Source organism: Cannabis sativa, chromosome 4 (assembly GCF_029168945.1).
Source record: "Cannabis sativa cultivar Pink pepper isolate KNU-18-1 chromosome 4, ASM2916894v1, whole genome shotgun sequence".
Taxonomy (NCBI): domain Eukaryota; kingdom Viridiplantae; phylum Streptophyta; class Magnoliopsida; order Rosales; family Cannabaceae; genus Cannabis; species Cannabis sativa.
Window position 1 is genome coordinate 8,768,325 of NC_083604.1, and position 72,089 is coordinate 8,840,413.

A 72,089-nucleotide genomic window follows, 5' to 3' on the forward strand; every position below is an offset into this window, starting at 1 on the left:
GAAAAAGCAGCTGTACCTGTGCTGTGGAAAAAAGCAGCTGTAGCAGAACTGTGAAAAAAAGCTGAGCTGAGTGTTTGGTAAATTATAATTTTTAAAGTGCTGGGAGTTGTTAAGATTTTATTATAATAATGATAATATTTTATTCTAGTTCATTATAATCACAAATATATATATAAAAAATATGTTATATAAAAATTTTATTTTTTTTATATATTTTTAATTTTTTTTCTACAGTATAAATTTATATGCATTTGATAAAAATAATTTTTAATATTTTTAAATTATATTTTTATCACTTGTAAAAGATAAAATTGTAGTTTGTAAGAAACATAAATTGATATTGTTTGTTAATAGTAAAAATATAGTATAAAATATTTTTTAAAATGAAATAAAATTTAGAAATTTAAATATTATTTATTTTTAAATATTTTCTCCTTTAAAAAAATATTTTTATTTTTTATAATATATAATAAATAATTAAATAAATTTTTTGTAAAAAATAATTTATTATAGAGTCTTTTAATTAAAACAGCTTTTTCTAAAAGTTGGATTGCACCAGCTTTAGCTTTTAGCTGTAGCTTTTCCATAAATTCTTCAATAAGCTGTTTTTTAACTGCTTACCAAACACCTTTTTGTCACAGCTTTTCTAAAAAGTAGCTTTTAGCTTTTCCAAAAGTTGTGCCAAACGAGCCCTAAGTATTCCAAGTATTATTAACTAAGTCATAAAATTTAGGGTCTGTAAACCAATAGTTTTCAAAGAAAAACCTGTTATTATGAAAACTTTTATTATTATTGTCTTTGAAGAAAAATTTTAAAGCTTTGTGATCTGAACAAAAAAAAGAGATGGTGTAAAGACACATGAGGTAAAAGGTTAAGCCAATTATTATTAACAATATGATAAGACCCGAGATCTTCTGCTCAAGAACACAAAAAAACAGTAGCAATAATAGAAGTAGACAATAGAAAAACAATAAAAATTGTGTATTGAAAGTATGAGAAACTCAATTACAAAGTAAGGGAGCCCTTAGGCCCCTTTGAAGCAACTAGAGATTTACTCAAAACATTGCATATCTACCAATCCTCCTAAGTATTCTATATATACTATTGTAATCTCACTCAAACACTCCTCTTAATACAATGACCCAATTACCCTTTTATTTAATATATGTTAGAACACCACCCTAATCCTAGGTCCTAACATTACCGGCCGCCCGAAATTCACCTTGTCCTCAAGGTGATTGATCAATTCACTCAAGTCTAGAGCCCTATGTTGTATGCGACCTCTGTCAAAGAACCAAGTTAGTAATGTGGTATTTTGACATGTCCTTGATGCACCCTTGGCTGGCTGGAGTAGTATTTGCCGCCCTCTATCAAAAACCCAATACTTGAATGGCACTAGTAAAGCACCAAGGTTAAACTTCTCATCCACCAAAGGTATTTTATTTTTGCCTCCAATAACATGACAACCTTCACCATTTATGAGCAAAAAAGTCACTTTCAAGTGTTCTTTCCCATCTCTTGTCTCATGATTGTGAATGTAACATTTTGGGTAGGACATCCAAAGTGGCACCCCTTTAAAAATTAAATGGCTCATTTCTTTGTTTAGTTGGGCCATGACCACAACTTGGTCAAAGCAATATAAACTTTGGAATGTCTGGGCCCAAGATGGAGTAAGTAAATCAAAGTGACCCATTGGGTTAATTTTGCTCTTGTGGGCCAAAGCTGAGGTAAGTCTTAAGGAATTGGGCTTGGGCCTTACTTGGTAGGGTTTGAGTGCAAAGAAGCTCCTCCCCACCATCATCTTCTTTGCCAGCCGACCCTCATGTGCGACTGCTCCTTGGGAAAACGTCTTCAAGCTCTGAATCTCCGGCGAAGCTTCCAGCATCCACGCCTTCGTCTTCTCCGACTCCGGCGACGACTTCCGTTGTGGATTCGGCTCCGTCACTGCCCACCACGTGATCGGCCTTGGGAACGGCGATGAAATCCATTCCAACGCCGCCACTAGCAGTTCGTCCCTCTTCTCCGTCTCCGGTGAAGACCCCCTCTGTTGGTTCGGCTCCGTCCCCGCCAGCAACGTGGTCGGCCTTGGCACCACCAGCGGTTCTTCTTCCTCCGCCGCTCGCACTAACAACGTCTTCGTCTTCTCTTCCTCGTCCGGCACCACCTCCCACATAGCCTTCTTCTCCGGCGATGGCACCAGGGACGCGATCCCCGTCGACGCAACCAGTTGAACCTCTTTCTTATAGTTCTTCTCTGGTGTCACTAGTCGCGGAAATGTGTTCGAACCCCCTGGTAAAATTTCCAAATCTGACTGTGATGCCATAGTCGACTGTTCGACGATCTCCATGACCCCAAATGTCTCCAGCGACGCCTCTAACAATCGAATAACACTTGCATCTTCTGTGGGTTTTTCGTCTTCCCTTTGAATATTACCGTTGTGCTCACATGACCCTAACCCGAATGTAGATGAGCCCAACAACTTCATCTTATCCCTCGAGAGCTTTGTTTGTTCAGAAGCTTTGTCTTCTTCAACCTGAAATTGTTGGTGATACTCTTGCACAGTATTCAATCGATGAAGAACAGAAGCCCGATTGTACACTGAACCTTCATGCGTGGAATGGGAACGGAATCGACGCAGTAATAGAGATTTTAGGTCATCCCACGATTGAAAAGGATACCTCCGATTTTCCCAGCAGAACCATCTCAGAGCTGCTCCTTCGAGACAATGAATTGCAGTGTCTAATTTTTCTGCTGGTGTCAAATGTTGTAAACTGAAGTGCAATTCAGCCCTGTAAGCCCATTCCTCGGGGTCATCTCCTGCGTCGAACAGCGGTAATTCAATTTTCGAGGATTGAAACTCAGATCGATGTTCCGCAGCATCCCTGATTCTTCTGTTGAAACCACCTTGACCGACCACCATAGATTCGAGTTTATCACTGATTCTGTTTCTCACAGTTTCCGCCTCTACCGACTTCAATCCAATCACTCTTGGTTCCATTATTGCAGTCACCGGCGATCACCAAGACTTCCGCTCTGATACCAATTGATAAGACCCGAGATCTTCCGCTCAAGAACACAACAAAACAGTAGCAATAATAGGAGTAGACAATAGCAAAACAATAGAAATTGTGTATTGAAAGTATGAGAAACTCAATTACAAAGTAAGGGAGCCCTTAGGCCCCTTTGAAGCAACTAGAGATTTACTCAAAACATTGCATATCCACCAATCCTCCTAAGTATTCTATATATACTATTGTAATCTCACTCAAACACTCCTCTTAATACAATGACCCAATTACCCTTTTATTTAATATATGTTAGAACACCACCCTAATCCTAGGTCCTAACACAATACACTAGTCCAACCTTTTCAAGAGGTTACCATGCTTCGAGGTGAATCTGTTACCAATGAAAGGCAAAGGAGACAAATCATACTTATTAACAAAGTTTTGAAAATTTGTAATAGCATAACAGGGTGGGTTGTCGGAACTATTTCTATTATTTAAGCCAAGATAATCATTAAAATCACCTACAATCAACCATAGGCTCAAAGGAGCCACATCATACAATAAAGTCCAAGATTCCTTTTTATTAACCTAATAAGGGAAACCATAATAACATGAAAGATAAAAATTAATATTATCATTAAAAGTAACATAATAATCAAGATGAGACATATAGTAAGTTAAAATATTAATATTAACAACATCATTCCAAAAAATAAATTAATCTCCCCTAAACCATTCTTAGGAGCCTCAAAAACATTATCAAAAGACAGCTTAGCTTTAAACCTAGTACTAGAGTGAGAAGCAAGCTTTGTCTCCATCACAAAAAGAATCTAAGGTCGATGTGGTTTCACTAGAAGGGATAGATTTTGGAATGCCCGAGTACTCCTTAAACCTCAAGCATTCCAACTAATAAAACTCATATTTCTTGGTGGGGTTGTTGAGCAACACCCGCTTGAACATTAGAATTAGAAATGGAAGGAATCGTGGCAAACTAATTGCTAGAAGCTCAAGCTCTTTTTAGCATACTCCTCATAGAGGAGCCGACTTGTTGATTCTGCTTAGAGAAAGTGCATTTGATCCCAAAAATATTCTTTGAAGAACTCTGAGAGCAAAGAGGAGGGGAGACATGAGGCAGTTCGCAGGGCATGACACTCTTGCCTTTGGATGCAGAAGAAACAACAACATTAACCATGATAGTGTTGAAAATTATTTTACCAGGATCTAGATTTACTAACAAGTATGTTGGATTAACAACCTAATATGAATTCTAAAACAATGAAAATAAACACATATAAAGTTAGAAAACCTTACAGTGGGTGCAGCAGAATAATATGACTCCTTCTGTAGCAGAGCATCACCAAGATCTGAACCTGGATCTTCTTTTCTCCTTCTTTGATGCAGAAATTCCATAGTCTTCCATACTATGATTGAGATACCACTTGATGTGTGTGGGCACTACTCATCTCACAAGGATTTCGAAATTTCTCTCTATTTTTCTCTCTCAATTTCGTGGCTTATCATGCTCCATATGATATGCAAGAGAAGAGAACAAGGGCTGCTATATATAGGGAGAAGGGAGAGCACAACTTTCTAAATAAAACAGTTTCCTTAATTACTGTGTAATCAATTAACTGCCTTATTTAGTGTGATCCACCACTTTCCTATTTTAGCTAGGCTTTGATTAGCAATTACATGGCAATTAAAATTGAAAATAATAATTGGGAAACACACAAAGAGGTGCCGGCCATAGGGTGATATGGGCCTCACTTGGATTTTGCAGTTTCCTCAATTTTATTTCAATTTCTCCAAAAATGCCATTTTTCCAATTCTAATCATTTAAATGCCAAAACTAATTATTTAATAACTAAAATAGATTATTAAATAATATTGTCATTTAAAATAATTATTAATTAGACATGCAAAGTCTCTCAATTAATAATTAAACCTAGAAACCCTTTTCTTTACGATTTCATCCTTAAACTGTGAGAATTCATAAAGTAGACATAGTCTAACTTTTAGAATTATAATTGATTAATTAAAATCAATTAACTGAGTCTTACAAGCAGTATGGTCTCAACTAGTATGGGGACCATGGGTCTATATAACCGAGCTTCCAATAAGTCGAACCGAATTTACCAAGTAAATTCCCTAACTTATTAATTCCTCATTGAATCCACACTTAGAACTTGGAATTGCACTCTCAGTCATATAGAAACGCTCTATATGTTCCACGATATAGACACGTCATTAGTTATCCATTGTTATAACCCTAATGTGATCAATGATCCTCTATATAGATGATTTACACTGTACAGGAATTAAATTACCGTAACACCCTACAATGTATTTTATCCTTAAAACACTTAACCCTGTATAAATGATATTTCACCTAAGTGAAATGAGATCTCCACCATTTATCTTCGTTTGGTTAAGCTCGAAGGAAATCATCCTTTACTTCTATTTGCCAAATAGAAGCTATAGATTCCATATTTATGTTAGCGCTCCCCCACTCAATTGTATTACCGTGTTCCCAAAATGTACGTATTACCCTGATACAAAACTGGGCTTAACTAACAAATCAAAGAACACGAGTAACACTCTTGAAATTGAGCCTAACCATATCAGGATTTCGATCATGTGATCTAGGATCAACAGTTGATATTGAATTGAATAGATGTTTACGGTAAGTTTTAAAATCTAATTCAAAGTTCAATATCGGTCCATTCCAATGCATACTCCATGCATCCGATACTGGTAAACTTTGCCAATGTCCTGGAAAGGACACAACACTTTTCCAAGGTGTAAGAATACCTATCGCTGATTATACCATGTCAGTCTAAATCCAGTGTTCTGACAAATCAGGGAATCTACTTTTGAACATACAATAAAGATTATATTCCACTGTGCTGACAACACTATAATCTTTAACCAACTCATATGTTCTGGACTTAAAAAGAATTCATACATTATATACATATAATCATGAAATAAATCATGTGAACCATGCAACATAAAATGTTATTTCTGATCTTTATTAATGAGTAAATCTGATTATATGAAATGAGTTTTATTTAGGGCATAAAACCCAACAGATAGGAGTAGAATCCAGGGAACAAACCACAGAAGGCATAACATGCAACATAACTGAAAATGAAATGGAACTATTAAGATAGACAATATAAGGGTTAGTAGTTGAAGAACCACTAAGATCAATACAAAGAGACTGAGAAGTTTCATAACCAACGTGGTGTTGGCAATGTTAGGCACCAGAAATCGGTCAAAAACATCCTGAAGACTTTGGTTGAGAGAAAAACACTCCTACGTGTATCCTCAATAGGAGCAGAGTTGGAGAGCTCAAATATGCTTTTCTTGTAAAGAGTATTGGTAGGAGCTCTAAGGATATCCTTAGAGCTCAAAGTATGAGGGGAGATAGAGTCATCACAAAGTTTTTGAAACTTGTTACACTTGTTAAAAGAATGATCAATCATACTACAGTGGTAGCACTAGTTTTTTATACCCTCATATAGAAACTTTATCCACTTAGTGATGGATATTATAACTCATATTATATCCACGTATTTTAAATAAATTTCTGTAATTAATAAATTACGCTTATATATATCCACTTATTGAGTCTTCAGGGTCGCCGAATCTGAAAATATTTTTATCCCACATATATCTCATATTACATTCACACATGCTATATAAATCTTTGTAATTAACAAATTACAATTATTTACTCACTTATAGCAAAATTTAAATTTTATGCTGAAATAAATTAGTAGGAACATAATCCCAGTTATTATCTGATTAACCCATAATATAAATATAAACCCTAATTATTTACCATTAGACTTATCGAGATATTACAACCATGTTCCCAAGATGTAAATATCTGCTAGAGCCATAGGTTAGCTTTCACAAACACCTCTAAGAACATAAATAATACAACTAAGTTGAACTTAGCCATATCAGGATTAAGATCCATAGACCTAAGATCGATCATTGATATTGACTTAGAAAGATATAACGATAAATTTATGATATCTTATCCAAGATCAATATCGGTCCCTTCCAATGTATACTCCATACATCCGATACTGATAAACTTTGCCAATGCCCTGGAAAGGACATAACACTTATCCAAGGTGTAAGTATACCTTATCGTTGATTATCATGCCAGTCCAAATCCAGTGAACTGATAAATCACGAGAATTAAATTCTTAAACATATAATCATGATTATATTCCACTGTGCTGATGACACTATAATCATGAACAAATATATATACATATATTTACATATATTCTGGACTTAATAGAATTTATATGTTAAACATAATCATGAAATAAATCATGTGAACCATGCAACATAAAAGTAATTTCTGATCTTATATTAATTAGTAAATTTGATTATATTGAAATGAGTTTTATTTAGGGTACAAAACCTAACAGTTTCATGACTTAATTAGGAACAATATGGAAGTCTACATTGATGACATGCTGGTCAAGTTAATGAAATCTGGAGACCACATTAAGGATTTAGAGGAGTGCTTCAACATCCTTCAGGAATACCGAATGGAGCTTAATCCTTTAAAATATGCCTTCAGAGTCCAATCAGGAAATTGTTTTGGATTCGTTGTCAACTCAAGAGGGATTGAAGTGAATCCAGAAAAAATAAGGCCTTGCAAGACATGAAGTCACTGTCACGAATCAAAGACGTGCAAAGCCTAACTAGACGAATTGCTGCACTTAGCAGGTTCATCTCGAAGTCAATCGACAAGTGTGTTCCCTTCTTTTATTTACTTAAAGAAAGCAACAAGAGGTTTGAATGGACTGATGAATGCAAACAAGCCTTCCAAGCTCTCAAACATCACCTAGTCAAGCTTGCCATCCTATCCAAACTAATATATGGCAAATAATTATTCATCCATTTGGCTATCACCAAGCATGCAGCTAGTGCTACTCTGGTGCTTGAGGAAGAAGGGGTACAACGCCGGTATACTACATCAGTAAGCATCTCATTGGGGTCGAGTCAAGGTATCCACCCATTGAGAAGCTAGCCTACTGCTTGGTACTGGACTCTAGAAAACTAAGGCCATACTTCCAAGATCACACAATCAAACCAACCACATAGGTAAGTGCTGATGAAGCCAGAAGCATCAGGGTGCCTACTTAAGTGGGTAGTTGAACTAGGTCAGTTTGAGATCACCTACCAGCATCACACAATAGTCAAAGGATAGGCATTAGCAAACTTATTATTGAATGCACTGGTCTCAAAGAAAACGATCCCATGATCTGTGAAGACCAAGTCCACACGCTTGAGACTGCAGCTCAGGGGGACAAATGGACCTTCCTGGAAACTTTATGTAGATGGATCTTTCAATGAGCGCGGTTCTGGTGCGGGACTCATCTTAGTAACTCGAGAAGAATTTTGAACTCATAGTGCTTTGCGGTTTGAGTTCACAGCAATAAACAACAAAACAGAGTATGTAGCACTCCTCACAAGACTACGACTAACACTATCAGTCAAAGTTGAGTCACTCGAGATCTATAGTGATTCGTAACTTGTTGTTAATCAGATTTTCGGTGAGTATAACATGAGGATCAAATATAATAGCATACTTAAATAAAGTTAAAGATCTTTAGCAAATAAAAAATTGATATTGAAAATTATAAAGAAAACATAAAGAATGTTTCCATAAATTTGATAGCAGTTTTTCTCTTTTTCTTTTTTTTTTTAAAAAAAAACAATAATGTATCGGTAATTGATTTAAATTTCATTTTATTTTTTCTCCTGGTAGAAAATGAACTCTAAAAATAAATTTTTGAATTGATCGATTTAATAAAAAAAATGATGAGAAAATAAAGTATTTTAGATTTATTTTTCTTTCCTCTTAAAATCCAAGCTCCATACCAATCTGGTGGTATATATATTTTTATTTATATAGAAGTGAGTGAGTGAGTTGGATATGATTAAGATATATGTATGGCATATGGTAATAGGATGTGGGGGGGCCAAACTTGTTAAGAGCTATGTATGTATATATAGGGGAAAGAAACTATGGTCTTTGTCTTGGGGAGCACTAATATCTCAAAGGAGTCACACTCACATCTTGGGGTCACAAATGAAAATTTTAGAGTAATAATTTGCTTTACATCTTGCAAACGCTGGCACCCAGTCAAGTATATAGCTACATATTTATATACCCTTCTTATTGTAGTAATTGGTGAAGAAAAAAAATAATATATGGTTCTTTTTTTAATATTTATTTATTTTGAAAAATAATTTCTAAATTAATTCTAGAATTAATATTCACATCCGATAAATATAGTTTTTTTTAACAGTATAAAAATATTTTATTAAAAAATAATATAAGAATAATACATCATGAAAAAATAATGGAGTACGGATAAATATAATCTTGAAAGAAATATTTTATACTATTTCAATATATATATTACAAAAATTTATCAACACTACTATTACAAATGATAATTTTGCGTCTGTTTTAAATCAACATATGCATTTATTGCGTTATTTTAATAACCAACGTATATTCTGTTGAAATTTTATGCCTTAAATAAAATCCATTTTAATATAATCTTATTTGTTATGAATAGAAGATTAGAAGTCATTTATGTTTACATGTAATTTTTTCATGTTTATGGTTTAATATATAATTTCTGTTAAGTCCAGAACATATAGTTATTCACAATTACAGTGATATCAACACAGTGGAAGATAATTGTGATTATATACTTCAAAAAATAATGTCCAATGATTCATCACTGTACTAGATTTATACTGATGTGATAGTCAACGATAAAGCTTACTTACACCTTGGATAAGTGTTATGTTCTTTTCAGGACGTTGGAAAAGTATGTTGATATCGAATGTATAGAGTATACATTGGACTGGGATCGATATTGATCTTGAAAAAGATATTATAATCTTACCGTTGTATCTTTCTAAGTCAATATTACTGGTTGATCTTAGATCAAAAGATCTTAATCCTGATATGGTTAGGTTCGATCTCAGGATTATTATTTGTGTTCTTAGAGTTGTTCATCAAAGCCTACCAATTGGTTTGGGTTACACATACATCTTGGGAAAATGATTGTACATTGAGTGGGAGCGCTAATCATAGATATGAAATCTATAGCTTCTATTTGAACATAGAAGTGAAATGATGATTTTTTTCGAGCTTGGCTTAATAGAGATAAATGGAAGAGCTCTTATTTCAGTAATTATATTAGTTTACTGAAATATCATTTATAGGAAGCTAAGTGTTTTAAGGATAAAATATGTTGAGGGGTGAAACGGTAAATTTGTCCCTACTCGATGTAAATCATCTATAGAGGATCTTTGATTATTGGAATTAGAACAATGGATACTTTCATAGCGTATCTATATCGTGGAACATATAGAGCGCTCTATATAATTGAGAGTGTAATTCCAAATCTATAGTGGTGCAAGGAGAAATTAATAAGTTAAGAAATTTACTTGGTAAATTCTAGATCTGCTTATTGGAAGCTCAGTAATATAGGTCCATGGTCCCCACACTAGTTGAGACAATACTGCTTGTAAGACTTAGTTAATTGATTTTAATTAATTAATTATAATTCTAAAATTAGACTATGTCTTATTTATAAATTTTCACTAAGCAATGACTTAATTGTGAAGAAAAGAAGTTTTAGGGTTTATTTGTTAATTAAGAGACTTTATTAAGTCTTATTAATAAATAAATTAAATGGTAATTTTATTTGATAATTAATTTTAATTATTAAATAAATAGTTTTGACATTTAAAGAATTGAAATTGGAAAATATGGCATTTGTGAAAGAAAAGGATAAATAGTTGTATAAAATGGAAAAATTCCAATTTAGTGGGGCTCACTATGTGGCTGGCCACTTAAGGTGATTTTGGGCTAATTTATCTTTTTTTAATGCCATATAATTTAAATCTAACCCTAGGTAAAATAGTATAAAAGAAATAATATGGTCTCATTATCTAACTAATGACTCATAACCTAGTCTACAATTTGTCAGACAACTAGAGAGTTCTTGAGACTTCTTCTTCCTTCTTCTATATTCGAACGTCCTTCATTGTTCTTCAAAAAAAAAATTGTCCCTTATAGTGATTGAGTACATATCCACACATAGCAAGTCTAGTACTCAATCATTTGCTAACACACTAACCTTTACTATGCTTTTCAAACAAATAGCATATTTCAAATAAACATGCAATAACGAAATCAACAAATTATCTAACAATTAAAACTTACTGAACCATGAGTTGAATGAGTCTTCACAGCCAATGTACATATCAAAATAGTCTTCAGGGTCTTTAAACCTTGGTCGCTCTGATACCATGTTGTAATGTCCCCATTTCAAGCCTCCATTGGGTCCTTACACCCACGGAATGATGGCTCTTATGCATGAGTACGTCACTCTGGCTACTTCATGGAATGATGAATGGCCCTACAAATCAACACGAGTATTTCCAGTGTGCTTTGTCCTCACTCACACACTTCCTGAGAAAAATTCCCAAGAGGTCATCCATCCTGAAATTACCCCAAGTCAAGCACGTTTAACCGTGGAGTTCTTTCGTGATGTCATACCAAAAAACAAGATGCACCTTGTTGATATAGGTAGTACCAATCAATCCATTTAAGCACTCTTCAACTGTGTAGTCCCATACCTACACAGTCTCAGAATCATCACACTTGACCTTTCCCAGGCGGTGTGGGATTGCACAGCTTACCCAGTATTTCCCCTTACAGATACGAGACTATTAACTGTCATAAGTAAGCTCGCCCTGGAGGCATTCGACAGAGGATTTTAAATCCTAAATCTCCAGAGAAGTAGTTTGTCAGAGAGTGTCAAGTTTGAGATGAAGAGCAGACACACTATGCTTGTCTTGCCCCTCTTTATAGGCGTTGATCCTAGATTGACCATACTATGTAATCATCATTGCCTATCATAAATCATGGCATTTAAGTTAGAGAAAGCATAAAAAATTACAAGTCAAACATAAGATGGGTAGGTAACTTACTTTGGTCATTTCTCGACACACAAGAGTCGCTACCTCGATTAGGACTGATCATGGGTTGGGTTGGCCGGGTTGAGAGTATTTTAGTGGGCCAACCCAATCACATCGGCCTAAAAAATCTTAACCCATTCATAATATTTTTAAAGTCTAACCCAACCCACTAATTGTATAATGGGTTGGGTCGGGTTGGGTCGGGTTGGGTTGTAACCCATTTAAATTTAATGCCAAATTTGATATTTAATTCAATTTCATATCATAATATTTTTTAAAAAAAAAGTTAGATCAAATTTAAAACTAAAACAAAAACTAATAATGTCTTCACAAATAATTTTTTAACCACCCTAACTTAGGGTCATCCAAAATTAAAAATCAGTAAAACTTTCCATAATCACGAATGTAAATCTACACATTAGAGGTATTAAAAAGCTTCAATCTTTAATCTTCAATGGCAGCAATATATCTTCCCTGGCTTTAGGTTTATTGTCTGCAATTCAAATTAAAGAAAAAAAGTTACAAAATTATTTGTTAAATAAATAAACACAATAAAAAAAAAAAAGAAAAGAACAAACTCAAACAACAATCAAGCAAAAAAACCAACTTCACATCTTTAATTTTTCCTTTGACAGTTTTATGTGATTTCACAAAAACAAATAATATAAACAATAGCATAAAAAACAAAGCGCATATAGCATAAACAATATCACATAAAATACTATATAATTTCAATAAATTAAAACAAATATCATAATAACAAACTAATTACACTAAAATAATATTATTAATTTCTCATTTCTTTAAAAATTATATAATATATATCTTTCCAATTAAAAAAAACATACACAGTACCTATTAACAAACAACAACTATATAATATAAACTCTAAGATCTTAATTTTTCAAAGAATACACAATTACAAATAACAGTTGTTAATCATGTATATCATAGAACAATCAAGACAAAACAAACATATCAAAAATACTATGTAAGCATTGAATATTTACCAGCCAAAAATGAAAAAAAAATAGAATGAAAAATAAGGTCAAACAGAAAAATAGCGAGAGACCCTTTTATTTTATTTTACTTTTTCAGAAAAGTGAGAAAACAAGATTAGAGAAAGCTTACCAATACCATCGATTAGAGACGGAGGGGAGGAGGAGGCGGTAGTATTTGTCGCCCGTCGCCTGGCGCTTGGGTTCTAAGAAAGAGGAGGGATGAGAGAATCGATCTAGAGGAGGGTGGAGGAGGAATCGAAGCCAGAGGGAAGAACACGGGGCGGCGCGGCTGGGACTAGGAGACCTGGGTTGGGTGGGCGATTTTCATCTGATAGGGTTTTTTTTTTCTTTCAAAAAATTAGTGTGGCTGCTCCCTGCTAGGGTTTGGAAGAGGAGGGTAATGGTTATTTAGGGTTTGAAATGATTGTTAAAAATGAATGTATATTAAAAAAATATATATTATAATCTAATTGGGCTTGCTCGGCCCGGGTTGGTTTCTTTGGGTTAGAAACCCTCCAACCCGTGATCAACCCATATGTAACGGGTTATACAATTTTCAACCCAAGAGGAATTCGGCCCATACAAAGAGACCATGCATCGGCCCATTAGCGGGTTGGGTTGGCCGGTTTGGTCGGCCCAGCGGGTTGAATGCTCACCCCTAACCTCGATAGGAGAAAGATCATCAAGTCTATGCATGGTCTGGTCCCATTTACCTAGAAGGTCTTGAACATGTGCACAGTTCACCAAAAAACTCGTGGATAGGGCCAAATAGTGACCTGCCAATGGCAATGATGCAACCAATTCTTCATCAGTAGAAGTCGCATCTAAGGCTAGAGTAACACTAGTGGTCCCAGTATTAGAAGTTTCCTTTCAAGATAGATGCGGTCAGAAGAATGGGGCACAGTCACACTGGTGGCCCGTGTATCTGAGCCCAAACAAGACCATGTTCTCATAACCTTGTTGGGGTGAGCACTAGAGAGGTAGAAGAAGAAAAGCCCCCTTCTTCGAATAAGTTGCATGTCACAACACGCTGCTCATATCTACAAAACACACAAAAGACAATTATTAAAAGAGTAATGGTACGCGAGTTAATAGAGCAATATGATAATAAGATGAATGACAATTATCACTAAGTGAGTCACTCCCCCTAACAAGCCTTTTCGTTGAAGGCCTAGACTCAGTATCCACCACTACGACATCCATATTCTCCTCCTGGGATTCTAAAAGTTGCAATTTTTCTTTGTTTTCTCTTATTTGGACAAAAGGGATGGTGACAAAGTTGAACCCAAAATCATCCAAGGCACAAAAAGAGGTCAAGATTGAGATATCCTTCTTATAGCCAGGCAATTGAGCTATCATTAAAGCTCTCTCGTACATGGCCATGGTGGGCGAAAGTCTAACAAATTGGTTCACTTGTTGGACATTGGTGTATCTGGACCCAATGTCTTTCACGAGGAAATAAAGGGTCTTGAAGTCACCTTTCTTAGAAAACTTATCTACACCTCTCATAAACTTGATACCTTTGTGTGCGTGTTGGAACCCTTAGTAGCTTGACCGCTGATGAGTATGGTTCAGCCTCAAATTGAAAGGTAGTGTATTTTGTGGCCTGTAGGCCATTTCCATCTCATCAATTTGTATAGGACAAAAATTGTTGTAAGAATCTTCATGGCCATTGGGGAGAACTGCCCAGGACTAATGCAAAAGTAATCAACCACGTCTTTAAAAAATTGTTGGAGGGGGAGCGCCCCCATGAAAGATGTGATGATGAGACCAAGTGCACAACCCCTCTCTGGGATTATGTGCTAATTGGACTTTGGAGGGGAGCACCAAATTACTGTCCTTGCCATTCACAATCATCTCTTTTAAGTGTCGGAAATAGGTATCACTAAGGCTACTAGGAAGAGCCACATAGATGAGTAGGAGCTTCCTTGAGGACTCTCAGAGCAAATTCTTTTTCTTTGAGAGTGACCGTGCCAGAGCTATCAGTTGGATCCTCCTCGGTGTCATCCTTAGCAAAGAAGTTTTTTGCTCCATTCTCGGGGCCCATTTCTCAAATGCTTTGATGATTTCATCCATAAGATCTTCATTAGATGACCAAGTTTCAAAGTCATTAGACTCTCTCCTTTTAGTGATCACCCCCTCTGCACGAGGGACACTAAAGCCTTAGCTCGAGCACTTTCTTTGGTCCAGGCCATGGTGGGCAACATGTTTGACGATCGAGCAAAGTCACAGTAGTCTCAGCAAAAGTACACTCCCTAGATGGTTCAATGGGTACACCTACCATAATGGTAACCTCACTAGAAGGAGGAATACATGTCCACTCACGGGGTAAATAAAAGTGTATCCCCCTCTCATCTCCCAGATGTGCCTAGTGTACGCTTCACTGCCTATCGTCTCCCGATAGAGATGGGTGGGTGTCTCAGACCGCTACTAGAATTCTCATCCCCAGACAAGTTATGCGGAGGTGACTTGGAACAATCTTTAAATAGAAATTGAAGAAGGTCTTTGTCTACTTGATAGTCACCTCCCCAATAGTTGCCATAATGCATCTGCAAAAAAGGAAGAGCAGGGAGGTAAGTATACCAAGTAATTCTAGTAGGCTATCCATGATGGACTCGCCTACTAGTACAAAAGAAAGGAGAAGGGATACATGCATAACATTCATAGTGTAGAAAAAAAAAATTTACAACGAAGGGACGACCTCTATATAGCCAAATGAAAGAAGCAACAACGACAATTAAATATTCCAAAGTTTTACTAAGTGTGTGAAGAAAAAACAATACATGAAAGTGTATATATGTAAGATCCTGAGAAGTGGATAAGAAGAAATCATCACCAACCAATGAAGCCGCATTTTAATCATCCTGGGGTACCACACCCCCGACTTCCATGAGATGGTCTCGGGGTGGAGCACCCAACCTCCAGTTGGTAGTCTCGGGGGTGAGGCACCCCTACATCCATCTCAAAAAAAAATTCTTAAACTCGGGGTATACCCTCAAAATCCCTTATCTCAGTGTACTTGGGCCTCATGGGGTGTGGCCTTGGGGTGTATTTAAAAAAAAGAGTAGCTCAGGGGTGTAACCCGAGACCACCTATCTCGGGGTATATGATCTCAGGTTACATGGGGATCTTTTGAGCTTCAAGGTGGTGTACCCCAACCCCCAAGTGGTGGTCTCAGGGGTATTACCCCAACCTAATCTCGGCCCAATTTCGGCTAGCAATAAAAAAAAGAAGAGAAGGCCTATTTCAGGGTATACCCAAGTGTTTCAAGCAATCAAGGTGGACGCCCAAAGGATTTATCTCGGGGTGCCCCCCCAACCCCCCAAGGAGGTATCTCGAGGTAGCCACCTTGACCCCTTGGAGTGGTGTTGTGGCTTGGAATCAACAAGGGAACCCAAAATCCCAACCACCAACACACAATACATGGTCAACAATATCTTCTACGGTATACACCATTTTTACAAACACATTTTTCTCAATTTTATCAGAATCAAAATAAGAAAAAGGGAGGAAAAATGAAACTTTTTCATGTTGTTGGTGTACTTCAATGCTCAAGAACACACCCAATAAAATGTTCCAAAATTATTCATTTTTTATCAAATCAAAACCAAAAATACATTACCCATCATATATACTACAAAATTCAAGCATCAAATACTCACATTTCATCAAAAAATCAAAAACCCCAATCATCACGTAGCATTTTCGACTATAGCAAGAAACATCAAGAAAAAGTTTCAAAAACTTCATGGAATCTCAATTTTCAAGCAAGAAATTGCAAAGAGGAGTATAGAAAACTTACCCAAAGTGAAGATGCAATCCACAAAGCTTCCAAGAATTGATTCAAGCTTCAAAAAACTCCTTTAATGGTGAAACCCTCTTTTGACCCAAAATGATATAAGGAAGAGAGGAAAATTTTCATTTTTTTTAAATTTTATGATTCTTGGGGGGTTTTTACTCTTCACTAAACCATACACACATAAACCCTTTTCTTTTGTAAAATTAGGGTCATTTCTTCCTATTTGCTATTATGACCCTCCACTACGATTTGTGGCAACGAATACTTTTTTCTCTCTTGTAAGTATTTAAATTATTTTCATTGTAAGTAAATTATTTGTTTTTCCTATAAATAATTTATTTACTCCCCTTTGTAAATGTTTAGATTATTTCTCTTGTAAAAAATTTAATTTGTTCTTCCTAGTGATTTATTTTTGCTTGTAAAGGGAAAATTATGATTGGAATACATGTAAAAATATAAAAAGTATAATGATTGCAAAAATATTTTTCGGGGTTTTGAAATGTGATTCTAGTATAAGCATGGCATTTTTAGTACCATACCACTAAGTCGTCAACAACCAGAGTAAAGTGCAGACTACAGAAGAAAATTTCTACCGTATAGTCATATCGTTAAAAACTTTAGGGGCAAATATTTACCCAAATTTTGACGAAGGTGATGTGGCAAAAATAATGACACGTGGCATGATGATATCAGGACTAGATTGATGAAAAATATGTAAAGTCATGACTATTGGCATGGACTGTTAGTCATGAATGTTAGAAGAGAAGTCTGACAGTCACCTTTCACCCTAGCTTGAGCAAGGTGGCGACCTCCAGGGGGACGGTGAACTAACACCCTCATAGATGGGATAAACGATCACTGCACACCTATGAGGTTAAACCAGTCTAAGGGTAGATACCACTACCTCTACCTCAAATTTAATGATATACTCAAAGATTGATGAATGCATCTTCATGACACCAAGGCTACCCATAACATTAAAGATCAAGTGGAAGGGGTCTTGAGGGTACCACCCCGAGATGGCATTGCCACCCCCTTCACGATGGGTCTTGGGGTGTCACCCCTTACTATTGGCTACTACCTCACACTTTGGGGGGAGACCCTTATCGTCAGTGACTAATTCAAATATTCGAATCCCGCAAGAAGCTCAAAAATGGTTATAACTCCACGAAAATAGTGGGATATTATCATAAGAATCGGGTTTCAACCACCTCTAAAAATTAAGGAGATGGTTGAAATATTTGCAAAGTGGTCGTGTCTCCTGAAGCGAGAAGCATCGACCTTTTCCTCTATATAAAGGATCACCCATAACCCGGGAAAGGAATTTGAGAATTTGAGTACTTAGAGAAAAAAAAAAAAAGAACTTTGCCATTGTTATCTTTTGCATGCAAGAGCTTGTTCTTGATTTTACAACTCTAATTAATAAAACACGAGGGGAGTAGGCTATTACCGACATCCTTGCCTGAACCTCTTTAGATTCAAGTGTCATTATTTATATTTATTGTTTATTTTTTTGGTTTGAATCTCATTTATTATGACTCCGCGTCGGTTGGCTAAAAATCCAGTCAACACTCATCAACACCAATGATATTAAGAATCTCAACTGTAACCTTTTTGGAGTACATGCTACTAATCAAGCAATTAGTAACAAGGTACAAAATAGCCATCTTAACATCCAACTCATTAGACTTAAACTCACTATACATAAACCTCTTCTCAACAACAGTAACAGTGACTGTCCGATCATAAAAATATTTATCAACAAAAGCATTATCTCTGTTTGTATACTTGCTCAAATTAGTATCACCAACACATAGTAAACCAGTCACAACCGCAAACTCAGCTAAACTAAATCTAAAATTCTCACTACAAAACCTAAACCACATTTCTTTTATTTTTCTGATGCATCTCTCCCTATGTAAAGCATTATGAACCACTTGAGACTGTAATGCAAGAGGATGCATGTCTAAAAATTGAACAAAGCAAGTACCATAAAAAAATCTTACGTTGAATTTCATTCAACTTGGAATTGATATTTTTAACCACATCGTTATCTTGATTAGGGAATAACATGATTTTTTCTTGAGTCCTTTCACCAGACTTGAAATATAACTCCTATTCCTAAAATAACACATGGTATACAAAAAACTCATAGTAAAATTGTGATTAATGGTGTGAACTACACATCGTATGCAAGAAACTAAAAAAACATAGAATTAAGAAAACAAAAAACAACTCATATAACATGAGCTTAATGATGTAAACAACTCATTATCACAAATAAACTACCGACATCATTATTACAAATAAACTAACAAACAAACTACCTTGATAGACTAACAAAAAAACTACCAAAATTAAAGATACATTCATAAATTAATACATTACTACCAAAATAAACTATATATCCATAATCTAACAAAATGACATAAAATAAACCCTAACCTAACAACAAAGAATTTAACTCTTAAAAAAACAAAATCTAGTCCATAACACCAAAAAGAATACCTATTGTTATCTACGTTTCTGAAAGGAAGACACGTGGCACAAAGTTGAAGGAAATCATTGTATTAATGTTGGCTCAAGCTTCCTTATTCATAGAAGGCTAAGCTAGATCCGAAATGGGCTCAGGCCCAATGGAGAATTGAGACTTTACTTTGATTCGCGATGGTCTCCTAAGATCCGGAAGTCTGCCTAGCCTCCCGAAATGAGTAAGGGATGAAGCCTTCCAGACATACCAGAGGGTACGCGGAAACCTACTGAAGAATAGGAGTCGGATATCATCCCAGATATTTCTGCTCCTTTCACAAAGGATTAGATCTTGTTCCCTATGTCAGGACATTGTAGTTCGCGCACATCCTCTACATACACCTATTTTGTTTAACGACTCCTTTAACGACCTTGTCTGCCAAGCGTGATTTTTGCCCAACACATGCCCTACGCCAAAAGTGGCCCTAGTCTTATGAAACCGTCATCCCACGAGGAAAAACCTTTTAATGGGCCCTATGGTCAAGTATATTGTGTATTTTGTCAAGATAGTGGGCCTACTTTTATATAAAGCCTGAACGGGTCACGGGTAAGCTCGGACCCAAACTCTAGCCTGTATAAATCTCTTTACCCCCTCCTATAAGGGAGACAAAAAATGTAGAAAAAGTTGGGCATAAAATACTTTCTAAGCTTCCTTCTTACTCAGGAGAAACCTAGAGAGTTTAAAGCCAGAGTTAGGGTTCTCACTATAAAACTGATCTTGTAACGCATTTCTAAAGCCAAAAAGACCAATACACTTTCTAAAGTCGAAAAGGCTAATATACTTTCTAAAGCTAAAAAAGCCAATATACTGACTGTGGACAAGGGATAATTAAAGCCTGAACCATGTACGAATTTTCCATCTCATTTCCTTAAATCATTATTTAATTTCTGAAGTTTTCAAAAATTTATTTTTCAAAAATCTCGGTAAATACCTATAAAAATGCTATCAAACACATATCCTAAAGAAAACTATAAAAAATCCTACATCTGTATCACAATAAATTTTATTCTCATAAAACAAATATAAATCCTATCAACATTTAACAGATCGTAAAATAAATGGTAACCTACCAATACAAAATCTGAAAGTGAAATTAAACCACCAGATCAGAAGAAAATACAAATCATAAACTAAAAATTAAAATAGAAATATACCTTCATATCATTAGGAACTCGAACCTCCAAATTATCAATGTCATATTGTTCCTCGACCTCTTCTACAACTTCTTTCATCTTTTTCAAAATACGAACATCTTCTTTTTTCACCTTACTAGCTATTCTCTTCCTCTTGTTTTCCAAATTAGACCCACGACTACCACCAGATCTATCAGAATGACCAGAATCAACACCATCGCCATCATCAAAAACCTCCTTCCTTTTCTTCTTATCAGACATTACTTTTGCAAAAAGAGAAGGGAAAATAGACATTCGAGTTTTAACCATCTCAACAAAGTTCACAGAGAACTCTAGCATCTAAACGAAACCCTAAATATAAATACTCTCAACTCAATATCAAACCCCAAGAAAAAAAAATGACTGATAAGCAAAATAAATCAATTATAAATTATAAACTCCCAATTTTTTTTTTTAAAAAAAATAATATTTTTAAATATAAACCATTTCTAATACATACTCTAACCTGAATCAAATTTGAAAAAAGCATGCAAATTTTGGGCTTGGGCATGTGATTTTTGTAGTCTCGAGATGTGATGGACGTGCATAAATGGTGAAAAATTTACACGGTATACTAACTTTTGTCATTTTTTTACAATTTTACTTTTTTACTGTGTTTTTTTATAAGTTTCATACTGCAATATACTGTGTTAAGTTTTCACTGTTGTTTTATTGGTGTTTTTTAGTTGTTCTACTATTGTTTTGAGTTGTTATGTTTTGTGTTTTACTGGTGTTTTATAAAAACACAGTATTTTTGAAAAGATTTCCGTGTGACAGTATTTTTGTAAAAATTAACCTAAATTCCAGTATTTTTGTAAGTTTCGCTAAGTGATTATATCATCACTACAAACTGTGTATGAGAAAAAAAATCAATTATTTTTAAAATATTACCCAAAATGGTATAACATGTGTATTAAATAGACCCACTAAATTTTTGTAATTTTATTACAAATAATGTTGTCAAATGTAAATTTTCCTATATATTTTTATGGTGTATATATAAGTTTCCTAAATATATATTCTTAATTACAATTTTAGTCTTTACAAAAAAAATTATTTTATTCGTTAGAGAAAATATACTTTTTAAAAAATAATTATATATTTTGATTGATGAAAAAAATTGTAATTATAAATAGTGGATTTGTCTTTTTAAATAGGTTGGAGGGAGATGTAGTTTAACATACATGTTTGAAATTATTAGACCTGTCATAATTATATATTATTTGGTGAGCTTGGTGGGTGTTTCTCAAGGTGAATATTCCAATCATTTATTTAATTTAATTAGTTGATGATATCCACATATATTTTATTTTTTAAAAAAAGAAAAGATTTAATTAATAATGATGAGCATGATTATAGGTTGTTTGTGTACGTGGCGTGTAAATGAACAGCAACGTAAAACTATGCATGTCGGTGAAGTAGGAGTACGTACTACTCTCCAACAAAACTATGCATGTTTTCTAATCTTAAACCAAATATATATTTATTACAAACCTCGTAGCAAGGGATTATGGAAAATTAAATAATAATAATAATAATAATAATAATAATAATAATAATAATAATAATAATAAAAGATTAATTATTATGAGGAACACTAATGATCACCGCGTACAGGTACAGCCATCAAATTTTAAAGTACACCATCATTAAAGTGTGGCCACTGGCTCTGGCTTTGGCTGTGGCCAGTGTGCTCCTAGATCGTCCTCCCAAAATGCCACCACACCACACGCACATACCATAATAATAATAATAATAATAATAATAATAAAAAAATTTAATTTTCTATACTTACATATACTTAATATTTTATTTCTAAACTAATACATATCACCATTGAAAATATATGACCACTTTATCTAAAACCCAAAAATACCCCTCTCAAAATTTTCATACTTTTTTTTAGTGCAAAAACATAAAAAAAAAAAAAAATTGATAGTCCGATGGGGTCCGATGGTAGTCCGATGGTGGTCCAATGGTCACCTGATGCTACTTTTGTATGTACAAAAACATAAAAAAAAATTGGTAGCAGATTTGGTCCGATGGTAGTCCGATGGGTGGTCCGATGGGTCCGATGTGTGGCCCGATGGGTGGTCCAATGGTGGCCCGATGGGGTGGTCCGATGGGTGGTCCGATAGTGTAAATAGGGTGATGTAAATGGAGGTATTTTAGGGATATCATAAAAGTTGTCATATCTTACAAATATTAGTTATTATTTGTTTAGAAAATTTTTTTTAACCAAATGTAAGCATAAAAAATCAAATTTCCGGGCTTTGCTTTGCGTTGACTGTCTTCTATGCATTTTTTTTCACTTTATTTTAAAACAAATAACAATTTACACATTTTTTTTAAGGGACAATTTACATTTTTAAAAGCTTCTTTTAGTTCATTTTTCATTTTTAAGGGATAACAATATATTTTTCCAATAACATTTATTAAACAGTAAATATTCAAGAGTTGGACTTTTATGTAGTACCTTAATTATTACTGTCCTATAAAGTTGTTGGGTTGTCCGATATCTATAATATATAGGAGTGTTCTAATTCACTCCACATTATTTTGTTTATAATGTATTTATTATTAAGTACTAATTTTATATATTGAATTTAATTTAATTTGCATATAATAACTCAAATTTAATTGGTTATTTTAGATTGATTATTTTTTAATATTAAATTATTTAATATTTATAAAAAATATTTTTTTTTCCACATAAATACGTAACAACAAAATAAAATAAATTGTTGTTGTTTATATGTCTCCAACAATAAATTAAAATAAATAAAACAAAAAATAACAAATTCAAAACAAGAAGAGAAAAATTGTATGTATAAAGAAATATTTAATTTTATTTTAGATTATATTTTTTTTATGAATAAAATAAATATATTTTCGATCTACTATGTTATAAAATATATTTGTATCATATGTAGTAGATTTTTAAATTATTACTTGTTACATTAAAATATTAATTGTATGAATATTTTTTAAAATATATATAAATATGTTGGATTGGTCGAATTGGATCGGTTACTTTTACATGTCAATCAACATTCAATCTGCACAAGTGCAGATTTTAGATTCTTTTCCAATCCAATCCGCACAAATGCGAATATCCACACTTTGCAGATTGAATTGGATATATCGTGCGAATTGGATTGAATAGGTATTTTATGAACACATAAATATTTAATTTTCACTTTTTGTCCTATTTTTGATAATTGAAAAAATTATCCTTTTTTATTTAACAAATATTTGAAAAAAATTATAAAAAAGAAAATAAAAAGTATCATATTATATATTATAATTACAATAATAAACATCCCACTACTTTTTAAAAATCTCAAAATAATTTATAATACCAAAAATAAAATTAAAATTAATAAAATATTTGAATTTTATTGTTCATTGGATCACATTCAATGTTTTTAGGCCTATTCAAATCCAATCCAATCATATATTGGATGTTAGATTTTACCATCCGATCCGATCTAATTAATTTCGTCATCCAATCAATCCAACATCCATTAGATGTTGGATTGGATCGCTTCTATCCATTAGATGTATTTCATATATATTTATTTGTTTAATTTGGGTTTATCTAATATTTTAGACCTAGTATTTTTTGGATCAGATCGGATCCATCCAATATTTTAGATCCAGTACGTATTGGATTGGACTGGATCCATCCAATCCAAGAAAAAAAGAGTAAAATTTTAATGTTAATTTTCATATATACATATAGATTTGACGTATAATAATATAAAATATAATTACTCATCCAAAGTAAATAAAAATAATAATTAGTTCGATTGGATGTTGGATGTATTGGATTTTTAGATACCCCATCCACCATTCGATCCGATTCAATTGAATATTTAAAAATAACATTCAATCCGATCCGATCACAATTGGATATCCAATGTTTGGCAGTCGGTTATAATTGGATCGGTCGGTTCTCATTGAATTTGATCGATTTATACACACCCCTATTCAAGACCATAAAAAAAAATCCTTAATAAAATGCATGTTGTATAATACTACAATTAGCTTAATTAATTACATCGTAATACATATAAAGTTGTTATAATTTCTCATCATGCCTTCCTATTATATAGGAGCAAAATTAGTGTCTCTCCTATATTTTTTTTGCTTTCAATAAATATGTCTTAGAGAATTTATATGTTATTAATAGAATTAAGTATTCAATTTCACATAATTTAATTTAATAATTTTATTTGTAATAATTATTATGTAATATTATTATGTAATATCGTTAGAATATCTCACTACCTCCTCATGGTGGAGTTAAAAACAGTAATATCTAATAACAAATATAATGTATATATATATTTAATGTTAAAATGAAACTAATAAATTAAAAGTGTGATAGGAAGATAGCCTAGAAAAACCATCAATTTTACTTTGGTATCAATTAGGTTTAGGTTTTGTATCATTGTTGTTCGGCCTCGCGAATAACGTGATTTTTTTTTGTCAGTGAAAAACTTTTTGAATGATGGGTTTGGAATGAATGAATGAAATGATGAGTGTTTTGACTGAATATAATATTTAATTTGATTTTAACACATGTTGATGAGTTTAAATGGGAGAGTCCTACAATTAGTGAGAACAACTGTGGTATATAGAGATAATGATTGGATAAAACAATTTAGGAAATTGAATACATGTCATAATAAATTGGCAACAAAATTATGTTATTTAAAAAACAATTAAAAAAGGAAAAATGTAGTTTGACTAATTAATTTCCCTCCATTCATTTTAATGTCAATATATATGATGTATAATTGTACTAGTTACTTCTTCTTTGAAAATAATAAAAAAAAAACTATGTATTATTGAGTGGTTTATTTGTGTATAGCATTTTCAATATATAACAAAACAAATAAATAACATTATGTTGATGTTTATTGAAAAATAATAATTGGTTTCAAAATAATAATAATAATTTTGGCAATCATGAAAATGAAACTATATGTAGGTATGAATATGATAAGGATGTTTAAAAAGTTTCATGTATATATGTACATAGTATGGATTGTATTGTAAAAGGGTGGTTTTATAATTTAATGCCCCCAAATTGAGAGGACCTAGTTGTATAAATGGGTCTTATATAGGTGGGTCATGAATTGCATGTGACATGGTGAGTGTCCACATTCTTTGTATGAAAACTACTTGGAGAATTAAAGAGTGGTACTGCTGCTGCTACCTCCACAAACAATCCCAATAATCACATTGCTTTGTTCCATCAAAACTCAAAAACTTAAATTTATTTCAAATTGATCTCCAATCACCTATTCTATTTCAATATTTACTAGATTTGCCCAATTCACTCAACCATATTGATAGTCTTATCCATTGGCCCAGTGGATTTGGACCCTTTTGCAAATTGGCCCAATTTTGTCTCTCCTATTTACAAAATTAGAGAATTAAGCCACAGTTTAGGTTTTAGTTATGAGTGCATGTTGTTTAGGTTTGATTTTTTACTTGATAATTCTTTTTAGCGAGTTTTCTTTTTTCACTATTAATCATATTTTTTTTTCAGAAAAAATTTATTCTTTTTTTCTTTTTGGGTTTTCTTATTGTTCATGTTGTTGTTCTTGTTAGTTTGATTTTGTTGTAATAGAAATTGATGAGTGATGAAGTTTTGAATTGTGTTTGATGATGGTCCATGTTCAAGAGAGCGGGGAAGAAATTTGGGGGAAGAACAAGAAAAGATTAAAGAAAATGATTGATGATGATGTTAACAAATTGGGTATGGAATTTTTTAGGTTTAGGCAATAGATGATGAAGTTCAATGAATATTAGTATGTTTATTAAATTATGTTTAATTTAATTTTATTATGTTGCTTAAATGACATGGGCCAATTAAATATTGGGATTAGTTGAAAAATACTTCTTTTATTTAGGGAAACTTACAAAAATACTGGATTTTGACTTACTCTTTACAAAAATACTGCCACACGGCAAAAATAACTTTTATACTGCCTTGAGACTTTTTTTTTCTTTTATACTGTAAACATCAAAAATAAAAAAATGAGGTCTTCTTTTTCCACACCCGCAGACAAAACTACTACAACAACACCAGAACATGCAGAAAACAACCATTAAATTCGTTTAGATGAAGCAAAAACATTAAAACCAATATTGGGGTTGTCATGGTTTTTTAATGTTGTTTTTGGGTTGTTCCACTATTATTTTGTATGTTTAACAAATATTGGTTTTAAATTACACAAGTTAAACTAATTACTGAATATTTATTTGAGGTAACCAGAATGAAATAATCATGGACAGTAATAGTCTTACCTTCTATTAAAGTTGTGAAATCTAGAAGACAAAAAAAAAAGGATTGAAGCTGGATGGGAAAAGAAACAATATAACAAATGCAGCAAAATATAGGGAGCTGGGGTACAACAAAAGAACATACAAGAGAAGACAACAAAAATGAAAAAGAAACAAAACAACTAAAAAACAACAGTAGAACAACAGAGGAAAACTGAACATATATTAGAGCATATGAGAACTGAAGAAAATAACTTACATACAAATTTCATTATTCCCTATTACTATTAAAAATAGAGCAGTATAATAATATTTAGAAAATGTGATAAAAAATGAAAGAAAACAACAGTAAAACAATATTAGAACAATAATAAATCAATAACAAAATAAGTCATAAGAGTCATCAAACGATACAACAACACCACTCACGAAACCAGAGCTAAACTACAACCCCAAAAAAGAAAAAATAAATAAAGAAAAAAAGAGAATTTTTTTACTTAGAAAGTTTGAGTTGTCTGTTCTTCTTCTTCTTCTTCTTCTTCTTCTTCTTCTTCTTGATATTCTCATGAGATGTACTCTCTTCACCAAGAGAGCCTTCACACTCCTTCATCAGCCTGCTCTCATTTCAAGTTTTTTCTATCTCTCTCTCTGAAGCACACCCACAAAAACTTTCTCTCTCTCTCTCTCTCTCTCTCTCTCTCTCTCTCTCTCTCTCTCTCTCTCTCTCTCTCTCTCTCTCTCTCTATATATATATATATATATATCTTGATTTTCTCTCTCAAAACCCAAGTAAAAAAAGAATGAAAGGAGTGAGTTTTGTAAATTTTTGAAATAGTGAAGAGTGGGGAGAAGGGTTTTATCTAAAGTCCTTGGTTGATGGTCTTCATTTTAGACACTAATCTCAAGAAATTTTCTTTATGTAAGACACAAATCTCAAGAAATTTTTAATAGACACCAACCCACAAAAAGAAATAGAGAGAGAAATAGAAAACATATGTAAAGCCTTGGAATTAATGGAGATCACATGGATGGGTATTTCACTTTTTCAAATTTAAGTAAAAAAAATTGTCAAAAAAGTGATGTAAGCCATCAATCAGCTAAACACATATATAAATTTTTAAAAATGGGACCACATGTTGGACTTAAAATTTAAATTTAAGAAAAAAAAATAAAAAACAATCAGTAAATTAAATAAAAAAACCTGACATGAAAGTGACATAAAAGTCATCAATCAGTAAATTAAATAGGTTTGAAAAAAATTAAAAAAAAACAATATACACAGTAAAAATATAATAATTGCCGTGTAATAGTAAAAAAGAAATAAAATGGGAAATATCAGTATAGGGTGTAAATTTCCCTTTATTTATCAATCAACTAAATTTACTTCTAATTTATGTTTAATTGAAACATATATCTTTTCATATATACTTTACCCAAAATACCCTAACATAAGTGAGTCACTTGGAAAGTATCTTGAAGTGACAGGGACAAAATTGGAACAGTCTTTAGAAAAAGAAGTAAAAATAAAGAACTTAAAAAAAAGAATAAAAATAAAAAAAGACAATATAAAAATAGCATAGAATCTAATTTCTTCTTAAATATTGCCATATATACATCTATTTGACATGTATAGTCCATCTGACATATTATATGGCAGAAAACAGAGAAGTACCTACGGAAGTTCTATACTAGTGATAGAAGATATTTTTACCGCAAAAAATATAACTTAGGTATCTACTACTCGACATAGAACTTTAGTATTTATGCCGCAAATTACTGTTTCATCAAAGAAAAAAGAAAAAAAGAAGCTACATAAAAGGTGGTATAAAAAACTTGGGCCCTTCATGTCCATTGAAACGAGAAAACAAGCCCATTGTATTCGGGCCCATAGAGCCCAGTAACACAATTTGCCAGTGACCTGGTGCACAAGAAAACCCACTCTGCTAAAAGCGCTAGGCTTCTGCAACTTCCCAAAGCTTGCTCTTTTTCTCGATCTCTCTCCGTCTCTCCGATTATCTTCGTCCTCCTCGTTCTCTAACGTTCATCACCAAGGTACTTTACCTAGTTCTTTGCTGGTTTTTTGCTAATTTAGAATGATTGAGTGGATTTTTGTTTGCAGAATGGGGCAATTTTAGTTTATTTCTAGGGTTTTGTTTCGATCTACCTTAATCAATGTATAGTTTTGGGTAGTGGGAAAATGAACGAACATGAACTGCGCGTCATATCCAAATAGAACTGGTCCTGGTCTCTGCTTGACATTTCTACATACATTATGTGTTCGTAAAAAAAACGTTTGTGGGATCGATATTTTTTGGGAATTTAATAAAACTTGAATTGTAATAGTTAAAAGGAAATGGGTTGAGATTTTGTTTTAACTATGTGGTCACAGGATTTTAATCATGAAGCTGGACACTAGCGGTTTGGATTCAAGTGTACCGCTTTTTGGTGCAAGCAGTGAGTTGGTTGATGGGTTATCTACTGCCCCATCATTCGATCTTCCTAGCAATGTTGATGTGAGTTTGAATATGTCTGGTTCATTTTTCTACTAATTATGTTGAGCATATATTCACTTATTTAGTAGTTAAATTCATTTTCGTTTATTTTTTAGCTTGATGGATTCTTGAAAGACACAATCCAAATGGTGAAGCCAGCTAAGGGAACAACAACGCTGGCTTTCATTTTCAAGGAGGGTGTCATGGTGGCTGCTGATTCTCGAGCTAGCATGGGAGGCTATATATGTAAGTTTGCTTTACTGTGTGTAATTCAATATACATAAGGGGAAATGGGAGTAATATTTTCATCACTGAAAGAATAGAAAAACAAAGTCGAACTTGTAATCCTTGAACAGTTAACAAATGCGATTTTGTTGTGCTTCAAAGTCGTTTACTGTTTTCAACGCCAGATGATAGTGTTTAGCTTTCCGTGGTTTGTCTCACTTTATTTTTATAAAACAAATTATAATTTTTGGACATTAAAAATCAGATAAGACTAAATTTTGTTTTCTAACTTCTCAGCTTCACAATCTGTAAAAAAGATCATTGAAATTAATCCTTACATGCTTGGTACAATGGCTGGAGGAGCAGCTGATTGCCAATTTTGGCACAGAAATCTGGGGATTAAGGTACTGTTGAGCTCCTTTTTTGTTCATTTATTTTTTAACTTAAAAAAAAAAAAAAACCTTAAAAACTTACGTTGTAGCATGTATGCTTGCTGATTGCTGTTTGAGGTTGTAGCTCTATATTTATCATATTTCTTTTTGGTATAGAAAAAGCAGTATGTTTAGTAATATAATGTTACTGAATTCCTATCTGGTAACTGATTCCGTAGCTAGTGATTGCTTTGCCTATCTTCTTATCTTTTATTTTGGGTTTGTACATTGACTGACTTCTACTTATTTAACAATATATATAGATGGATATAGTCTTTATTACTTCATTTAGGTTTTCCGATGTTATTGGTTGGTACACTAATGTGTAGTATCTACTATCTGCCTAACTTTCTCTGGCGGTGGACTATTAGCAGTATAGTCTAACGTTCTTGCATTTTTCTGTTATTGCATCTTCATATGTTATTGTGTGCTTCCCATTTTCACTAATAGACATATTGTTTGGCACCATAGTGCCGGCTGCACGAATTGGCAAACAAGCGGAGAATATCAGTCACAGGAGCATCTAAGCTGTTAGCCAACATTCTGTACTCTTACCGTGGGATGGGTCTGTCTGTTGGAACCATGATTGCTGGATGGGATGAAACGGTAATGACAATGTTAATATCACATGATTATATTCCATTTTACTTGCATATCTTAACACATCCATGTTGCAATTTTAATTTGACAAGTGTAACTTATTTGGTGTGAGCTGCAGGGTCCCGGGCTATACTATGTGGACAGTGAAGGAGGAAGGCTAAAGGGGACACGATTTTCAGTTGGATCTGGTTCACCATATGCATATGGTGTACTGGATGATGGGTCTGTACTTTTCCCCCTACTATTTTTTCTCAGTGCTCCGTAATACATTAATGAATGTGGAAGCTTCTTGGCTTGGAACTTTCTTTATTAAACAAAAGTACTGTATATTTCAATTAAGTGCTATGGTTTGAGTAACAATTATCCATGATTCTTGTAACACCTAACCTATTAGCAATGAATGCCTGGATAAGATAATTGGTGAAGATTATTATAGATCTGAAATCTGCAATAAGGTGTGGTGAATTTGCAAAAACTTATTTTGATGAATAAAAAACTAATCCACTACCTTCCTGCAATGATTGCAAGAAATTCTATATGTTAACACTTTATTTTGATGGCTTTTATAATTGTACTCTTCCTTGTTTAGGTTTTGTGTGTGCGTGTGTGTGGAGACTTATTTTGTAATTTTAGTGCTTCACCTTTTTCTTATTGTTATGATTGTTATTCATCGTACTTGACATTCTAGCTCTAACGTTTGTTTATTTATTTATTGTTTTGTCCTTTTGCCACACTCAGATACCGATATGATATGTCAATTGAAGAAGCCTCAGAGTTGGCTAGAAGAGCAATTTATCATGCAACATTCCGTGATGGAGCCAGTGGTGGAGTTGCTAGCGGTACACACACTCACTCTTATACTCTCTCTCTCTCTCTCTCTGTGCATGTACCTGTAAATAGTCCAAAAAGTAAAAATTCTATAATTAATGCGTGTGCACCCGGGAACTTTTTTCTTACCAGTTTATTACGTGGGACCAAATGGATGGAAGAAGCTGTCTGGTGATGATGTTGGGGAGCTTCACTATCATTACTACCCAGTAACTGCAGGGGCTGTAGAACAAGAAATGGTGGAAGTAAGTGGTGCATAGAGTGGTTCACACCATTTGCGGGGAACCCAAAACATGTTGATGAATCTACCAATTTATTTTCATGTGTTATGCGCTTATGGGCATTTACTTCTGTCATCTGAAGACATAAGATCTTTCAAGTTGTTTTTACACAAACACTCGACTTAGATCTTTTCATCTACAATTAATTTTTAGTGGCTCTTTGTGTTGATGTTCCTCAACTTTTAAATCTATAAGCTTATATATTGCATCTCATTTTACCTTATGCTCTTGGCCCTTTCGTAACCCTTGTAGAAATTATATCCAAGAATAAATCTGTAGTTTAATTTTTGCCGAGGGATTGATTTGGGATTTGGGAGAGAGAGTCCAGCAGGCAATTTTGGCATTAAATTTGGAATATTGGACTGTTTTACAGTTCTACATTGGGAAGAACAAATGAGATTCAGATATACAGTGAGAAGATAAAAGACCCTATTTCTCCTTCCTTCTGTGTTTCTTTGCTTTTTCCTCCTTTTCCTATTGCACAAATTCATCTTTTTCCTCATTTTTCTGTTATTTTATTTCTCTAACCTATAAAAATTAGAATTGAATCACGTTGGGGATTTTTATTTTTTTATTAAATCAAAACAATTGTGAGCTATACAATGATGAAATGTATGACAATGGTCATGTACGTGAATGGGTCCCGTGTTATTCATTAGAATGTTGAAAAACAAAATATCAAACCCTGATATGTTTAGTCGCTTCAATACGAAGCAAAACAAGCTTTCAACTGTCTTCTTCAAAATAAATAAATAAAATAAAATAAAATTGTTTTTATACTTCCCACTTGAAATACAGGTTCTATACATATAAATACAGGTTCTTCAAGAAGGTTATTTATGATTCATCTTCAACTAAAGTGATCTTACATACTATTTTAGTAAATGATCTCAACAGTTATGGTTGAAATATATAGGGTGGCACAATCTCATAAAATGGTGTGCCAGTAAATAGTGTAATAGATAGGACTACAGTAATGTTTAGATCAAAGATATGAGCTAGTAATAGTAAACACAATGACATTTATCTAAATTCTTACAGTAATATACGAGGCCATACATCACATGCAATTTCACCTATTACCCGATTCTGTCTCATATTTGTTATTATATACCAGAAAAAGGGTCAATTATATTGGAAGAAAGTAATGAAGAAAGATTACTAGATTCCAACATTTTCAACTACCCCAAAACAAGACATAAGCATACATATTTACACCTAATAACAAGCTGGATAAAACAAACATTCTTTCCTACTTTCTTCTCTCACTTTGTTTTAGTTAGCTTCTAAGCATGTTTTCATGATTGAGAATAAGATCAATAAAATAATGATCAACAATTTCACACTAAAGATAAAAATACCCCCATCTCTATTTTAATTGAAATAATCATGTGAAAAGCACACTTTCTGCTCTACAATTTCTTTTTAAAAAATAAAATAAAATTGACGAAGGGTAATGCATAAGAATTCTTATGTAAGAGTATTAGTAGATCCATCAATGAAAGAAGGTATTTTTAATAGTGGGCATTATCAAAAGTGGTGTTGGTTGTGAGAAAGTGATTTCTTCAAACAGCCAACTAGCTTGAAGTTTTCCCTTAATGTCAAATAATAATAATAATAACAATAATAACAATAACAACAATAATAATAATAAAATTAAAAATTGCTTCTTCTAAACACCAAAGTGGATAGTCATCCTATTGTGTACTTGTCAACAATCATGTAGATGTGTGATCAATTAAGTTGACGTTATTGCTTTGTTATTAAAAATTTTATGTGATATGATTTGAATCTTAAATGTACAAGGGGGCATCTATCTCTACTACTAGATGAATTACAATAATATTATAATTTAACTTTTATATATTGTTACACCAAACTCTCCATATGGGCCACCTTTTATTGAGCCAATTTATTTAACATTTTACATCAAATTTAACTCTTCTACTACTGGCATTGTAAAAAAAAAAGTAGAATATTGTCTTACATATTGGCTGCAAGTAAAATTAACTGCTGAATAAATAATACAAGTATAGGGGTGATTCTTTGTTCTCAACCAGTTGTGTCATTTAACAGTACAATTTTTTTTTGTACTTAGTTACAACATTGTCCAAAAAGAAAGTGAAGAATGAGACAAATTCCAAAATTTGATGCCTGACTTCAGCTATATAAGAATATATTAAAATTTAAAACATAATCCAAACATTCAAAGTACTGTGTGCAAGTATTCCTCTAGGCAATGGTTAACGTTTTGATCAAGTTCTAAATAGTCTTTTAAATATAAGAGTGTTGACTGATTGGTTTGGTTTAATTTTTATCTTTTTCGAACCAAACCTGTAGTAATAGGGTTATTTTTAAATATAAGTTGACGTTATTGCTTTGTTATTATAAATTTGAACCAAATGTTAAAGGGCGCCCAGTGTTCATTGGACTACATCTAATATTTTTAGCTTTATTCGATCTGATTTAATTATATATTGGATGTTAAATTTTACCATGCGTTCTGATCCAATTAATTTTAGTCATCCAATCGATCCAACATCCATTGAATGTTGGATTAAATCGGTTCTATCCATTGGATGCATTTTATATATATATATATATATATATATATCTATTTTATATAAAGTGTGCTTATATAACTGAATTCTTGGTTTATGAGAAATTTATGGGTGACTTTTTATTTATATGTAATAAAATAATAAAATATTATTTATATATAATAAAATAATAAAATAAAAATAAAACAAATCTCATTTAAACTGATATTTAATATTTAAATTGATATTATTTATATATATACAATATTATATATTGTTCTATGTGATATTATTTAAACCATAAATTTTCGCACTCCCTTCAATTTCAAAAGATTAATAAAGATTAGAAGCTATAAATTCAGTGTTATTAATATAAATGTGATACCTACATATATACATAAAACTGAACTCCTTTCTGGGTGTTACTTCCTTCACTTTTAATATATAATAAGTTCATTTCAATTATAACCTTACGTAACATATCTTTCTATATGTACCACACAAAATAAAACTTACCATAAAAAAAATGAAAGGTCACAATATTTATGAATGATTTTTTTTTTTTTTTGCATGTGTACACAATTTATAATGAGAGGCTTTTAATTTTACCTTCAAACTATAAATATATATATATATATATATATATCTATTCTATATAAAATGTGCCTATATAACAAAATTCTTGGTTTATGAGAAATTATTGGTGCCAAATAATTTAAAAGCCTAAATTTTCTCTATTACTATCCTATTTTATATTTTTGTACGTATATCTCTCATTTTTTCTAATTTTTTTTTATTAAACTTAATTATTTAAGTAAATAAAATTCCATAATAAAAATGTAATTCCTAAATTTTCTCTATTACTATCTTATTTTGAATTTAATTAAAACCAACAAAATATAGGTACGTAATCTTGTATGTATATCTCTCATTTTAATTTTCTATTTTTTTTTATTAAAGTTAATTATTTTAAATAAATAAAAATCCATAATAAAAATCTAATTCCCAAATTTTCTCTATTACTATCCTATTTTGAATTTAATTAAAACCAAAAAAATATATATACCTAATCTTGTACGTATATCTCTCATTTTTTCTAATTTTTTTTTATTAAAGTTAATTATTTTAAATAAATAAAAATTCATAATAAAAATCTAATTTCTAAATTTTCTCTATTACTATACTATTTTGAATTTAATTAACAACAATAAAATATATGTACGTATATTTTTCATTTTTTTTAATATAAATTTTCTATATACATATATATTTATACAAAAAAAAATAGAGATAAAAAATAGTAGTGAAGAGATCCAAAAAATTTCACATAAGCTTCAAACACACTCTAAAAAAGGTATTATTTATAATTCTATGTGTTACTAATTTATTTGTTTATTTGGATGATTTTAGTCTATATATCTCGAATTATACTTTTTTAATTTTTATAATTCGGTTATAACAAGTAAGAATATTTGGGTTGATGTAATCATAACAGTATATATATAGCTTTAGTTGAGCATGAATTGTCCATTTGATTTTGTTTTAAGTTTAGATTTTACAATTGTATTTGAATACTTAGCTATATATATGTGGATCTTGAGTTTATCGGGTTAATTTGCTGAAAATATATGTTTACTGATTTGCTCTAAACAAATATACATAAACACATATATTTTGTTGAGTCTATCATGGAGTGCTATGAGATTGATGAGAGGCTTCAAGAGAAGAATGAGATTACGATGGCTGCAGTTCAAATTTCAAAAAAACAAAGTCAGAAGTGGCAACTTGCATTGTGAAGAAAGCTGGAAGCCCAACGGAGAAGAAAGTTAGCCCAAATCTAAATATAAGGTTATGATGTTATAGATGATATTAAGATAAATTTGGAGAGCATTGCTTTGTTATAATATTATTTGGAAGCTAGCATATTTCTTGTTTTTTATATTCTTTCTTTCATATGTCCAGTTATATGCCTGCTACCCCTATTCTTTATAATTTTATTATTACCGGCTCGAGTTAAGTATCCATAGTAAGTGTGTAGCATTATTATTTTTTAAATATATTTCAAGCTAATCTCCATTCTCCTCTTCTCTTTCTGCAAATTTTAAATTTGACTTTTCACTATTGATTTTCAAATAACCCCACACACTAATTAAAATTAGTTTTTAAACTATTTTAAATTATATGATTATTTATTGAATCTTTCTCAATTAAATTATAGAGCACCTAACATAAAACTAAGTATACGTGCACACTAATTATAATATATATATATATATATATTTATTGGTTTACTTTGGTTTATCTAATATTTTAGACCTAGTATTTTTTGGATCGAATAACATCCATCCAATATTTTAGGTCCACTATGTATTGGATTGGACTAGATCCTTCCAATTCAAGAAAAAAAGAGTAAAATTTTAATAGTAAATTGAAAAATACATCTTTTCTTTATCAATTAACCAAATCTACCTCTAATTTATATTTAATTGAAATATACCTCTTTTTATATGTAACATACTCAAAATACCCTGACATATGAGAGTTACATGGAGAGTATCTTAAAGTGACAGGGGCAAAATCGGTACAGTGTTTTAAAAAAGAGGTAAAAATAATAGGGAAATTTTATTTACACCCCAAAAATTTCTAAAGACACCTCATTTTAATAATTTTTATTTTATTTAAAATTAATATCTTTCATTATACTAAATTTTTTTAAACTTTTTTCTTCCTATTCATATTCTTAAAAAATATAACTATCAAACAAAAGTAAATTATATTTTAAATATTATGGAAAAATAAAATAAAATAAAAAATTATATGAAATTTTCTTAGAAAAAAAAAATATATATACATGAGTTAGAAAAAATTATGAAAATGAAAGCAAAATAAGTATTGAAACTAACATAAAATAATGTGAAGAAAAAAATTTTAAAAAATATTAAGAATACTTTTTAAAAATTATTTAAGTTTATATTTTTTTTAATAATGGAGTGTATTTATAAGTTTATGGGGTGCAAATAGAACTTCCCAAAATAATAAGATTTTAAAATAGATGGTAAAAATAAAAGAGGATAATATAAAAGGGGTATAGAATCTAATTTTCTCGTTAATTTTTTTATATATACATGTAGATTTTACGTATAACAATATAAAATCTAATTACTCATCAAAACTAAATAAAAATACTAATTAGTTTGATTGGATGTTGGATGTATTAGATTTTTGGACACCCATGCACCATCCGATCCGATCCAATTGGATATTTAAAAATAATATCCAATCCGATCCGATCACAATTGGATATCCAATGTTTGACGGTCGGTTATAATTTGATTGACCAGTTCTCATTAGATTAGATCGATTTATTCACACCCAAATCCGCACTTAATTATATATATATATATTTAAATATATAAAGTATATTTAAGTAATATTAAAAAAAAAACCTCGAAAATTTAATTTCTAAACATAATCGTTTTTCTTTTCCTTCACTTGTGCAGATTAGATATTGTTTGACCTCAAAATATAATCGATCCAATCTAATACGTACTTAATTATGTATATTTAAATATATATAATAGTATATCAATTTTTTTATTGTAATATTAAAAAAAATCTCTAAATTCTAATTTCTAAACATAATCGTTTTTCTTTCCTTATACTACAATTGAGACAATTGTACAAGTATCAAAATAAATGGAAACTCCATCTCCAATTTTAGTTGTGTTACTGGTGTTTTTTTTTTTTTTTAAATATTAAAATGCACTCCGCACTAAAACAATTGATCCAATCCGCACTATTACAGATTAGATTTAAACTGTTACGTGGATGAACAACCCTATTTTTAAACCACTATTGAGAATTTTAAAACCGTAACCAAATTAAAAATTATAAAAGGTCTGAATTGACCAACCATTGACACCGGATTTTTTTGGTACAATATCAAATAGTTTAGTTCCAATTAGTTAAGATTTGATCCGAATTGGTTAAAATTTGGAACTACAAATTATAAATTGTATAAACAACCCTATTTTAAACCTAACACCACACAAATAAATAAATTAATTAATTAGTTAATAACTAAAGTATACCCATACTTACTTATATCTTAGCGACATTTACTATTCTGGTACAAAAAGTTCGTCTCCTCTAGTGGTTTTCTTGTTTATATTCTTTTGTGTTAATAATTTTTTTATTAAAATTTTAAATAATGTATATTTGTTTAATTTTTTACTTTAAGAAAATTTTATATTTCTTATATTTATTTTTTTTTTCATAATATTTAAAATACTTTTGACTTTATATATTATTTTTCTTAGATTGTGAGGACTTGAAGAAAAAAAATGAGTACAAATAAAAAAAAAATATACACAATAAAAATAATAAAATATACTCATTTGATACCTTATATTTTAAATACATACATACAAATTTAGTATTCAATATTTTCAATAATACTTATATATTAAAATAGTACATATTTAGTGTTCTAAACTTAAATTTGATTAATACAATTAAACTATTTTCAATTATATAAATTTTAAATTAAAATTTTATTATATAATTACATATAATTAAAAACTGTTTAATAAAATTTTATTGATTAAATTTAATACTAAACTTTTTTTTAGAAGATTCAGGGTACTAAATGAATATATTTGTACTTTTTTTTAATGTATATTCTCTCAAAATTTTGGTATTTTTTTTTCTTTTCAAGTATTTTAGCTATAAAATTTTCAGTTACTTTTATAAATATGACAAACATTACTCGGTTGTTGTAATAATTAGACTATTTTAGTGTATGCAGCTTTGAATGTAAATGATATGTACTTTAGTATCTCTTATCGCTCAATGAATAATTAACTCAACATTAGGACAAAAGATTATACATTTTTTAACAGAAGAATACCATCCAATACTAATAGTCAATAATAATAATAATAATAAAAGTGGTAATGTAGATGAAGATGGATGATGAAAGCAGCACTAGGGGCCATTGCTTTGCTTTTCTTCTACTTCCCTTCTTATACCTTGTTTGTTTCATTTCATTTCATTTCATTCTCGTTATGAACTGTTTTCCTTTTGGCGGGAGATGGACCCCACTACTCAAAATCTCGTCTTTCCTAAGTCTCTTTCTCATAAATACTACTTCCACCCAAGTCCCAACCACTCTTTCTTCTTCTTCTTCCTTCTCTCACTGCACCAACTTCAGCAACTTCAACTGTACACAAAAACCAAACACTTCTCACTTCTCTCTCTCCTTTTCCTTCTTCTCTGGACGAACAACAAAAAAATATATTATCAAAATTCCAATTTTGACCCTTTCTGATGATGAAGAAGAAGACTGTTTTTTCATTGCTAACGGTCTTTTTCTTCATCTCACAGTCTCTGAAACTCGCTCTCTCTCTAACCCCAGATGGACTCTCTCTCCTCTCCCTTAAATCCGCCGTTGATCAGAAATCGGCCGGCGAAGCTTTCTCCGACTGGAACGAGGATGACCCAACACCCTGTCACTGGTCCGGCATTTCCTGCATGAACGTTTCTGGTTTTCCCGACCCTCGTGTTGTCGGAATTGCCATTTCAGGGAAGAATCTCCGGGGGTATATTCCTTCGGAGCTTGGTAATCTTGTTTATCTCCGGCGACTCAACCTTCATAGCAATAAATTTTACGGTTCTGTACCTGTACAGCTCTTTAACGCGACTTCTCTACATAGCATATTTCTCTACGGTAACAACCTTTCGGGTCCGGTTCCTCCTTCGATCTGTACTCTCCCAAGGATTCAAAACCTTGATCTCTCTAACAATTCGATCACTGGAGAGATTCCGGAAGAGTTGAAGAAATGTACGCAGTTGCAGAGACTGATACTGGCCCGGAACAAAATCTCCGGCAAAATTCCGTCGGGAATTTGGTCAGGAATGGAAGATTTAATCCAACTCGACCTCTCTTCGAACGAGTTAACAGGTCCGATCCCGGAAGATATAGGCGAGATCAAGTCTCTTACGGGTACTCTGAATCTCTCTTTCAATCATTTATCTGGAAAGCTCCCAAAATCGCTAGGCGAATTGACTGTAACTGTGAGTTTCGATCTTCGTAACAACAATTTCAGCGGCGAAATACCTCAAACGGGGTCGTTTTCGAACCAAGGTCCTACTGCGTTTCTCAACAACCCTAAATTATGTGGGTTTCCACTCCAAAAGGCTTGCCGAGACACATCTGAAAGCTCCTCCGGGAGTTCAAATTCCGGCAGAGAATCCAATTCCGGACCCAAAAAGGGTCTCAGTCCTGGTCTAATAATCCTAATCTCGTTGGCCGATGCAGCAGGAGTGGCATTCATTGGTCTGATAATCGTTTACATTTACTGGAAAAAGAAGGACAATTCCAACGGTTGTAGTTGCACAGGGAAAAGAAAATTCGGTGATAATAATGAGAAAACCCAACTCTGTTCTTGTCTTTGCTCTAATGGGTTTGGGAATGAGGAGTCAGAAATGGAAGATCCTGAGAAATCTGAGAGTGGAAGAGGTGGTAGTGGTAATGGCGGTGGTGATCTTGTGGCCATTGACAAAGGGTTTACATTTGAGCTTGATGAGCTTCTTAGAGCTTCTGCTTATGTATTGGGGAAGAGTGGTTTGGGGATTGTGTATAAGGTTGTGCTTGGGAATGGGATTCCTGTGGCAGTGAGGAGATTGGGTGAGGGTGGTGACCAGAGGTATAAGGAATTTGCAGCTGAAGTTCAGGCCATTGGGAAAGTCAAACACCCAAATATTGTTAAGTTAAGAGCTTATTATTGGGCTCTTGATGAGAAACTTCTTATCAGTGATTTCATCTCTAATGGTAACTTGGGCACTGCTCTTCGTGGTAAGTTTCTCAATTTTCACTCATCCTTTTGTTTTTTTACTTCTTCAGTCATGTCAAGTCATTATCCATATTATTGATTGGGGAAGTGTAAAATTCCTTGCCTAAAGTAAAAATATTTGAGAAGAGTCAAAATAACATAACTTACAATCATAGTTACTCTTGTTTCTTTTTCAATTGAAATAGTAACTAATCATTAAATACCAAATCATGATATTTTTTTATTTCGAAAACAAATGATCCTTGTGGTTAAGCATTTATGGCTGTCATGGGTAGATGGATAGGCTTGAATGAATTTGATAATTTCTTTCAGCAATCCCAAAGGTCTTCTCTTTTCCCTATTTATTTTAAGTCTTTGGCTGTTTGTTTCTTTCTATAAACCAGAGACATGTTCATAATTTTAGTACTAAATCGGGAAACACAAATCTATCACCTATGCATGAGAAAAAGTTAAAAAAAAATTTATGTCTACCCTTTTGGTAAAGAAAAATGTACCCTTTTGTCAATTCCCAATGTAAAAGAAAAGAAAGTATCTTTGTGTTGGAATCTATTTATTTAACTTTGTCAAACTCGGTGGAAATTGGTCCAAGTATCTGACAAAAAATTGGTCCCACATTATACTTTCTGTGCCACGTGGCTGATAGTTGTGCTCTCATATTAGATAACCTTGTACATGCAAATATTATTTATCTACAAAATCCAATTATGTTTTTTAATATTTTCTTCAAGAGTAAGAGTAGAGTGAACCTTATGACAAGAAGCTAATTTTTTGAAGAAAAAAAAATGTATTACTTAATTGTTTGTGTTTTTAGTAGACCACACCAAACATGACTTTTGGCTTTTGGGTCTTTAATCTTTAGCAAAAAAACAATCGTACTTATTTTTGTTTGAATCTGCTTCACTTTATTAACTCTGTCTAGCTGAGTGAATTGATTAAAATTGAATTTATGAAGCTTGTTTTGCCTTTCACCATTTCAACCCTTATTAAAAGCCTGAAAACAAAGCTTTTTATGGCTGAGAATGTAAAGCTTCTGTTTTATTATCTATTTTTAGATAAACAAATTGATATTTAGTGCCAAATGCTAGTACTTTTTAAACACCTGAAGTTAAAACTTATTAATTGTATAATCCAAAACCCCTTTAATATATATAAACGGTATTAAAGTTACAGCTTTTTCTTTGACAGGAAAAAGTGGTCAACCATTGACGAGTCTGTCATGGTCCACAAGGCTCAGAATCGCAAAGGGAACAGCTCGAGGCTTGGCTTACCTTCACGAGTGCAGCCCAAGAAAATTCGTCCATGGCAATATCAAACCCTCTAACATACTCCTCGACAACGAATTTCAACCCCACATCTCAGATTTCGGGCTCAACAGACTCATCAGTATAACCGGAAACAACCCTTCCTCCGGCGGATTCATCGGCGGAGCTCTGCCTTACTTGCAGTCCGTACAAACCGAGAAAAGCAACAATTACAGAGCCCCTGAGGCTCGAGTCACCGGAAGCAGACCGACCCAGAAGTGGGATGTCTATTCATTCGGAGTAGTGTTGCTTGAACTTCTGACCGGGAAATCGCCGGAGCTTTCTCCGACCACATCTACTTCGGTGGAGATTCCGGATCTTGTGAGGTGGGTGAGAAAAGGGTTCGAAGAGGAGACCCCACTTTCGGATATGGTTGATCCGGTGTTGCTCCAAGAGGTTCATGCGAAGAAGGAAGTCATTGCAGCATTTCATGTTGCTCTGGCTTGTACGGAAGCAGACCCTGAGATTCGGCCTAGGATGAAAACTGTCTCAGAAAATATTGAAAGGGTTGGATAGTAATTTACATTATATATATATATATGAGCTTCGTATAATTAAGTTTGGAAGTTCTAAAGAAAAAAAAATTGAGAGGGCATTCAATTAATTGATCAGCAATATTTTGATTGGTTTTGGTAGCTTTTTGATTGAGAATCATGAAGATATATAATTCTTTTGAAAAATGGATGCCTAACAAAACCAACCAACCATAAAATTCTTTTTTTTGTGTTTAGTTAGGTGTAGTTTGTTTTTGTAATTTAAGTTTTTATAGAATGGATCGCAAGAATGTGTTTGTAATAATTTACTTTTGAGTAACATAAATTGGGTCAATTTCCCTTTTTGTTCCTATTTTCTTCAACTAATTTTTTTTCTTATTCAAGTAAATACCGGTAATATTGTTCTTGTCTCGATTTAGTCTAATTTTGCTACCACTTGTTTTCTTTGGGTTCGGTTTTAATCTTCATTCTTGCATCAATTTGAACTCAGCGAGGAAAATATATCCGAGTTGAGCCATAATCTTCGATGTAATTTGAGAATTACTTTATATACTATTTTTTTAACTTTTTCTTTTTTGAAATTTACAGTTTAGATTTCTGAAATGGTTGTAGCGCTAGTTACAATAGTAATTTTTATACGATTTTTTGTTGCAATTTAGGTTGCAATGCTAGTTTCAATAGAAGAAACTATGTAGAATTCGGTAAAAATGTAAAAAAATAATTTTGAAGTGTAAAAATAAAAAAAATAAATAAAAAAAACCTATAATGTATATATGTAAAATGACTAAAAGGCTTCAACATTTTAAAGAATGGGGATCACAGTTTTATAAATATGGAAAAAATAGCATAAGGTACTTAGTTATCTTTGTAGTAACTGGTTACCTCTCTGCTTACCATAAGATGGTTACTTTACTTGATTTTATTATTTTTTTTCAAATTTTCTTCAATTTTCCCATAAAATAACTTTTTTAGAAAGAAAAAAAAAACCATATTTTTACACAAAAAGTATAAAAAACTTATAAAATTTATAATTTTCTCTTCTTTTTATCCAGTCTTTTTTTTCGGAAACTTTAAAAAATTTGTTAGTTTTGTACACTTTAAAATAAATTCTTTATTCTTCGCTTAAGTTTGAATAAAATAAATGGATACGGTCTTCATTGTCCATCTTGATTAATTGGATCATTTCTTTGTACACTCCGACATAAAACTTATTAACTGCCTTTTCGGATATTCCTTTATCATTTCATCGAAGAAGGAGAGTTCTTCTCAAGTGCAAAAGTAGAAGAGAGCTTGAATGCAAGACCCACCTGTCGAGTAGAGACGAAAGTCGGCCTTAGTGATCCGACGGTGCTGAGTGAAAGGGTCGTCCCTCAACAAATAAAAGTTACTCTAATGATAACATGCAAGAATTATTTCATAATCTAAATGAAGAAAAAAAAAGAAAACTGATATTAATTAGATATGAATCACAAACCAAAAAAGAGATATGGTAAAATTAGTAGACGTTATGAACTTAATTAGATTAAACATAGGTATGAAAATCTACCAAGTGATAACTTTCAAATTCAGAAATATCCAAGAATTAAAAAAAAAAAAAGAGCTAAAAATTTCTTTATTAATTAGCTCAAATAATAGATAGCACATTTACGTTATACCATATATCAAACCATTTAAATAAGGGCTTTTTTCATAAATGTACAACAAAAATAAAATAATTACAAAAAATGTGCAAAAAAAAATTATTTTAAAAATTTATACATTTTGAAAACTTATTACATGAAACCATACATTTTTAATATGTTTATTAAACCTCAAAATAAACAATTTCGTAAAATTAATTAAACATATTTATAAAAATAAACAAGTTAAATATTTTTTTATTAAAAGATAAATGTTTATTATCTATTTTAGTATGAATTATTATAATTTAATAAGATTTTTTTTAATAAAATACAATATCAAAATTATAAACATTAATGTATATAAATATAAATCAATATTTAAAATTACTAAAATTAAACATGACACTTAGAGTGATATAATAAACATATGTGAATATTATTATTTTGTTTATTAAAGTAGTATGTTTAATAAATAGAAAACAAAATAAACATATATATACAAAGTATTTTATATTATTAGTATGTTTATTATAATTGTAAACATAAAAATAGACATAGTCAATTTATACTATACTAAAATAAGTATATTTTCTTTCTATTGTTTCTATATATTGATTATTTTCTAATGAGTTAGTGAACGAGTTTTCTATTGAAGTATAATTCTTACATCAAAAAATAAATAAACAAACATAATTTTATAAATTTCAAAAATTATTTATTTAAACAAATAAACACGACACAATTAATAAACAAAGAAAAAGATAAAGATAAACAATTTTTTATATATATTATTTATTTTCTAAAAAATTACTAAAAAAATAAACATAACACACGTAGAGTGATATAATAAACTTATGTGAATATTATTATTTTGTTTATTAAATTAGTATGTTTAATTAATAGAAAATAAAATAAACACATATATAAAATATTTTATATTATTAGTATATTTATTATAATTGTAAACATAAAAATAAACATAGCCAATAAATACATATATAAAATGTTTTATATTATTAGTATGTTTATTATAATTGTAAACATAAAAATAAACATAACCAATATTACCATATATATACTAATCAATAATTATTACCATATATATATATTATAAAAAAAAATTGAAAAAAAGTTTTTAATTATATATTAAAGTTTATGAGAAAATGATAATAAGTTTTTTTGCACATATTTTGTAATTAATTAAAATAATGTATACAAAATTGTAAAATGCCCTTTAGCCCTTTAAATAATATGTTTATAATATATAAATAATAAAATAATATATATTAAATAATATTTAATTATTTTTACACTTACAAGTAAATAAAATATATTTTAAAAATTATAAAAAACTATAGCTAAGTACTAAGAGTACTCACAATAGGTTTTCTAAAATAGAGAAGGTTTAAAAAATTTAAAGAATCATACTAAAAACACGCTACAGCAAATGCTCTAAACTCATTCTTCATTTTAAAGCTTTTTTAAAATATATTATTCATGCTCTACATTTATAAAATACTATTCATTGTTCTAAACATATTTATTGTTCTAAAATACTATTTATATTATTAATTATTTTTGTATGGGAATATGCGTATATACTAATATTATATATTTAAAATGAATAAAATATAATAAAATTTAAAAAAAAATAGGAATTTGATGATGTATTTTAAAGAAGTTGATGTATGGTGTAACGTAAAATTGTGCTGTAAAATAGAGAAAGTAGAGTTATGGTGATGTATTTTAAATGATAGAGTAGAAAAATTATTAGGAGTACTCTAAAACTAAGAAATCGCTTGGCTATATTTAGCTATGCACTATTTATAAGATAAATTTTTAAGCAATTTTAGCTTTATCTATTGGATATGCTTTTTTGACATTTTTTTAACTTTTAAAGCACTCACAACAACTTCTTTATTTTATCCTTTAAAATACATCATCAACACCTCACTTTCTCTATTTTACTTTAAACTCTTATATTATATCATACAACATCTTCTTTATATTTCTTATTTATTTTATTTAAATAATATATTTATAAATAAAACATTATATCTTTATATATTAAAAGTGCCTATCTAACATCATTTCTTGGTTTAACAGAATATACTTAAAAATAAAAGAATATTCTGTTAAAGTTAACGATTAAGTTTGATCTCCCGTTAACAAATAAACTCAATAATTAAACCAAAAAATTAAACAATCTTTTAAATATTAATAATCTCTTTTTAAATTAAAAAAAAATCATCTTAGCCACATATCTCTCTAACAAACATATCTGGGGAGAATATTAATAATTTTTTTTTATTTATTTTTTAAAAAAGAAAAATCTTTATATTTAAAAAGTTTCTAATGTTATTTGTTGGTTTAACGATTTTTTTTAACGATTCTTTTTTTTTATTATTATTTTATTTTGAAAATTGAAAAGTTAACGTCTTGAAGGATCTAATGAGGCTCGCGCAATGACCGATAAAATGGAGATATTGTGTTTAAGCAATACCTATAATCAAAGAAGAGAAGAAAAGGTATCTCCAGCGAGAAAATTTTATCAAAATGGAGTTGATTTTGTTCAACCACAGGCAGCGAAACCAGCTGGAATGGTTGTTGCACTGAGTAAATTTCAACTTTGTTGCATTCTCTTTTATTATAAATATGCATTGTTGTATTGGGATGAAATGATGTTTGTGTAATCCTTCCAATTCTTTAGATTTAGAAAATAGGTTATCGTTTATGAGATAATTGCCACTATTTGGATGATTTTTTATAAGCCTTCAAATTATAGTAGTTGGCTGGCCCCTTTTTGATTTAGGGGTCGACTCTTTTATTAAATATATATTTTTGTTAAAGAAAGAAAAATATATTAAAGGTATCACTTTCACATATTTGATTTGATATGTAAAATATAATTTTTGGTTTTGGGTTCAATATTTTAATTTGCTCATGGACAGAGATTAGGGTGTGAATTGTTGGGTAGAAGATGAACTCATCACTGGAGGTTCTTCAAAGCAGAATGTTGGAGTTTGACAGCCTCCTGAAACTTCGTCTAAACACAAACGATGAGTCTTTCAAAAAGAATGTAAGTTATGAATGATAGATATAATCGCTGCATATTCCTCGAATCAATATCTAATTATTTTAGTGTTGTTTATAGATCTACAGTGCAACATATGATGTTTGATTTTGGAGATTGTTCTAATATGGTGGATTTTTTTTTTCTTGAGTTAATACTAAAGGCTGGTTGAACTTTATAACTTCATCAGAACCTGCCTACAATAATATTGTTCATCTTTAGTTGAAATTTTGTTATTTGTCTTATTTCAATTTTGTTGGCAGTAATTTCAACCATATTTTATATTTCAAGAGTCTAATTTTTGTGCCCATAGTATATTACTATGGCAATGAACTAGGAATAGTGATAATATTTTTTTTTTATATATAAATAAGGAAGTTTGTGTTACTTTGAATTAGAAGTCTCAAGTATAATTTTTTATTCAATTTACAGATATAATTTTTTGTCACAAAGAAAATGATTTTGTGAAAATCTCATCTTTGATTCTAGAAATAGTTGCATTTATGGTTTCTCAAAAGATTCTGTTCTGAGCTCTGATCACGACTTTCTTCATGAGCCCCACAGATCAAGCATTCTTTCACTATTATAACATCAAAAAAATATAATCAATCTCTGTTATACATCCTCCACACAATTAACCACACTATAAACTTATTTTTTGGAAGGCTATACATGTTCCATATTCTCTCATGTCACTTCTCCTTGTTTTTCCTTGTGCTCAGTAAAAAGTAATTTAGAGCTCACATATTTTATATTGTAAGACATGTGAATCAAATCTGTTCAGCTATGATGATTCATGAGAATTTTGTTTTGTTTGTGGACAGTGATTTGTAGAAGATTTACGCATATACACTCAAGAAACTAATTAAATATATGTCATGTAAATCAATATAATTAATTGTAGTTGGTAATGGTGATTAGGCAAGATTGAGGTTCACTTTTTGTTGGTTATTATGTTGTTCATATATATGCTGGTCTTATTGGTTTTACTGCTATTTTTTTTTGGGTCGGTACAACACTTAATTTTATATTATTTTATATACTTTTAATTAATTAAACACTTACTTTTGAATATATGTCTCAATATCAAGCGAAGAAAATTCCTTAGCTCTCACATAAACTTGTACTCTCTTATTTAGATTAGCTAATAACATCAACTTGTTGAAAGAAACATTATGTACCAGGTTTGTCTTATTTGATAGTAGCAGTATATTAATTGTTATGTTTATAATTAATTATGACATATATAAGCTGATAGTTATTAAATAAGTTGAAATGTATTTTTTCTTTTTATTTATGAGATTAGTAATTCTTTATTGTGCCATAGTATTGTTATGATTTTTTTTCAGTTTTCAAAACCGATTAATAATATGAGACTCTCTAAATGGTTAAGTGACAATTTTCAATATTCTTTTCTTTCAATGAATTAAAGAATGAATATTCCCAAACCACTTTATCATTTATCTTAATAATTTTACTTTAAAAATTCATGTAATTCACCTCATTTTATGAGACTATCTTGAACCAGTGATATAAAAATAGTTAGTTTCACTAATTTTTATTTTAAATTCTATTGAATTGTCCATTATTTGAATTTTGATAATAATTTTTTTTCTTTGTTTTTGTTAATTTTTTTTACAAAATTACTGCACATTGAAAAAATTGTTGTCTTTGCTTCCTTCTCTAATATTAAACAAAAACATCTAACTAATATATAATTAAATATACGTGCATTGCACGTAACTTCAAATTAGTATATGGTAATGTGTGTATTGATGTGATAAGAAAAGTTAAAATAATATTAAAACTTTTAAAAAACTACTATTCATCTAGCTAAATGTGGAGAAAGTATTAGATCAAAATTTTGTGAGATAAAATAAAGATGAGGTAACTTGGAGCTAATATTTAGTATCTTTCGTTCAAATTTTTACTTTTTAGCTATTATAAAGCACCAGTAATTAGGAGTGCTCTTAGTTATTTTATTTTTTTACTTCTGTAACTATTTTATATTAATTATTGTGAGTACTCTTAAAGTTTAAAAATAAGAGATTATGGGTTGAATGTCGATGGAGCTTGATATGGCTAAAGCTTTTGATACGGTGGAGTAGTCTTTCTCTTTATTAGAAAGGATCATGAGAAAATTTCCCTTCTCGTTTCCAATCCCTCATTATGTCTTATATCACCTCAGCCTCTTTTAAATTTAACATAAATGACCAAACTCTTGGTTTTGTTGACTACGCACTAATTTTTTTTTTCCTTTTAAAAAAAAAAGACCACTAATTTTAAATTATATAAAATTAGATAGTTTTTAATAAAAGCGCTTATAAATTAGAATGAAATCTATTTTAAATTTTTTTGGGTTTTGAAATAATTTTATATAGGAAGAAGATCTTTCAAAGTTATTAATTTTGATATTAATATATATATTTTTTTTATAAGAGATCCATGGTTTTTTATTTTTTTTTATTTTTTTTTTGTTTTGAATAAAAGATATCCCACAACTCCTTTTGATAAAGTCAACTTTAATTTGTAAAAAATAATTAAAAGCAAATAATATTAAAAAAGTAATAGCATGTTCACAACACATTTTAATCTCATACATTTTTATTATTCCACCAATATAAGTTGAAATAAAATACACTTATAAGTGAGAGCTTGGAATATAAGTTGAAATAAAATACACTTATAAGTGAGAGCAAAATGGTACTCGATCTACTATATTTTATAAACATATATATTTTCAATGATTTGACTTTTTTAGGGGTTCAATCCATCATGTGACTCCTACACTGAATGCTAGTCTAGTACAAAGTACAAACAACTAATTAATCAAACAATGGCAACTTGGTTGACCATCTCTAAATAATAAATACTGTATTTAGCTAATTAAATAACTTAATAACAGCTTGTATATAAACTAGTTTATCCGCATTGTGGCACTCAAAACTCAAAACTTTCTTCACCAAACTTCGCTTTATCATAATCACTTGAGGTTAGTTTAACTGACTATGTGTTGAAGATCATGCGTTCGAATCTCAAATTATACATTGTAAAAAAAAAAAACTTCGCTTTATCATTTTCATCAAACTATGTCTCTAGAACAAGATGAAATGATTTTGTACAATTAAGTACGACTTTATAGTTTTGTATAGCATATAATAAGTAGTTTAGTAGTAAAATAACTAACATAATTGACAAGCTAGTTATACAGTTTGCAAAAATGCAATAATATTTATTAAATTATTATATATAAGTTTTCCTAAAGGAGTAATTTGATAACTAACACTTTAATAAACTAAAATTAGCACGCAAACTTATTTAATTTTAACAATTTTAAGAAGCTACTTTCCCAAATTATTTCTATAGCATAACTCATTGCAACTTTGCAAGGTAACTTATGGTGTCCATATTGGAAGGAGTGGCTTACATTTTGAAGGCTTATACTATAAATTAGTGATTTGCATGTAAAAGGCTTGTGGTTGTGGTATCCATTTTGGTAAGATTGATTTTTTTTCTTACATTTCAAGGCGGTTTTCACTTTGGTGGAATGAGTTGTTTCTATTTCAAAGTTAGAGCTAGAGAAGTAAAATAAGGATATCAAATCTTCATAATCTTTACCTCAACTTCTAACTCATAATACTAAATTGAATGGACCTTAATTATCAATTCGAGAAACGCTAATTGATGATTGAATGAATCCCAACACATCTTGTGGTATATCAAAAGATAAAATTACACTTAATATGAGATTTAAAGAAATTACTTAAGACAGGTTTAACTTTATTTATTTTGTATGACTTTTTTCTTGAGCTTTTTATGGGTTTAGGTTTGTCATATTATTATAAATATCTTTCTAAATTCCATATTTAATGTTTTAAAGCTTCTCTCTCTCTTTGTTTGAAGCATAAATCAGAGAAATCAAATATATAGTATTCAAGAAATTGATTTTTTCAAAACTAGTTTTGTTTATGTAGAAGTAAAATTTATATATGTATTTTTAAGTTTTTTGTGGTATTCATTCTTATTTATGATGATTTATCTTACATTTTTAAGTTTTTTCATTTGAAAAAAAATATTATATTTGTACAATTAAGTTAACATGTCATATATATCAAAACTTTTTTTTCCTATATTTTTGTACTTAGTATTAAGATTGTCAATCTCAATGGTTAAGGTTTAGGCCCAATTACCCAATAAAATATTTTAGGACTAGAAATAGGGATAATTACATAAGATACTATTTTTTTGTAAAAAAAATTACATTTTTATGTTTAATTTTTTTTTTCTTCATATTTTTACAGTATTCTATAAAATAAACACGAAAATAACAAAAAAAATACATAAAGTAACATGAAAATAACATCTAAATAATATCAAAACAACAACAAAAAATAACATACAGATAACAAAAAATCAATAACAAATTAATAAGAGTACAACATTAATTAAATCGTATTTTCTGTAAATAAAATTATAAAAATCGTAAAAATATTTAAAATTCCATACAACGGTATTTTTGTATTTTTTTTGTTATTTTTATGTATTTATAAAATAATCTGCTAAAAATATCGTAATTGTTGCTATATAATATGATCTTTCTTTTGCAGCATAAATGCCACTATGGAAAGGTTTTAGGAATGTTTGAAACATATGAAAAATTAGATTATAGAATTTGTATAGGCTTTCGTTCTAATTCTCAGCCAAGCGTTATTTAATTTTTTTTTAAGAAAAACTATATATTCTTCAAAAATAAATTCAATTATAATAACAAAAAAAAAGTTAATAAGCTAAAATTAATAAAATTCTTCCATTGTTGTAACTTTGTATTCAGAGTGTAGACAGCATAATTCACATATATATGGGCCTTGGTCTTCAAACAATGTAATGGGCCTGACCCTAAGGAAAAATTACAAAAACATGATAAAGAAAAGTGGAAATTACATCATGGAAACAAAATTGTGTCTACAAAAATAATTTTAGCAGTTTTTTTTTTTAAAAAAAATATTATGGTTTATATATATATTTATAAATTTATTTTTTTGCATTTTATGAAATGTTTTCCCAATATGCTTAGTTTTTTTTTTTTAGGTAAATACTATTTTAGATGTTGTGTTTTGTAAAAGTTATTATTTGGACCTTCTGTTTTGTTAAATGACAAAATGGACTTTATATTTTCCAAAATGGTAAAAATAAGACTATAAGCTAAATTTTTAATAATTTTATTTTTTAATATAACTAACTTTAAGACAATTTCTAATACAAACATATACAAAAAAATATAACCAGTTTTGTCATAACATATCTAGATCGAATTATTATTAAATTTTATTTTGACAAAAAAATTAGTTCAGGGTCGTATTTGTACAATTTTAGAAAATACAGGATCTATTTTGTTATTTAACAAAATATAAAATCCAATTAATAACTTTTACAAAATACAGGGTCCAAAATAGTTTTTACCTTTTTTTTTTATAACCCTATATGTTTAGTTTTTATATCATGTTTATGTTTTTCCTTCAATATTTATAAGTGTATAAATTCTATTTCTGTCGTTCTTCACTTGGTTTTTAATGTGAAATTTGATTTTCTATACTTAAAAAACTAAAATATTTTATTCTTAAACCAATACTTTTTAAACTAACAAAAATATGACACTTTTCTCAAAACCCCAAAAATACCCTCAAACTCTCACAGCATCTCTCTTTCTCTCTCTATCTCGGCATCCCACACCCCAGGTCCGATGGCTGGACCATGGGGTCCGATGGGGTCTGATTGGTCGGACCCCATCGAACCGGGCTTTTTTTTTTTTTTATTTTTCTTCATTTGATTTGAGAGAGACGAAGAGAGAGGGGTCCGATGGTCGAACCATGGGGTCCGATTTGGTCGGACCCCATGGTCCGACCATCGGACCTGGGGCTTTTTTTCTTTTTTCTTTTTGTTTTCGAACTGATGACCTGGTCCCTTTGTGGTGCCAACAGACTCATTTGAAAGAACAAATAAAAACGAAAGTAACGCCTAAAGATGACTACAATTGGGAACTGTGCAACTTTTCACACATTATAATATTACAAAAACGAAGATCGATGCATGGGAAATCCCATAAATAAATCCAAACCATTTATTTATATATTATTATTAAATTAAATTATTCAAACGTTATAAGAACAAAAAAATAATACGTAGACAAGAAAATTTATTGTTAATGAATTGATAATTATGAAATAATAACTAGCGTGCTATTAAGGCAGGGCTCAGGAGTTACGTACCGAGAAAAGCGGAAGCGTTGAAGGGCGTTGATGTCTTGGGGTGGATCTTAGCGAACCAGGCCGGGACCACGTTGGACCGTCCGATTACACACATGTAACGATTACAAAGGCACCACAAAGGGACCAGATCCATCAGTTCGAAAACAAAAAAAAGATAAAGAAAAAAAGCCCCAGGTCCGATGGTCGGACCATGGGGTCCGACCAATCGGACCCCATCGAACCCCATGGTCCGACCATCAGACCCCTCTCTCTTCGTCTCTCTCAAATCGAATGAAGAAAAAAAAAAAAAAAAGCCGGTCCGATGGTCGGACCATGGGGTCTGATTGGTCGGACCCCATGGTCCGACCATCGAACCTGGGGTGTGGGATGCCGAGATAGAGAGAGAAAGAGAGATGCTGTGAGAGTTTGAGGGTATTTTTGAGGTTTTGAGAAAAGTGTCATATTTTTGTTAGTTTAAAAAGTATTGGTTTAAGAATAAAATATTTTAGTTTTTTAAGTATAGAAAATCAAATTTCCTTTTTTAATGTGAAATTTCATGTAATCCAATTTTGATTTACTTATTTTAGCTTACTGATTTCAATTTAGTTATTTCATGTAATTAGTTTTTGTGTGTTAATTTTTAATTTAGTTGCTTTACAAAATTGATTTCTTTGTCTCAGATTTTTTTAATTAGCTAATACACAGTTTCAGTTTCTTTAATTGATTTTTTTTTCTAATTAACATGTTTTTTTTTGTGCTTCAGTTTATCTTTTCATTTACGTGTTTTATTTATATATTTTAATTTTTTTAGCTTATTGTATTAAGTAACTGGTTTCTGTACATGTTTAACAATTGTTTTTTTTTTTTCAATTAATAAGTTGGTTTTAAGTTTTAATTTTTTATCTTGTTATTTTAAGTAACTGATTTTTGTGTATAGTTTCTATTTTAGTTACTTTATGAAATTAGTTTTTCTGTGTCATTTTTTTAACTAGCTGATAAACGTAATTAGTTTCTTTGTGTCAGATTCCAACACGTCTAACTTCGACAAGAACTCTGACATGTAACTCTGATCACTTTTCGGCGGTGATGAAAACTTCGTCGACTTTTCGAACGATTTTTTTGGTGGCGATAACAATTCCAACGACTTTTCTAGCGACAATGACAATTTCGTGACTTTTTCAATAACGATGAAAACTATGTCGACTTTTTCCGGGAGCTATGGTTACTCTAGCAATTTTTTTGGCGATATTTATTCTTAGAAATCTTATTAAACATATTTATTGTATTTCATTGTGGCGGATTCCCATTTTTTTTTTTAAATTCCTCTAAAGTTATCATATTTAGTGGCATAAGTTTGTATGCCCATAAAAATGCAAACTAATTTTTTTCTCATATTTTTGCAAATTCCCCTACAGAATAGTATTATAAATGTGTGAAATCACACATTTTATGAGTACTGTGCAAAAATACAGTTTTTTTTTTTTCAAAAAAAATTATTTTATGAGAAAAAATAAATAAAATTATTCTCTCATATCTCTTAACTTTTTTTAAAATTTTTCCTTAATGTTTTATTTTATTTATTTTTTTTAAAGCTATATATTGTAAATTTTTATTGTAGAAATCATAAAAATGAAACTACCAATAAACAATTTTTTTTAAACAAAAGAAGGAAACTTTTATTCCAACAATCACTGAACAATATACACTGCCGAGCAGCAACCAAACAACTCAGAATTTGTTTATCAAATTTATTACATCAATTTCTCTTTTGCTAAGTCTAGATAAATTGACACAATGAGATCGAGCTTTGACAATGATCTTCACTTGATGACTAAGAATAAGAGCTGAGCCGCAAGATGCTTCAAATATGCACCTGTCCTTATTGCACCACACAAAATAAACCACTGCAGTAACCAAAATTGTTGAGAGTTCCTCTACCAAACCTTTCAAAGGCCACAAGCATCTACCTAACCAATCAGCTAAGTGATTTGGCCAGTGAAACCAACTCATGATTTCTTTTAGCACCTTCCTTGTAAAGATACGGTTGAAGAAAAGATTATCACTGGATTCAACTTCAATCACACACATCGAGCACAAAGAGGAGCTAATAGAAATAAATCTCCCAATAAGATCTCTAATCTGTTGATTTTGTGGTACTAATCAAGTATGCAAGTGGAAAAATAATTTTTGATTATCATCATACCACATCCTCAAAATCACCACGTGTATATATATTAAATCTGAAATAAATAGAAGAAAAAAAAATTACTTCTTGAAGCCTATCAGGGTATCCTTGTTTCTTTTTGTAAGTTGTATCCTTGGATGATGGTAAAGAACTCATATTGTAGTCTATTGAATTTTCCACCACACACAATGACTATTGTGGGCTAGTAGGATATATTGTATATGGAGTTCTTAGTTTATTTCTCAACACATGCGTAAGAACTAGGGCTGCGCATGGGTTAGGTTTTTGGGTTTTTGGATGGTCGGGTTCAGATTTTTGGATTTTGGGTGTTTAAAATGTGTAACCGAACCTAATTTTTGGGTAGTCGGGTCTGGCAGGTTTCGGGTCGAATTTGTGCGAGTATGTTGTGGTCGGGTTTAGGTTTTATGGGGCTTAGTCCAAATGAAACATTTTTGGACCAAATGAAATTTTGTTTTTAAAATTGCCAGTAGATTTTAGGCTATCATTATTCATAAAAATCATTATTTATATCTTGTTCTCTATAATATTAAAACGTGATGGGTTAGTATATATATATTAATGTACTGTTTCACTATATACATTATTTGAGCAATAAAATAAGTGGGCAATATTTCTAGGCATATGAGAGAAAATAATGCAAATAAAGGCTTAAGATTCATACCATGGAAAAACTAAAGTGGCAATAGTGGGCACGAGACAAGCAGTGGGCGATTGGGCGGCGGGCACGGGCAGAGCTTTCTTGGAGGAGGAGGAGGAGTCGGCGCCTGGGAGGATTTAGATGTTAGGGAGAGCCTCGCCGTCACTAGACTGAGCCAACTGCCTGAGAAGAAGAAGGAGATGAGAATCTGAGATGGTGGACTGGTAGGGAGATGAGATGAAGCTTAGAGAGGAGGTGGGTTAAACCGTTAAAGTTTTAAGGGAAGTAAAAAACAGTATTATATTATTCACCTTTAAAGTTGTTAGTATTATTATATTATATTTAATAGATAATAACTTAATATTATTTTAAAATGTAATAAAAAAAGAAAAAAAAAAACTATTTTTAGTTATTCGGGTTTCGAATTACAACCCAACAATTATGGTGTTTTTTTTAAAACCCAAACCCGATACCCGTGTGGCCCATTTTCGGGTTAGACCAACCCGATCTTACGGGTTTTTATTTTTTTTAGCTTTTTTTGGCAACGAGTCGGGGCGGGTTGGTAGGTTTTTGAGTTTTTGGGTCTAAATGTTCAGCTCTAGTAAGAATTCCTTTTGGAATTATGATGGAAAAGAAGTTAATCTAATTAATCCTTTTTAGGCTTCCCCAAAAATAATACGTTTCCACTTTTTGTTTATTTAGTATATTTAAATTAAAACTAATAAAGATTTTATTTTATTAAATATTTAAATTCAAAATAATTATTAAATCATATCTAATTATTTGAACAAATATTTATAACTTGATTTGTTATAGATATTGATTTCCTATAACCGATTGAGAGAATATCTCAACCACTTAGAGAGAATCTCTCAACTACTTTGAGGGAATATCTCAACCAACTTAAATATCTATAACTACTTTTTAAATTCAAATTCAAATATATATTTATCTTTTGAATTAATTAATTAACCCCAAAATAAATCTAGTATTGACATTCCTAAATAGGAGCACCTGTCCTAACACAGTGCATGTGACGTCACCTATGTCTTACCAAGACATTAAGGGCCCGTTTGGTACGCAGGACTGGATTGGATTAGACAGGCTAATTTGTCCATTCCAGTGTTTGGGCATGTTAGAAGTCTGGATAACTAATCCAGTTAACCTCATCTGTCTGGGATTATTTATCCCATCCAGCAGGGTGGGATAAATAATCCTATGCAGGTGAGATTTTTTTTTATCGTTTTTTTTAATTTAAATTTTATTAATATATTTTAAATTTAATAAAAATTTAAAGGAAATAATTATCACACATTTATTTATACATTTTTTTTTTATCAAAAACTTATTCATTAAAATTAGTGAAAATATATAATTTTAAATTATTATACATAAGTTTTTAAAATTTAGAATATTATTAATTAAATAATAGTTACTTAAATTGATTCTAAGAAAAAAATATGACAATAAAATTATATATTATTTTTAAATTACTAAAAAATTTATATAAATATTTTAAAAAATTAATATTTATATTAAATTAGTGATTAAATTAGTGTTTAAAATAAGCAATTTTATATTATTCAAGTATTTTTATTTTACTATTTTTATTATTTATTAAATAAAAAATATGACAAAATATTTTATTATATATTTATGATATATTCTTAATTATATATGATATCTTTTTTTTTTTTTTTGCAACGAATTATTTATTTATATTTATTTATAATAATATATTTTAATTTTAATTTATTATTATATATTTTTATTGAATTTAAGTTTTTTTTTTTTTTCTAAAAGCAAATAAATAAAATAGTCCAGTCTATTCTTAAACCAAACACAGGATTACTTTCAGCATAATCCAATCTTGTCCAGTCCAGTCCAATCCTTTTCAATCCAATCCAGTCCAATCCTGCGTACCAAACGGGCCCTAATGGTATCTTTTATCCAGACAACTTTTGTCTTTTCCCTAATTTATTTAATTAATAAATTTGAAAATTATTTATTTATTACAAAGTAAATAATTACTATTTTAACAAATCAAAATTATTTTTTTCAAACTTTCATATACAACTTCTATCCTTACCCTTGACTGTGTTTCGAGATGGCGATTCGGGAACCATGGACCTATAATTTTAAACTCAAATAAACTAGATTTATTTATTGAATCTCATCAACCAAATAATCATGTTTATTAATTATATGATTACTCTACTATAAATATGGAAATGAACTTTTAGTAATTATAGAATTATATTTACTGAGTTTTACTGTAGTGTCCATTGATATATTAATGTATTTGTGTTGAATTAGACTTTCGATATATCTTGATAGTTGTTCGATGCGTGCTCGACATGTACTTATGTAAAAAATAATATAAAAGTGTTATCTAAATAAGTTAATACGGAACCTTTCAAAATATTGTGTCATCCAAAATAAGTTAGGATACCTTTCAAAATATTTATCATTTAAAATAAGAAAGATACATTTCAAAATATTGTATCATCCAAAATAAATTAGGGTACCTTTCAAAATATTGTATCATCCAAAATAAGTTAGGCTACATTTTAAGTTAATCTAATAAATGAGAATTATGTACTTCATCGCAGAACAAGTCTACACACCAACAATTATTGAACAATGACATGTTGACATCTACTACTTTATTGAACAGAATTTTAAGCAGTGCATGCTCAACGTATTCCATCTTATACTTTCCACAATCACCACTACAATAATTGTTTCATTAACACTCCTGAGAAATTCATTAGATCAACTAGAGAAAATAGTTTAAAAGGGGATTCATTCACCCTTTCTAGTAACTTGTACTTCTTAAATTGTTCCTTGATTTTTTTTTTAAATAATTGGTGCCCTTGTAAGACAAACGTCCAATGAAATGCTCACTCATAAACAACAATCGAACCCTATCGAATAATAATCAAGCAAATTGAAAATAAACACAATAAGTTTACCAACAAATAAACCATCGAACAGCAACCAAATAAACTGGGTACTTAATAAAATAACACGAATAATCAAACACAATCAAACCCAATTGAACACAAATCGAGCTAATTAGAAACATAAACAATAATTTGAACACTAAACAACGTCCATTGAACCAAGATCGAACAATATTCTAGCAAATGAAGAAATTATCACAAACACAAAAATCGTGTACGATCAAACCACTATAATATTTTATACTATTGAACATATATCGTGAAACTATCGAACACATCATACAATTTCTCTCAATCGAGCAATTGTTGTGTGACTAGCAAACATCATTGAAACTTCATTCCTAACCTTTAGAAATAATTTTTATCGAGCAATTATCGAACATGTATTGAACTTATCGGATTTTTTTTGCAAAAAAAATGAGAAAATCGTAGAAAATGCTTATATGACTTTTTCACTAACAAATTAACAAAACACATAACTAAATGAACCTAAAAATTACAAAACAACACTATACTTGAAGTTGAACAAAATTAACATAAATTCACATACCCATTTCTTTTTAGCCACAAACAACCATAAACTTTGAAAATTTGGAATTCTCCTCCTATCTCTACAACATACTTGTGTAAGGCTCTTGTTTTATAGAAATTTGTTCATCTTTTACTAAAGATGGTTCCAAAAAATTGCTTAAATGACAATATTTTTCAGTATGGTGAAGAGATAAAATGGTAGGATTTAGAAAGAGGGAAAGATAAGAGAAAAAGAAAAAAAGAATGTGGATAAAAATATAAACATTTTTTAGAGGAGATAAAAATATTTGTTTGTTTGTTTTTTTTTTTTTGTTTTTTTTTTTTGTTTTTTGGGTACTCAAATTTTCCTTTATAAATTATTAATGGAATAATTACATAAGTCACCATTTTTTGTAAAATATTTACATTTTTACGTTTAAAGAATATTTTTTTTTTACATTTTTACGGTTTTCCAAAAAATAACATGAAAATAACATAAAATCAACAAGAAAACAACATAAAAGTAACATGAAAATAACATCAAAATAACAACAAAAATAACATACATATAATAAAAAATTAACAACAAATGAACAGAATTTCAACATAAAAGATCGTATTTTATGTAAATAAAATTTAAAAAATCGTAAAAATATTTAAAATTTCGTGAAACCGTATTTTTGTTGTTTTTTTTTATTATTTTTGTGCATTTGTGAAATTAACCCTAAATTAATTGCTTCAAACCAACCAGCTACAAACATAAAGGCATCATGCCTTGTAATATACCTAACGATGATACTGTTTTCAAACTGTTAGGAAAGAATTTTGTCTCCTTTGCCACTTGTAATAAGGAGTCTTCTTATATTGTTGAAAATGGTACATGTCATATATAGTAAAAACCTAATATCAATACTCCAGCAAAATAAAACTTAATATCAATAATTAATTGGCATTATTAATTAGTCTTCAAAGAACAACCAGTCATGAATCATGATGCAATTTTTTTGTTTGGTAAAATAACAGAATGATGGATGGTTATCTTTAATTCATTGTCTCAAAATATCATAATATCATGTTATCTTAAATGGTAATAATTACAAAAAAAAAAATGCTAAGCGCCTTATGGTGATAAGTACTACAAGAAATATCAAATTATTATTAATATAATTTAATATTGAGTCTCACACATTTTAATTTAATAAATAATATAAAAAATCGTTAACTACTCACAACGTATTATATTAGTATAGTGTTAAACACCTTAAGATACTAATAGCAATCCTCTTATCAGAATTATGTTATTACTTTTAATAAAATATACAAACCGTGTTGAGAATTTTTGAGAGAATGTTGGGTATTGAGTTTTTTTGTTTTTTGTTTTTTGTTTTTTTTTTTTTTTGCTGAAAGAGAGTATTGAGTTGAGTACTTTGTTTAAATTTATTTATAAAAAAAATATTATGAAAAAAAAAGAAGAGATAGAATGTTTTGTCAAAAATCCTTTTTAGTAAGAATATTGCTACAATATGTTATCAAAAAAAAAAAAAGAATATTGCTACAATATGTTATCAAAAAAAAAAAGAATATTGCTACAATATACAATATACATGAAAGTAAATTCTATACAATATTTATTTGAAAGTACCTCCTTTAATATATATATACAACTAAGTTATTTTGATTTTGATATATGTAAAGAGAGACCAAAAGAGTAGTATATATTACTACAACTTACAAGTACAAGCGAGTACTGATTCAAATTTCATGATCCTAATTACTTTCTCAATTCCTATATGTAATTATTATTTTTCACTTGAATGGTTGGAACTCTAGTTAAAATTTTACAAAATATATGAGTAGTGAAATGTGTGTTAGTGTATTGACTCCAATATGTGATAGGAATACTTCATTGAAAGTGTATATAAGGTGCAACTATGAGATTTGGATTTGAGCCCTAACGGTCACCCATTTTTGTGCTTATGGGTGAAGACTCACATACCAAACCACAATGCGCATGTTAGGCTATTTTTAGCCTAAGTTTTGGGTCATATTTTATAGTTTTTTTTTCTTCTTTATTATTATTTTTGGAGTAGAATTACACTTGTTTTCTTTGGTTTCAGGTTTCTACACTTGGGATGTATAAATTGGACAAATTTCGGAATAACAGTGATCTATAAAATAGAGAAAATTTTGAAAGAGAATAAAGCTGAAACTTCAAGCCTAAATTCGACTATGTTCTGATCATATTTTGGAAAAAGTCAAAACATAAAAGTTTTAGATTTCTTTTTTATCTTTCCAACGCATCTTGAGTCAGCCCATTTGGAGTTTGTATGAGAGAGTTATGCCCATTTTACTAAAAGAGATCGAAGCAGAAAATTCCATCTCGCCGCGGCGAGATTTCCATGGCCGCGGCTAGAAAGTCTGGGCAGAAACGTGGTTTTTTGATGCACTTTTGGCCGCGGCGAGACCACTTTTGGCCGCGGCGAGCGTCCGTACAGTCAGGGGTATTTTTGTCCGACGAACCTTAAAAATTAGTTATAAATAGAAAACTGCGATTGGAAGTCAAGGGAGGCGATTTGGAACCCTAAAACACAGCAGAAAGTGGCAGGAAGAGCAGAGTGATTCAAAGTGAAGATCCAGAATTCATCCACCAACAGTTCTTTTCTTTATTCCTCGTTAATTTCTTTATGTTGAATATTGCTATAGGAATGGTTATGGATTTGTTTCTGAACTAAATTTCCCATTTAGGGAGGATGATGATTGTTGTTTAATGTTTGCCTAGTTAATGTTTAATTACTATTCCTCCATTCTTGTTTGTGAAATTATCTTAATTTGCTTTTAATTTCATGTTTAAGATTGATCACCTTGTGCATGCTTTATGATCTCAATTCGAAATCTGAAAAGTGAGAATTGAGAATGCTAAAATTGGGATAATCGATGTTCTATGTGAAACGAGAGTATTCACATGACTTATGTGACAAGTAGATTATTGCTTAATGCAGATTTCATGTTAGTTTAATTAAGGAATTAATTAGATAACATGTGATTTAGAATCTAGAAGATCTGAAAAGAGCTAGGTTATTTTATAATCTGTCATTCACTTCAAGAATAGGATAGTAATTAAGCATTAACGATTTGGGTAAACAACAACAGGATTCTCCTCCCTATCATCTCATCTTGCTTAAACTTTAACTGTGTTTTACGTTTTCTGAATTACCTTACTTTTCTTAAATCATAATTGTTTTCGATTTGCCAAATAGAATTATAAGTATAGTTTAGTGGTATTTAATCCAATTCCCTGTGGGATCAACCTCACCTGTGTGAATTTTACTACTTGATTGCGTATACTTGCGTAGTGTTTATAAATTATAGCAACAGCGCATCGTCGTTTGATCAAGCTGGTTGTGTGGTATCCATATTTTTTTACAGAAAAAAGTTATTTTATAAAATAAATATTTTTATATTTATTTTTTAACACGTTTTATGGAAAAACAGTAAACGTGATCCGTTTTAATTGTTGATGACCCATGATCGAAGAAACGTTTTTTGATTGTTCTTTTTGATCAACTTAACATCTATTTAAGTCGTATCCAATTAATGGCGGAACACATCTCTTCAACACAGAAAATATATTCTATTCAATGATTTCTTATAGCAAATAATTTTTGGGGTGTTACAGAGGGATATCATTCGGTGCAAAGCAATTCGTATACAGTGGTTGTTTTATCCTGGCCAGAGTCGCAAAACATCATAAAGAGGGCGACATAATCCGCGTTCGCAGACTATGTCGCTCTCTTTAAGACGTTTTGCGACTCTGCCCAAAGTGTGGACGACAGTCTATCAACCACAATATTCCCAGGATAAAAAACCTCTATATACGAATTGTTCGGCTCCGCATCACACGATATCACTCTGTAACACCCTAAATATTATTTGCTCTGAAATCGATATCACTCTAAAATACCCAAACATTATTTGCTCCGAGAAATCGTAAAGATTTTTGAAGAGAAGAGATTTTTTGTGTTGAAGATATGTGTTTTGCTGTTGGTAGGATACGACTTAGAAAGATGTTAAGTCGATCAAAAAGAACAGTCAAAAGAACGTTATAGAGTGATATCATTCGGCGCAGAGCGATTCGTATACAATAGTTGCTTTTTTTTCTAGGGACGTCGTGGTTGATAGACTCTCGTGCACACTTCGGACAGAGTCGCGAAATGTCTTAAAGAAAGCGACATATTTTGCAAACAAATTCACCAATTGATAATTCTGGCTTAGTCGCAGACTATGTTGCTCTCTTTAAGACGTTTCATGACTCTGCCCAAAGTGTACACAACAGTCTATCAACCACAACATTCCTAGGATAAAATAACCTCTGTATACAATTTTCTCTGCACTGAATGTTATCACTTATAATGTTCTTCTGACCGTTCTTTTTTATCGACTTAAGATCTTTCTAAGTTGCATCCTACCAACAGCAGAACACATCTCTTCAACAACAAAAAAAACCTCTTCTCTTCGAAAATCTTTACGATTTCTCAAAGTAAATAATCTTTGGGGTGTTATAGAGTGATATCAATTTTAGAGAAAATAATGTTTGGGGTGTTAAAGAGTGATATCGTTCGGTGCAGATTGATTTTGTGTACAGAGGTTGTTTTATTCTGGGAATGTCGTGGTTGATAAACTGTCATCCACACTTCGAGTAGAGTCGTGAAACATCTTAAAGGGAGCGACATAGTCCGCGACTCAACCAAAATTATCAATCGGTAAAATTTGTTCATAGAATATGTCACTCTCTTTAAGATGTTTTATGACTCTACCTAAAGTGTGCACGACAATCTACCAACCACGATATTCCTCAAATAAAACAACCACTGTATGCGAATCGCTTTGCACCAAATGATAATGCTTTGTAACATTCCAAAAATTATTTGTTATGAGAAATCGTTGAAGAGAAGATATTTTTTGCGTTGAAGGGATGTGTTCTTCCATTGGTATGACACGACTTATATAGATGTTAAGTCGATAAAAAAGAACAGTCAGATTAACGTTACTTCGATCGTGGGTCATCAACAATTAATACAAATCACATTTACTGCTTGCAAAAAATGTGTCAAAAAAATAAATATAAACAAATATTTATTTTATTAAATATTTTTTTCGTAACAAAAAGGGATACCACACTGCCAGCTCGGTTTAAGGAGCTGAGTCGCAGGATAACACATCGATTGTCAGGCACACTTCAGGTAGAGTTGCGAAATGTCTTAAAAAGAACGACATAGTCGGCGAACAAATTTACCGATTGATAATTAAGGCTGAGTCGCAGACTATCTTGCTCTCTTTAAGACATTTTACGACTTTGCTCAAGGTATGCACTACAGTCTATCAACAACAACGTTCCTAGGATAAAACACTCTCTTTATACGAATCGCTCTGCACTAAACGATATCAATCTATAACACCCCAAACATTATTTGCTCTGAGAAATCGTAAGGTTTTTGAAGAGAAGAGAATTTTTTGTGTTGAAGAGATGAATTCTGCCGTTGGTAGGATACGACTTAAAAAGATGTTAAGTCAATCAAAAAGATCAGTTAAAAGAATGTTACTTTGATCGCAGGAGGATCGTGGGTTAAAAGTTAAAACGACTTAAACCGACATAGTCTGCGAACGAATTTATCGATTGATAATTCTGGCTGACTCGTGGACTATGTCGCTCTCTTTAAGAAATTTCGTGACTCTGCTCAAAGTGTGCACGACAATCTATCAACCACGACGTCCCCAGGATAAAACCTATGTACACGAATCACTTTGCACCGAACGATATCACTTTGTGACACCCCAAACATTATTTCCTCTAAATTCGTAACAGTTTTTGAAGAGAAGAGATTTTTTTTTGTGTTGAAGAGATGTGTTTTGCCATTAGTAAGATACAAATTAAAATGATATTATGTCGATCAAAAAGAATAGCCAGAAGAACGTTAGTTCGATTGTTGGAGGATCGTGGATCAACAGTTAAAATGGATTACGTATACTGCTTCCATAAAACGTGTTAAAATAAATAAATATTTATTTATTTTAACAAATAATTCTGGCTGAATCGCAAATTATGTCGCTCTCTTTAAGATATATTGCGACTTTACTCAAAGTGTGCATGACAGTCTATCAACAATAATGTTCCCTGTATAAAATATCATCTTTATACGAATCATTCTGCACTGAACGATATCCCTCAATAACACCCCAAACATTATTTGCTTTGAGAAATCGTAAAGGTTTTCGAAGAGAAGAGATTTTTTTTTGTGTTGAAGAGATGTGTTCTGCTGTTGGTAGGTTACGACTTAAAAAGATGTTAGGTCAATCAAAAAGAACGTTACTTTGATTGCGGGAGGATCATGGGTAAAAAGTTAAAAACGTCTTAAACAGAGCGACATAGTCTGCGAACGAATTTATGGATTGATAATTTTGGCTGAGTCGCGAACTATGTCGCTCTCTTTAAGAAATTTTTCGACTCTGCTCAAAGTGTGCACGAAAATCTATCAACTACGGCATCCCCAAGATAAACCTTTGTATACGAATCGCTTTGCATCGAACAATATCACTCTGTAACACCCCAAACATTATTTGCTCTGAGAAATTGTAACGATTTTTGAAGAGAAGAGATTTTTTTTTTTTTTTGTGTTGAAGAGATGTGTTCTGCCGTTGGTAAGATACGACTTAAGATGATGTTAAGTTGGTAAAAAAAAAAGGATCAAAAGAACATTACTTCGATCGTTGGAGGATCGTGGATCAGCAGTTAAAACGAATTACGTTTACTGCTTCCATAAAACGTGTTAAAAATAATTAATTAATTAATATATAAATATTTATTTTATTAAACAATTTTTTTCTATAAAAAATTAAGTGACACCACACCCGTCAACTTTGTTAGGCGGACGGTGGTGGCACGCGCGTGTAGCAGTCTATTGTATGAGTCCTCACTCATGCACACAAAACGGGATAAACCATATATAGGGTCCAAACCCAAATTTCATAGTTGCAACTTTTATGCACTTCCAAGAAAGTATTCCTATCCCATGTAATTCAATGCAATATCACACACTTCACTACTCATATATTTTGTTAAATTTTAACTAAAGTTCCAACAATTCAAGTGAAAAGCAAAAAATAAATAAATAAAAAAGAAGACATAAAATTGAATCCAATATCATATATTTAGACTTTTAAGCAGAAATAAGAGCAGTAGTTGAGGGCTTAAAGACAATAGGGATACAAGCAATAACATAAATAGTAACCCTAGTTTTGACCCTCTTTAACACCAAAGCCTTGTCATTACCCCAATGAATCATTGCTATGATGATTCTCTTTATGGTCTTCTTCTTCTTCTTCTTCTTAATATTGTTGTAATTTATCTTGTGATGATCTTCCTTAGCAATATGTTGTTCATTTCCTCCTTCTTCTTCTTCTTCAGTACCCCATTGAAGAGGGTAACTCCTTAAAAAAGCCCTTCTGTTGTTGTAATCTTCATTGCGAAAGCTTCTTGAGCGCATCCCATTCCCTATTTGTTGATCATGATGATCACTACTACTACTGCCTTTGAAATGATAATCCATAGCTTTGAATTTATCAGTAACTAAACAAAAGGTAGCATATATATATATATATATATATATATATATATATATATATATTGACAAATGATCACATTAACTAAAGAATGTAGTTTAACGTACGTTGAAAGCAATGGTATTTTTATTTTATTCTTTTTAGCAAATAGATATTCTTACAAATATAATATAACTAATAAATTCACAACATTTTTGGTTTGGTGTATAATTGTAAAAAAGAAATAATAATACTATTATACTATTTTGATGAATAGATCAGTTTTATACTAATATAATTTAGAGAAAATTGAAATATTTAAGTCTATTATATGAAGATGTTGCTATACTACAATTTTTTTTTACTTTTAGTCACAACAAAATTTGTGATTAATGTGTTTTTAATTACAATACTTGTTATGATTAAAACTAAATTAGTAACAACTTGTATCTAAATACTATATTTTAGTCACAAGTAGCTTTTTGTTGTAACTAAAAATTAATCACATTTAATCGTCACAACAAATTATATTGTAACTAAAAAAATATCACTAAAGGTAGTTGTAGTGCTCATAGAGCAAAATCAACAAATATAGGTCGTTTACAATAAAATGGAAGAAAATCCAACAACAACGATCAACTAAGTATTCAATAAGGTATTAGTGATCAAGCATCAAAGAAGAGTGAAGTAAACTAGATTTTTAAACCAAATGAACATGTGACAGAATCTACCTACCAATGATCTTCTAATAAAAATTAGGAACAACATTATTCAAATAATAAATAAGAAAAATAATTAACAAGACCAACTATATTATGAGACCCTATCACAAAGGACCAGAGCACGTAACAAAAACACAGAATCAATTAAGATCTAGGAATCCTCCAAACTTAATAACCAAGAGAAGAGACCAAAACATTCTCTAGACTCTATGCAATTGTTGAAAGGAATTCCAACAATCCAACGAGAATCAAAGTCATCCTTCTTAGCAATACCAACTACTATTCAATATTAGAATATTTTATATATGGAAATTATTTTCTAATTAAGGAAATAATTTTCTATTTAAGGAAATAAATAAATAATTGATTTTCTGATAAATGAATATTTTATATTCATTGAATCTGGACAAAATCAATTATGTAATATTCTATATATGGTCAGATTTCTATATTCATTACCTGATTTGATTTCCTGAATTAATTGTCAAAATATTCTGACAATTAATGTGGCGCAGATACTGATGGAGTATCTCACCTATAAATATAGGGTCTCGGTCCCCGAGCTCCTCACTCATTCTGAATCCATTCAGCAAATTCCATCTAAAGAGAGTTGAGAGAGCGAGGAAGCCCGAACTCCAATACTGAAGCTATCGCAGGGATTGAAGCTCAAAGATCAATGGCTGGAGGTACATCGATCCTTTCATTGCATATATTATTGATATGATTACAGTTTATTTTCCGCATTTCATATCATTGTATATGCTATATTACATACACTATATATATAGTCTAACAGTTGGTATCAGAGCGGATTTATCTCTGCCTTGATTTTATTTGAGTTTCATATATATATATATATATATACATTCATATACTGTTCATATATATATATATACTTATTTGATTCATTTCGTGGTGTATATATATATACACATATTCATATAATTCTAAATATATATATATAATTTTTCATACGTATATATATATATCTTTACTTTTATATATATTATATACATTTATATACTGTATATATATATTTTTATTTTCACGTGTATATATGTTTATATATATATATTGTATATTATATATATGTTTTATCACATAATAATAATCATAATATTCATTTTTATTATGTGATATATACATGCACATATATATATATACATGCATATATATATATATAAACATGATCGGTCCAAGTTTAATTTTTCCGTTTTTCATTTTTCGGTATTTATTTCGAATTCTATATACATTACTATATTCGTATAGTATTATAGATCGATCTAAGCATTGAAAATCCATTGAAAAACTTAAAGATGGAAAAAAAAATTTCAGTTAAAACTTTTTCGGACCCGATTAATTTCGTGATATTAAAGTATATATTTTTTCGTGTTTTTGTGCATAAAATCTATGTGGATCTCTTTATTATTTGATTTAGAACCATTTAGATTTGAAAACACGAAATTTGGTCGTCGGAAACGCTATTTTCGATCGGGTTTGGGTCGGGTTCGACGGACCCGCGTGCAGAAAAACGGGTCAAAATCGACCCGGTTTGGCTGAAGAAGACGACGCAAACGACATGTCGTTTTCCAAAAAACGACGTGTCGTTTGCCCAAAACGACGTGTCGTTTGTCAAAAACGACGTGTCGTTTGAAAGCCTACATTTAGTTGTCGTTGTTGAAAAACGACATGTCGTTTTTCACATTGTGGAAAACGACATGTCGTTTTCCGTCTTCTGAGGCAGCCTTTGCATGTACTAAACGACGTGTCGTTTTTAGCTTAGGGAAAACGACGTGTCGTTTAAATGTTTTCAGCACACTTCAGAAAGTAAAAAACGACGTGTCGTTTTTGCCTTTTGCAAAAACGACATGTCGTTTGGCGGTATGGATTTTTCAAAAAAAAAAAAAAAAAAAGGGAAAAATTCCGAATTTTTTTTATAAATTTTTATTTTTTTGGAATATTAATTATTTTCCCATTTCAGTGTTAATTTATTCAATAAATTGCATTTAGTTAATTTTCCATTTTTGTTTAATACATATATTTAGTATAAATTGAAAATGGAAATTTGTTTAAATTTGGTAATTTATTACATGATTTATTTAGGCATGTAAAAATTGTGCTAATTTGTGCATTTAATTATATATTACCAAATTTCTGCAATTTATTGTCTAAATTAATTTTGAAAAATCTGCCATTAATTTCATATTAAGGAATTTGCATTTAATTAATGATCATACATTAATTGTATTATTTTGTATTTATTTGACAAATTTATGTTTAATGCAATTAATTTGGATTTGTATGATTTAAATGCTATTCATAAATTCCTTTTATAGTGCTAGATATATTTAGAAATATTCAAACATTAAGATAGGTTGAATATTTTATTTAGCAATTAAGTTTCATAAAACTTCATAAAATTATTCATAAAATATTCATAAAACTTTATAAAATGAATAAAATATGAATAAAACGTAAGTAGTTTTGTGGTTTGACATAAGAAAACATGAACCTGGGACAAATGCTCATATCTAGAACGGTTTTTAATGATCTTCGGACGACCACACTAGGAGCACTAATCTCAGTGATTGTCTATTATGTTAATAACGAAATTACTTTTAGGTAGAGCCCAATACCTAATGTCTAAAGTGAAAATATAATTTTTTATAATTAGGGAGTAGCCACAGCATCTTTAATTATATAAAATTATATATTAATTAAAATTCACCTTAATGGACAAAACTTGTAATTAATTATTTGGATATAATAATTTTACCCCACAGGGATTTTATTATATTTTTATAATTAATTAGGATAATATATTAAGTTAAATTCTCTTAATTTACCCCACAGGGAGTTATGAGGATTTGAATTAATAGTGTTATCACAAATTTTAATTAAAGATAGATTTCATTCCTCCATTATTTCTAAATTAAATACTTCATTAAATCTATCATAAAGTTCATCTAATTTTATTAGATTTAAAATTTAGCCCACAGGCAATTTTAGATTTAATAAAATTTTCATCTTCATCATGTTTCTACATTGGTAAAACATGAATTCATTAAAGCCTCAATTCTTTTAACATCTAAATTTTTTGTAATCCTATTCTTGCAGCTATTTCATCCACCTCTAAATATGCTGAAATCACTAGTGAAATCCCTGAGCTTAGGAGTGACAACTTCAAAATCTGGAAGGAACGAGTTCTTCTCCACCTAGCTTGCACTGACATGGATTATGCAATAAGAAAAGATGAACCAGCTGCTATCACTGATACTAGCACTGCTGCTGAGATTGCACTACGTGAAAAGTGGGAGCAATCTAATCGTCTTTGCATCATGTTCATTATGTCCAGAATTCCTATGGGAATGCGTGGATCGGTGGAGCCACCTGAGAAGGTGAAAGACTTTATCAAAGTTATGGATGAGCAGTTTGACACTTCAGATAAATCTTTGTTCATCAACCTCATCCAAGAGTTCTCGTCCACAAAACTCACCGGTGTTAAAGGAGTTCGAGAACATATTTCTAAAATGAGGGACATCACTGCTCATTTGAAGAAACTCGACGTTATCATTCCTGATACCTTCCTGGTTCATTACATCCTTCACAAT

At 30.6% G+C, this 72,089-nt stretch overlaps 2 protein-coding genes and 1 long non-coding RNA gene across 4 annotated transcripts; all 3 read left to right on the forward strand.

The window, feature by feature from the left end:
* The first annotated feature begins 28,708 nt into the window (after nucleotides 1–28,708).
* LOC115714173 (proteasome subunit beta type-5) lies at nucleotides 28,709–31,935 on the forward strand. Its single transcript, XM_030642745.2, has 8 exons — nucleotides 28,709–28,907; nucleotides 29,245–29,368; nucleotides 29,464–29,593; nucleotides 29,870–29,976; nucleotides 30,475–30,609; nucleotides 30,722–30,825; nucleotides 31,342–31,442; nucleotides 31,564–31,935. The coding sequence occupies exons 2-8, from the start codon at nucleotides 29,255–29,257 to the stop codon at nucleotides 31,689–31,691; spliced, it is 819 nt and encodes a 272-aa protein (XP_030498605.2). The 5' UTR covers nucleotides 28,709–28,907; nucleotides 29,245–29,254; the 3' UTR covers nucleotides 31,692–31,935.
* Nucleotides 31,936–39,047: 7,112 nt separating this feature from the next.
* On the forward strand, nucleotides 39,048–43,251 carry LOC115713917 (receptor protein kinase-like protein ZAR1). Its single transcript, XM_030642397.2, has 2 exons — nucleotides 39,048–41,108; nucleotides 42,292–43,251. Exons 1-2 carry the CDS (start codon nucleotides 39,581–39,583, stop codon nucleotides 42,921–42,923), a joined length of 2,160 nt encoding a protein of 719 aa, XP_030498257.2. The 5' UTR covers nucleotides 39,048–39,580; the 3' UTR covers nucleotides 42,924–43,251.
* Nucleotides 43,252–46,815: 3,564 nt separating this feature from the next.
* LOC133036646 (uncharacterized) lies at nucleotides 46,816–48,828 on the forward strand. Of its 2 annotated transcripts, XR_009687224.1 has the most exons (3): nucleotides 46,818–47,139; nucleotides 47,475–47,602; nucleotides 48,421–48,828. It is a non-coding gene; the product is annotated as an uncharacterized LOC133036646 (long non-coding RNA). The 2 variants fall into 2 exon arrangements; XR_009687223.1 differs by lacking the exon at nucleotides 48,421–48,828 and having other exon boundaries at nucleotides 46,816–47,139; nucleotides 47,475–47,841.
* The last annotated feature ends 23,261 nt before the right edge of the window (nucleotides 48,829–72,089 follow it).

Coding starts and splice junctions, on each gene's coding strand:
- LOC115713917 (XM_030642397.2), top strand. CDS start 39,581: ATGATGAAGAAGAAGACTGTTTTTTCATTGCTAACGGTCTTTTTCTTC. Junction 41,109..42,291: donor CTTGGGCACTGCTCTTCGTG/GTAAGTTTCTCA, acceptor TTTCTTTGACAG/GAAAAAGTGGTCAACCATTG.
- LOC115714173 (XM_030642745.2), top strand. CDS start 29,255: ATGAAGCTGGACACTAGCGGTTTGGATTCAAGTGTACCGCTTTTTGGT. Junction 29,594..29,869: donor TAGCATGGGAGGCTATATAT/GTAAGTTTGCTT, acceptor CTAACTTCTCAG/CTTCACAATCTGTAAAAAAG. Junction 30,826..31,341: donor TATGGTGTACTGGATGATGG/GTCTGTACTTTT, acceptor TGCCACACTCAG/ATACCGATATGATATGTCAA.